The sequence below is a fragment of the Zingiber officinale genome, chromosome 9B (assembly GCF_018446385.1).
Source record: "Zingiber officinale cultivar Zhangliang chromosome 9B, Zo_v1.1, whole genome shotgun sequence".
Taxonomy (NCBI): Eukaryota; Viridiplantae; Streptophyta; class Magnoliopsida; order Zingiberales; family Zingiberaceae; genus Zingiber; species Zingiber officinale.
This window is the reverse complement of record NC_056003.1, coordinates 16,717,028-16,777,975: the sequence shown is the minus strand read 5'-3', so window position 1 is coordinate 16,777,975 and position 60,948 is coordinate 16,717,028. Positions and strand designations below refer to the sequence as shown.

The following is a 60,948-nucleotide window of genomic DNA, read 5'->3' as shown; positions in this document are numbered from 1 at the left end:
TGATACCTCCTCATCTTCCTTCTCCTCCTCGGATGTTGAGCTCGTGTCAACATTCGATTGGTCCTTCTCTTCTTGGACCAATGAGTCCTTCTCCTTGGGTTCCTCCTCTTCTTGGATTTGTGTAGGACTCTCATGAAGCGCAATTACCTTTTTCCAAAGGTCACTTGCATTCTCGTATTCACCTACATTCAATATCGCATTAGGAGGTAATAAATTAATTAAAATTCTAGTTACCTCCTTGTCCGTCTCCGATTGCTCCCTTTGCTCCTTGGTCCAATATCGACGTCGGAGACGTTTTCCCTTCTTGTCAGTTGGAGTTTTAAACGGTTCCTCCAACGCAATCCATTGGTCCTAATTCATTTGGAACCACATCTCAATGCGCTTCCTCCAATAGTCGAAGTCCTCGCGCTCGTATGGAGGTGGGATTCGGATGTCCCATCCAAGAGGTCCCTCCGACTCCATCTTCTTCCTCTAGCCGCTCTCTTGGCGATTAGTCCAACAAGAGCTCACCTTGCTCCGATACCACTTGTTGGAAGATCGGTGGCCGCTAGAGGGGGGGTGAATAGCGTCTCACCCAAAACTTTACTTCCTATAATGTTAGTGCACAGCGGAATACAAAAGCAAACTAACAAATACGAAAGTTAACCTAAAACAAGAAGGAAGAAGACAACAAACCAAACACAAACCCTAACACAAGGCGTGTACGTGGTTCGGAGATAACTTGCTCCTACTCCACGGCGTGTCCGTAAGGTGGACGATCCCTCAATCCGTCGGTGGATTAGTCCCCGGCAAACTCCGGCTAGCTCAACCTCCTTGTGGGTGGAGAAACCTCACCACAACTCCAACCAAGACCTCTTGGCACACAAAGATCTCTTGAGCACTTTGGTGACTACTAATTAGGCTTTAACCAAGTCTAATTTCGTCACCTTGGCCGGCCATCCCAAGCTCCTTCTTATAGAGCTTGGAGCAAATCGAAAGCTTATTTGCGTTACGATCGTGGTCAATGCACGATCGTGGTGCCAACTATCTCAACGACTCTACATTGCATCGGTCATTGCTACAATCATCGATCATTGCTCAAGATCTTCTACTGATGGCAGCTACTAATCTTTTCTGATAAACCCTAATTTTAGGATTTTGCCTCGAGTACAATCACTCAGCACTCGTACTCGCCCGACCAACCTAGACCTAGGCTTCTAGCCTCCTCAATCAGCCTCGCGTCCCTCGGATGTCTCCCCATCCTTCACGTCTTACCTTCTGGAGCTTTCTTCGACCTTGTCCATATTGTCGAGTCTTCCTTTGCCCAGAGGCTCCTCACCTCCGGGACTTCACCCATTATCAAGTCACACTTGGACTTACGTTGCCAAGACTACATGCTTAGACTTACACCGCCAAGACTCATCCTTGGACTTTCCTCCTTTGCCAAGATCACACTTGGACTTTTCTTGTTGTACTTGTATCCTGCACACTCACAATGCATATCAAATACAACAATAAACCTAACTTAAACCTTTGCCCAAACATCAAAACCTAGGGCACCTAGATTGCTCCAACAAGGATAAGCTGACCGAATCGTTGCCCGACGATGTGCTGGAGTACCTTGAGTGAGCCCACCCCTTACGAAGTTTGTCCCTCGATATTTTGTAAAATCTTTCCAAGTGTTAATGCAAGTTTTCCTGTTCGGCATACCTTTGTTAATCCGAGTATGTCTTATCAAGCATCGCCCTGCGTTGCCATTTGGCATTTCCACGCTTGTTTGATTTGACACTTGTTTATTCATATGTTGTCGTTTATGTTGGGGTTGCAAGGTTGTAAACATAGTCCCACATTGAAAACATATGGAAAAGATCATGGGTTTATAAGAGAAAGATATCTCCATTGGCATGAGGCCTTTTGGGTAGAGCCCAAGAGCAAAACCATGAGGGTTTAGGCCCAAAGTGGACAATATCATGTCATTGTGAAGATATCTAAATTCTTTTCGATCCTACAATTGGTTTCAGAGCCCGGACTGCCAGAAGGTTTAACCGCCGACTGTGCATAAGAGCTATGGTCTGGTTGAACCATGTAGGTACAATATTGACCTCGTACAAAGAAAGTGGGGACTCCTATGTTCGGATCAAGAGGACCAGACACCAGGCAGGAAGTCCTAGTTGCGGCTAGGCAAGGAAGTCCTAGTAGGTCGGGTGGACCGAGGGAAGTCCTAGTTGCGGCTAGGCAAGGAAGTCCTAGTAGGTCGGGTGGACCGAGGGAAGTCCTAGTTGCGGCTAGGCAAGGAAGTCCTAGTAGGTCGGGTAGACCGAGGGGCAGGAAGACCTGGTGGGTTGAGGATCGGACGTGGGAAGCCCGTGGTCCTTTGTTTGAGGGGGGGATTGTTGGGGTTGCAAGGTTGCAAACATAGTCCCACATTGAAAACACATGGAAAAGATCATGGGTTTATAAGAGAAAGATATCTCCATTGGCATGAGGCCTTTTGGGTAGAGCCCAAGAGCAAAACCATGAGGGTTTAGGCCCAAAGTGGACAATATCATGTCATTGTGAAGATATCTAAATTCTTTTCGATCATACAATTTAAGCTCGAGTGGGACTACAAACCATTTGTCGTTTTACAGAAATATTCAAAGTGTGGTTCCATAGCCTACCGATCGGCGACTTAACTAGTCTTTGAGATGTCCGAGTGATCACTTCAACGTTGTCGAGCGACCTTTTCAAGAGAAACTATTGCTTCTCGAAGCAACATGCGTCCCGACCGGCCTTAGTCTCAACTCAGATATTCATCGATCGGTTGCTCTTGACGTAGATTTAGTTTAAGATAGGTCGATCATACATAAGTCACTATAGACTCGGGTTTATAGCCACCACTCGGTTGTTGATTTGACAACTTAGGTTTAAGGTCGCCGCTTGACCGTCGATGAAAACCAGGATTTAAGGTCGCTGCTCGACTGTTTGTGAAGACCAGAGTTTAAGGTCATCGCTCGACCATTGACGTAGACTAGAGTTTAAGGTCGTCACTCGACCGTTGACGTAGACAAGAGTTTAAGGTCGTCGCTCGACCGTTGACGTAGACAAGAGTTTAAGGTCGTCGCTCAACCGTTGACGTAGATAAGAGTTTAAGGTCGTCGCTCGACCGTCAGTGAAGACTAGGGTTTAAGGTTACCGCTCGATCGTTGGTGAATACCATAGTTTAAGGGTGTCACTCAACCGTTGACGTAGACCAAAGTTTAAGGTCATCGCTCGACCATTGACGTAGACAAGAGTTTAAGATCGTCGCTCGACCTTAGATGTAGACAAGAGTTTAAGGTCGCCGCTCGACCGTTGACGTAGACAAAAGTTTAAGATCGTCACTCAACCGTCAGTGAAGACTAGGGTTTATAGTCGCCGCTCGACTTTTAACTTGACCGATTAGCACAAGAGTCTTGAACACTTGGGATTTTTATTTATTCTCTTCCTGCATCCACAAGTCATACACTTACACAAGTACATATGTATTTACTCACGCACCTCTCACCCGGTCCTATAGGGTTGGAGATGGTTCACACACCACGGCCGCTCAAGCTGTCTTCCGTCTTCATCTTGCAGGTAGTAGGCTCCCAAGTGGAGTTTTTGCACGACTTTGTAAGGTCCCACCCATGGGGCTTCGAGTTTGGTGGCATTGACGACTGACTTTATTCTTTTTCACACTAGATCCCCGACCTGGAAGGATCTCAAGATCACCCTCCGATTGTAGTTCTACTTCATCCACTGCCGGTACGCCATCAGCCGAACGATTTCTTTATCCCATGCCTCATCCACCAAATTGAGCTCCATGAGTCTTCACTCGGCATTCCCCTCATCATAGAGTTGCACCCAATCGGATTCTACTCCGACTTCCATCGGACCACCGCTTCACATATGAAATGGTGTTACGTCGGTCGCCTCTTTTGGAGTCATGCGAAGGGCCCACAGGATACTGGGGAGCTCGTCGGCCCAGCTGCCTCCTGCGTGGTCAAGACGAGCTCATAGACCTCTGAGGATCTTCTGGTTGGTGACTTCCGCTTGGCCGTTGCCCTAAGGATAAGCCACTGAGGTGAAGCTTGCTGAATGGCGTAGCCTTCTCACCACTCCCTGAGCCTCTGGCTGGCGAACTGCCTCCTGTTGTCTGACACGAGCCGACGGGGAATGCCAAACCGGCAGTTCTGTCAGACAAATTTGATAACCATCTGTTTAGTTATCTTTACTAATGGCTCGACTTCCGCCCATTTTGAAAAATAATCCACTACAACAAGCAAGAATCTTCGCTAAGCCATCGCCATTGGAAATGGTCCAACGATGTTCATGCCACATTAGTCGAATGGGCAAGAACCGTGGATGCCTTCATATCTTCGGTCGGTCAGTGCGGGATGTTGTGATATTTTTGGTAGACGGGTAAGTAGCTACTGTCCGAGCGGTGTCTTCTTGAAGTGTGGGCCAAAAATATCTAGCCAGAAGGATCTTCCAGGCTAGTGATCGATCGCCCGGATGACTTCCATAGGAGTCTTGATGTACTTCTTGGAAGATGTACTCTATGTCTTCTGATCCAACACACTTGAGCAGTGGCCTCAAGAAAGCTCGCTTATAAAGCTGGTCCCTGATCAACGTAAATCATCCGACCCTCTTTTTCAATAGACAAGATGCTTCTTGATCGGACGGTGTGCCGCCTGATCGGAGGAATTCAATAAACGGTGTCCTCCAGTCTCTTGGGAAGGAGACTCCCTCCATCCGATTGATGTGCGCCACCAGTGAGACCTGCTCGATCAGGTGGTCTATCACGACTGGAGATAATGAACTAGCTAACTTAGCCAATTCGTCTGCTGCCTGATTGTTAGATCGGGGGATCTTCTGTATAATGACTTCTTGGAAATTTGCCTTTAGGTTCTCGAAGGCTTCTGCATATAACTTGAGTCGAGAGATGCTTATTTCGAACGTCCCTGATAGCTGCTGAGTGGCTAACTGGGAGTTCGAGTAGATGAGGAATTTTGTAGCTCTGACGTGCTGAGCTGCCTGTAGGCCGGCTATCAAGGCTTCATACTCGGTTTCATTATTCGTCGCCCGATAATCCAACCAAACGAACAGCTGCATCCGGTCCTCCTAGAGTGAAATCTGTTGGTGCAACATCCCTCAGGTCAAGGTTGACCTGGTTAACCAAGCTGAGTCTTGGTTTGGGTTTAGATGTTTGACAATAAGATATTGATTGAAGAAAAGTCAAGTAGGTCAAGGTTGACCGGATACTTGACTGGGAAGTCCTGGTGAGTGAAGCCAGGCAAAAGGAAAATCCTAGTGAGTGAAGCTAGGTGAAAGTCCTGGTGAGTGAAGCCAGGCAGAAGGAAAATCCTGGTGAGTGAAGCCAGGTGAAAGTCCTAGTGAGTAAATCTAGGCAGATGAAAGTCCTGGTGAGTGAAGCCAGGCAAGGGAAAATCCAGATGGATCAAGGATGATCGGACATCTGGTGTTGGGAAGTCCAAGTAGGTCAAAGGAGTGACTGGATACTTGGCAGGAAAGAAGGGTCCAAGTAGGGCAATATCTGGTGGAAGTCAAGTAGGTCAAGGGAGTGGCCGGATACTTGGCACGAAGATAAAGTCCAAGTGGGTCAAAGGTTGACCGGACACTTGGTGGGAGTCCTAGCGGTCAAGGGTGACTAGATGCTAGGCATGGCGTCAACGCAGTTAAGGTTGACGGATGTTGGTTCGGAGGTTTGGGACTTGGTTTGGGCAAAACCAAGCTCTGGATCGATCGATTGGGATCGGTCTGAATCGATCGGTGGATCGATCCGGACTTCCCAATGACGAAGCCTTCCGGATCGATCGGTGGATCGATCCGAGGTCAATCGATCGATGGATCGATTGGGGCGTTACGCGCGACAGCGCTGGATCGATCCATGGATCGATCAGCGCTAGCGGAGGCGCTCTGGATCGATCCGTGGATCGATCCAAAGCCTCCCCGATCGATTGGGAATAATCGAATCGATCGGGATCCGACCGTTGGCGTCGATAAAGGCCGCAGGCGCATGATTCCTTCGGCATAGCTTCACCGATTCATTCCAGCTCTCTCGCCAGCTCCTCCACAGCACTCACAAAGCTCAGATCGCCAGTTCTTGAAGGATCTTGGAAGCTCTCCAAGTCAAGAGGCGGATCAAAGCCAAGAAGAGAAGCTAGGGTTAGGGTTTTGTACTCATTGTAAGCTTGTAAGCTTGTATTTCTTGTATCCTTTCCCTCTCTTCTTGTATTGAGTCTTGTAGGGCTTCTCCGCCCTTGGTAGTTACCATAAAGGAGAGTTTTCATTAGTGGAGGGTGTGTGCGTTGGTGTGGATCCTTGGATTAGTTACCTCTTGTGAGGTGGATACCAAGTAAACCAACCGTGTTAGCGTGTGTGATTGTTTCTGTTATTTTCCGCTGCATATCCTTGAAGAAACAAGCAACGCCGAGCGACGAGCACGCGACGAGCTATTCACCCCCCCCCCCCCCTCTAGCTACTTTTGGTCCTAACAAGTGGTATCAGAGCGAGGCCGCTCTTCACCGGAATCATCGCCGGAAGGGTTAAGCATAACAAGAAAAGCTAGAGGGTGAAAAAGTTGGAGCAAATTTTTCAAGTTCAAGATTTTATCAAGCTCAACTTCAAGATGCAATTCCAAGATGGACTTGGATTTGACACAAGGGTGGCTCCACCATATTCATCTACAAGCTTCGATTCTTGGAAATCAAGAATCGAAAATTTTCTTATGATGGAGATAGAGCAATGGTTTGCTCTTATGGAAGGCTTCAAGACTCCAACAAACTCAAAGGGCAAAGTTCTCAAGAAAAGCAAATGGAGCTCGGAGCAAGTCCAAAGGTGCGAGGCAAATGACAAAGTGACCAAGCTTTTGGTCAATTTATTGCCAAGCATCATTCTTTGCAAAATTGGAGAATTTGAAGATGCAAAGGAACTATGGAGTAAATTGGCCAAGCTTCATGAAGAGATCCCCTCCACTGTACAAGAGCAAGAAGAATCCAGAGAGGGTGACTCTTTGGAGCAAGACCAAGAGGAGGACTCCGAGGTTGAGAAATGCTCAACCTCCGAAGAAGAAGCTTCATCTTCAAGGGAATGCAACGAAGGGAACAAGGAGGGAGCATACTCCTTGTTTCATATTCAAGATGATGAAGCCTCCACCTCTAGGATTGAGGGGGAGCAATTCTTGGTGACACCGGATCAAGAAGAAGGAGAAGCTTCTACATCCGGGTCAAGAGAAGAAGAAGAGGAAGAAGATTCTACCTCCACGAGTCAAGAAAAATCAAATGGAGGGGGATCAAGGTCCGATCAAGAGGAAGCTTCTACCTCCGGATCCAAAGGAAAAGATGTCATCCCTACAAGCAAAGGTATAAATATTTCAATTAATAATAAAAATCATATTATATGCTTTGAATGTAGGGAACATGGGCACTACAAGAACAAGTGCCCCAAATTGGCCAAGGAAAAGGGCCAAATGACACAAAAAGGCAAGGAGACGCTCAAGGAGACCATCCCCAGAACAAAGAAGAGCAAGGAGCATATTGTGTGCTTCTTGTGTCAACAAAAAGGGCATTACCGAAGTCAATGCCCCAAGGGGAAGAAGATGGTCAAGGCTCAAGGAGGCACTAGTCAAGGGGGAGCCTCCAAGGTAAAGAAGAAGGTATCTTTTATTGAGCCTATTCCCTTGCAAAATGGTAAAAAGCATGCTAGGTCAAATTTTTATCATTTTAATGCAATTTACCATAAGAATAGGAAGCATGAGGGCTTTAAGGAAAAGCATGTGACCCTACATGCCAAGACTACACCTAAGGTTAGGAATGTAGGTAAAAATCTAGGCAATAACTCTAAGGATTTTAGGTACAAGCCTAGAAACAAAAATGCTCATGAACCAAACACTAAGGATTTAATGATAGAAAATCAAGTCTTGAGGTCAAGACTTGATAAAATGGAAAAGACCCTAAAAAGGATGGAAAATATCCTAAAAGGGCAAAATGAGCAATACCTAGGGCTAAGAAAAACAAAGCCATCCAATGGGCATAGAGGTTTGGGATACAAACCCAAAGCAAAAAGGGATGTGCCTAGTTATCATAGGGTTCCATATAGTTATGGAACAAACCCTAAGTCTAGAGGTCAAGTCAAGGATACAAGGGAAGATATCCCTAGAAGTATCTTTGCAAAAAATGTGACTAAGACTACTAAGAAGTCTAAGAAAGTCACCAACAAGGTCACAAGGGAGACTATCCCTAGAGTTGACCTAGAAAATGTGACCAAGGCTTCTAAGAAGCCCAACAAGGTCACTAGGAAGGTATCTAGGGAAGTTATCCCTAGTGAGTACCTAGAGCATCCAAGGAGCGCCAATAGGTGTTGGGTTCCTAGGAGTATCTTCTCTACCCCATAGATGGGTTAGAGAGTGTCAACTCCGATTAGAAGAGTAGTTAACCCAACTTTGAGGAAATTGACACTCAAGGAGTATTTTCAAGGTTTTTGTTAACCTTTGAAAATGAAGTGAATCTTTGTTTACTCCTTGAAAGAGTAAAATGTGCCTAATGGTGGAAAAATTGATTTTATCTTAAAATGACACAAATTAGGAAAACCTTGAGAAATACCGAGTTGGGAGTTTGGTATTCTCTTGGAAGTTTAAGGCAATCCGGGCCTTGATTTAAGCAATCACTCTTGAGGAAAGTGAAATATGCCAACATTTGAGGAATGCTTTAAATTTTTAATTGGCATAATTAATTCAAGAGAGTAGAGAAATGTCAAGTTGGGTTTTGGCATTTTCTTAAGGAAATGGGGTGATCTAGGGTTATACTTGTTAATTTAGCTAAGTGGTTAAGGATACTTAGATAGGTAATCTGGGTATATTTTATTTATGCTAGATCTTGCCATGATTGTTTGCCCATTATATGTCATGACATCATATTTAGTTTTGTATTCTGCATTCATTCCTTTATTATGAAAAATACAAAAATATCATGTCATGTCATACATACATCATGTAGTTATAGGAATCTTTCTTTTGAAAGTCATGTTATTTTGATGTATGCCATAACATAATCATGCATAAAATTTAATTCCTTGTAATTAAGGACAAATGACATTTAACAACACTTATTAACAAGTGACATCCTAGGTGGATGTCTAATATCTCTAAAATGCCTAGATAGATATGCATGATCCCTAGATTAGGGCAAAACCAAAATTTACATCTCACAAAGACCTATAAGATGACTTGTATGTGTTTTAGTGCACATTAGATACAAGTGAGATGTTAGGATGATGAACAAAACTCGAACATGTTGATCTAGTGCATTTTCTTGAGTTTTTAAGTTCATCAAAACACATAGCTATGTGTTTTCCCATCATTGGGAAAGCTAATGTACAAGTCATGTGCATTAAGCCCAAGGAACATGGTGGGATATTGGTTTGAAAATGATTTTAAAATGATTTTGGAAAACCTTGGTGAAGGCTATCTTTTGATAGTAATCACCATTGAATAGTTAGACACAAACTTGAAGAAAACACTAAAGTTTTGCAAGTTTTCAAGTTTGTGTCAATCTTTGAAAATATGATGTATTTTCATAGAAAACTATTTTTCCTTGATAGTATATACCCTAAATAATGTCTACACAAATTTTCACGATTTTTAGATTTTTGTAGAATTTTCTAGGGGTTTCTGAAGTTGGCTGATTTTGAAATTCAGCAACTATCAGAGCTCCGATCGATCCACGGATCGATTGGAGTGCCTGAATCGATCCGTGGATCGATTCAGAAGGCAATTCTCCCGCGAGCAGAAGCTCGCTGGATCGATCAGCCGATCGATCCAGGAAGTCTGAATTGATCAGTGGATCGATTCAGAAAGGTTCGATCGATTGGAACCCAACTCCAATCGATCCAAGTTGCTGATTTTGGCTGGGAAAGCCTGATTTCAGCATCTTTAAATCTATTTTAGTCTAGGTAACCATTCCAAACCCCTAAAAATATATTTGTATACATAAAAAGGGTGTTTTCATATGAAAACAAGGATGGATTGGTTAAGGAAGGCTAAGTTGAAGTTTAGGTTGAGGTTTGTTTCAAATTTTGAATATTTGAACCTCAAAACTTCTAAAAATTGGGTTTCCTAAAGTTTTAGGGATTCCAAGTCATTGTTGGTGCAATGACAGAAGTTACCGCCATGTCTTTAGGGGGAGGGACTCTTTAAAGACATGAAAATTATTGTTCATGAACCTTGGAATGTAGTTAACCTTCTGTAGTAAAAATGCTCAAGGTTGAGCGTTTGAACTTGAAATGGGGAGTGGATATCCTCAAAATTTCAAGTGGTCTTTCGAGTGATTGAAAAAGGCTCAAGGTTGGGCCTTTGTCTACATTGAAGGAGAATGTAGGGAAAATGAAGGGTATGGGACCTTCATTATCGGGTTGATCACAATAAGTGAAGTTGTGATCACGATGAGCAACTCTTCAGGGGGAGCGTTTTTCAACAATGGATTTGTTGATGTGTGCCCAATATTGAGGCATGGGTTGATGTGTGCTCAAGGCTGGGTTGATGTGTGCCAATAGGGGGAGAATGAAAGGACTAGAGAAAGGGAGTAAGTTAGGCTTTCATCATCTAAGAAGGAGTTTGCCCTCTTAGGGGGAGAATGAAGAGCTTAACTTATGCTTTCATTACCTAGTGGCATGAAGAATGAGGCTATGGGATTAGCCTAACTTACATGTGGAATTGTAAGTGTTATTGTGGTATTGTCAAACATCAAAAAGGGGGAGATTGTTGGTGCAACATCCCTCAGGTCAAGGTTGACCTGGTTAACCAAGCTGAGTCTTGGTTTGGGTTTAGATGTTTGACAATAAGATATTGATTGAAGAAGAGTCAAGTAGGTCAAGGTTGACCGGATGCATGGGGAAGTCTGGTGAGTGAAGCGGGGAAGGAAAAAGTGAGTGAGGTGAAAGTCACAGTGAGTGAAGCCGGGCGAAGGAAAATCTGGTGAGTGAAGCCAGTGAAAGTCCTAGTGAGTAAATCTAGGCGGATGAAAGTCACGGTGGTGAAGCCGGGCAGGAAAATCGGATGGATCGAGGATGATCGGACATCGGTGTTGGGAGTCAAGTAGGTCGAAGGGTGGACTGGATACTTGGCGAGGAAATCCAGATGGGTCAAAGGGATTGACGGACATCGGTGGAAGTCCAAGTAGGTCGAGGGAGTGACGGATACTTGGCAGATAAAGTCAAGTGGGTCAAAGGGATTGACCGGACACTTGGTGAGCGAGTCAGGGAGTGACTAGATGCTAGGCATGGCGTACCAACAGGTTAAGGTTGACCGGATGTTGGGAGGTTTGGGACTTGGTTTGGGCAAAAACCAGCAGCTCGATCGATGGATCGATCCAGACCTTTCAATCGAAAGCCTGCGGATCGATCGGTGGATCGATCGGAGGAAGCGATGGATCGATTGCGCCTCTCTGCCGACAGCGGCTGGATCGATCCATGGATCGATCAAGTGTTTTCGCGGGATGCTCTGCGGATCGATCCGTGGATCGATCCAAAGCCTCCCCGATCGATTGGGAATAATCGAATCGATCGGGATCCGACCGTTGGCGTCGATAAAGGCCGCAGGCGCACGATTCCTTCGGCATAGCTTCACCGATTCATTCCAGCTCTCTCATCAGCTCCTCCACAGCACTCACAAAGCTCAGATCGCCAGTTCTTGAAGGATCTTGGAAGCTCTCCAAGTCAAGAGGCGGATCAAAGCCAAGAAGAGAAGCTAGGGTTAGGGTTTTGTACTCATTGTAAGCTTGTAAGCTTGTATTTCTTGTATCCTTTCCCTCTCTTCTTGTATTGAGTCTTGTAGGGCTTCTCCGCCCTTGGTAGTTACCATAAAGGAGAGTTTTCATTAGTGGAGGGTGTGTGCGTTGGTGTGGATCCTTGGATTAGTCACCTCTTGTGAGGTGGATACCAAGTAAACCAACCGTGTTAGCGTGTGTGATTGTTTCTGTTATTTTCCGCTGCATATCCTTGAAGAAACAAGCAACGCCGAGCGACGAGCTATTCACCCCCCCCCCCCCTCTAGCTACTTTTGGTCCTAACGTGCTGACGTGCTGCGCTGCCTGTAGGCCGGCTATCAAGGCTTCATACTCGGTTTAATTATTCGTCGCCCGATAATCCAACCAAACGAACAGCTGCATCCGGTCTTCCTACGGTGAAATCAACAAAATGTCGATCTGATGCCTTGCCGAGTGGACGAGTCGTTGACGTATATTTTCTTAGTTGCATCTTGCTCAGTGTTCTGGATCTGTGACGAAATCAGCTAAGGTCTGGGCTTTAATATCCTTTCGGTGCTGATACTGAATGTCAAACTCACATAGCTCGGTCGTTCATTTGATCAACCGTCTGGATGCCTCTAGGTTTAGAAAGACCCTTCCCAAGACGTTGTTCGTCATCACGATGATCAGGTGTGCCAAGAAGTACGGACGGAGTCTCTGAGTGGCTAGAATCAATGTGTATGCTAATTTTTCAAGACAGGTGTAGCGAGACTCTACATCTTTCAATATATGACTCAAAAAATACACGGGTTGTTATTCGTAACCGTTCTACTTTACCAATGCTGATCCAACTGTTGGATGCTACTCGGAATTCCGTTCCGCTTCCCCTGTACAAAAATTTGTACAAGCACAAAACTTTCCTAACAACCTATGTGTTCCTCATGAGTTAAACTTAAGTTCATCCTATGTTACAAAAGTTGATTAAATATCTATTTCAATGATTGGCTTCCAGGTTAAACATGGCGAGGCACTTGGCCTTCTTGGGTATGGGATCATCCACCACTTCCAAGACAAAGCCTTTCAAAGAAATTGGATATTCAAACTTCTTACACCTAAGTTTAACTATAAAGATCTCAATAGAAGCACAAGATCTAAACACTAAATCGAAACACGAAATTGCTAGCCTCTTGTGTTGGTATTTCAGGATCCATACAAAGAACATAAACTAATTAATTTGAAGGGGAAACAATTAATTAGTCAAGAAGTCTTTGTAAACAAAGACTTCTTGATCTTCTGTCGTATTCCTCTCCTTCTCTTAGACGTCGTATGGGTGATGATCTACCAAGATGAAATCCACCTAAACAACTTCTTCTTCTCCAAGAAATTCAGCCACCAAGGAAAACCAAAATAGGAAACTTCCTTCTCTTCTTCTTCCTCTCCAAGCAACCGGCCACAAGAGGATGCCACTTGATGTGTCGCCGGCCCTAAGAGAAGAAAACAAAGGGAGAAGAGAAAGAAAAGAGCCGACCACCAAGGAATGCCAAAATAGTAAACCTCCTTCTCTCCTTCTTCCCCTCCAAGCAACCGACCACAAGGGTTTTTCAACCCTTTATGTCGCCGACCCTAAGGGAGCAAGAGAAGGTGACGACCAAGGAAAATAGAAGAGGAATTGTGTAGATGTGTTATTTCATAAGGCACCCTCTACCTCTCTTTTATAATTCTTGGTCATGGCAAAACAAGAAAATTTTAATAACAATTAAAATCTCTCTCTTTTAAATTTCTTATTGTGATGATTACAAAAGGAAAGTTATAAAATTAATCTTTCTCTTTTAAACAATGTAGAAGGATACAAAAAATGAAAGATTAAAATTAAAACTTCTCTTTTAAATCATGGTTACAAAAAAGGAAAGTTTTGTCAAAATTAAAATCTCTCTTTTAAACATTATAGATAACTATAAAAAAGAAAAGATTTTAATAAAATTAAAATCTCTTTTTAATCATTTGTAGATAGCTATAAAAGGAAAGATTTTAAAATTTAAAACTCTCTTTTAAAACCATGTGGATGGCTATAAAAGGAAAGATTTTAACAAATAAAATCTCTCTTTTTTATCATGCTATGGTCGGCCCCTTGCTTGGGCACCAAGCAAGGTTTGGCCGGCCACATCTTGGACACCAAGATGAGCTTGGTCGGCCCCTTGCTTGGGCACCAAGCAAGGATGTGGTTGACCCCTAGCTTGGGTAAGAAGCTGGGCTTCGGGTGGATAAAAAAGCTTTTAATTAAGAGACTACAACAGAGACCTAGAGGAGGAATTAGTTTTGGCCTCCTGATGGACTTGAGCTTCCTGTGTTCGACCCGAACACCCAACTCAAGTTCATCAATAATAACTCATACAACTAAAGAGTCATTATTGAACTATCGCATCAATCCCATATTACATTATGGGCTCCTTCTTATCATGAGTGCATTAGTCTCCCTGTGTTTAAGATATCGAATGTCCATTAATTAAATGAGTTACTAACAACTGACTTAATTAATATCTAGCTCCAAGAGTAGTATCACTCAACTTCATTGTTATCTACAATATAAATTAAATGGACAACTGCATTTAACTAAATACAGACATTCAACCAATGTGATTCTTATTACAAAATAAATGTTCATTCAATAAATGTTCATACAAAAACTAAGCTTTTAGTATACATTCTAACACCAATTGCATACTCGATGGATGATAGGTAGATCCAGAGTGGCTCGCCAGCACTCGACTTGGTCAATACAGGCAAGGAGTTGAGGCACTCCTTAAGATCTTCCAGTGCCTTGTTGCATTCTATGTCCCATTGGAATTTCATCGCTTGGCACAACACCTTGAAGAACGGATGGCTTCAGTCAGATGACTTGGAGATGAACCTTGACAGCACGGCGATCCGTCCGATCAGCCGTTGGACCTCCTTCAAGTTGCGGGGCGGGGGCATGTCTTGTAGCGCCTTCACCTTGCTCTTATTCACCTCGATGCCCCTTTCAGTGAAGATGTATCTGAGGAAGCAACTGTAGGACCGTTGGGCCGGCTAGAAGGGGGGGTTGAATAGCCCTGAATAAAACACAACCCTTTCTCGGCAATTAAGCTAACACTTGAAAAATAGATTAAGCAGAAAATAAGGCATAAAAACGATGCACCGGATTTGACTTGGTTACAACCGGGGAGGTTGTTAATCCAAGGAAGATGGTTGCACTAAGAACTCCTTCAGGCGGAGAAGCCTTGTAGGCACAAAAGAAAGAAGCTAATCAAAGCAATGGAAGCACACAAGTGTTGTTACAATTTACGAATTTGATAAAGCTTCGGACCAAGGCTATATTTATAGCCTTGGTGGCGCCTGGAAGGGGTTCCGGGCGCCCTGGGATAAAATTTATCCCCAGCGGTTGGATCGAGTCAAAGCTCGATCCTGTGAAAATCCGGGCGCCGGAAGGGTTCCGGCGCCTGGACAGGCCCGAGCCAAAAGTCAACCTAGTTGACTTTTGGTCCGCTCTTCTGCTCCGGCTCGCCTCAGTCCGGGTCTTCCGCTTTGCTTGGGTGATCTCTGACATCTGGAATAGGGCTCACCCGAACCCAACTTCCGGTCTTCTCGAGCGGGCTTCCCTCCGGCTTCTCGTCCCTCGGAATCGCCACGTGTTTCCTTCTCGTCCGCCGGCGTACTCATCCGCAGTCTTCGTCCCTTGGACGCACCGCGTGCCGTCCTTCTCGCTATCTGCGTCTCTTGCTCCCCGAGCAATCTTCCGCTCCGGCTTTCGTCCCTCGGAACCACTGCACGCTTCCTTCTCGTCCACCGATGTACTCTTCCGCAGCATCTCGTCCCTCTGACTGCCGTCCTTCTCGCTAGCTGCGTCTTCCGCTCGACTACCTGTGTTCCTAAGCTCCTGCTCACTTAGACACAAGGTTAAAACAAACAGGACCTACCTTAACTTGTTGATCACACCAAAACAACCTTGGGGTTCCAATAGCAACCACTCTTCACGCCGAACAAATATTTGTTTGGGTTCAGCTTTATCCCATATGCCCTTAAAGTTCAGCATATTTCTTCTATATCTTCACAAAGATCAGCAACTCGGAGGGATTTTATTAATATGTCATCGACATATACCTTTATATTACGGTCGATCTGTCGACAGAACACTTTATTCATCAACCTCTGGTAGGTGGCGTCGGTATTCTTTAATCCGAACGGCATAACGTTGTAGCAATACGTTCAAACGGCCGTGATGGAGCTGACCTTCTCTTGATCCTCTTGGGCGAGCGGCACTTGGTGGTATCCTTGATACGCATCGAGCATGCAGATCAGCTCGCAGTCCGTCGTAGAGTCCACCATCTGATCTATCTTGGGCAACGGATAGAAATCCTTTAGGTACACCTTATTCAAATCACAGAAGTTGATGCAGACCCGCCACTTGTTGCCCGGCTTGGAGACTAGATGACATTAGCGAGCTAGTTCGGGAATTGAACTTCTTGAATGTGGTCGACCTCCAGCAATTTTTCGATCTCCGCTCGTTTGATCAAGTTTTGTTCCATGCTGAAGTCCCTCTTCTTTTGTTTCATCAGCCAAGCGTCCAATCAGACATGAAGCTCATGCTGAACCACGTTCGACGAGATGCCAGAGAGCTCGTGTGTCGATTAGGCAAACACATCGTGGTTTTGTCTGAGACAGGCGGCCAGTTTTTCCTTCTTCTCAGTCTCTAGGTCAGCGGCGACAAAGGTGGTTGTCTCCGACCGGCTTGGGTGGATTTGAACCTCCTCCTTTTCTTCATAAACTAGCGTACGTAGGAGGCTTTTCCATAATAGCATTCGCCTCCAAGCACAAGTTCTTCCGAGCGACCCTTGATTCGGATTTAACCATCTCGACGTAACATCGTCGAGCGACCAACTGGTCGCCTTTAACTTCGCCCACCTTGTCATCCATCAAAAATTTAATCTTCTGGCAAAAGGTGGACACCACCGCTCGGAACTTAATTGAGTGCTAGTCGGACCAATATGATGTTATAGGCCGACGGTGCATCCACCACAATAAAATTTGTGATCCGTGTCCTCCTTAGTGACTCCTCCCCGAGCGAGATAGCTAGGCGGACTTGGCTGATCGGCAACACTTCATTGCCTGTGAATCCGTAGAGTGGAGTCGTCATGGGCAGCAAATCATTATGGTCGATTTGCAGCTGATCGAATGTCTTCTTGAATATGATATTTACCGAGCTCCCTATATCAACAAAGGTTCAATGAATAATATAGTTAGCGATTACTACTCGGATGATCAGCTCATCGTCATGAGGGATCCCCACTCCTTTTAAGTCTTTTGGACCGAAACTGATCTCGGGTCCTTCGGCCTTCTCCTTGCTACATCCAATAGCATGGATCTCGAGTCGCCGAGCATGCAACTTCCTTGCTCGGTTGGAATCACTGATGGTCGGCCCACCAGCGATCATTCATATTTCTCCTCGAGCGACATTACTCCTATTCTCCTCCTCTCTAGTTGAAGGTCTGTTTCACTCGGCAGAGGCTCGAGTAGGACTATGGTTGTTCCTCCTCTGAGATTGATGAGGGTGTGGTTCAACCACCGTCCTTTCTTCCTCCCTTCGTCCGGTTGATCGGCGCATGTATCGTCGATTAGGAGATGGGGATCGACAACGATATCCCCGTGGAGCCGACCTACTATCTATTGGTGTCCAGTTCCGTGTGTTGTGTGTCGTTGACTGGTGAAAGGAGCAGAACATTGGCGTCCACACTTTACCTTTGGCGGTCTTTAGGCGACCGACCGCCACATGCTGCACGGCATGCGTCTTGGGCTCGTTGTGTGGCTGCGCTCCCCCCAATCGAGGCACCTTAGGAGGCTGATGGCTGCTCGACGGACGCCGCTAAGGTGTTGTTGCGGGTTCATTCGGCACCTCCCTTCTTCTGGCCGCTTGAGCTTCCTCCACGTTTATGTATTATGTTACCTTCCTTTGCAAGTGGTCGAAGTCCCTCAGCGGCTTCCGGATGAGCAATCGGAAGAACTCTCCATCGGTGAGCCCCTGGGTGAAGACGTTCACCAATACATCTAAGGAGACCGCTGAAATATCCATGGTCACCTGGTTGAAGTGTTATATGTAGGCCCTCAATGCTTCCCTAGGCCCTTGCTTCAATGAGAATAAATTCACGTTCGTCTTCTGGTGGCGACGGCTGCTGGCGAACTAGTGTAGGAACACTGCTCAGAAGTCCTTGAAGCTGTGGATGAAGTCGATCAATAGTCTCTTGAATCAATGTTGTGTCGATCCAAAGAGGGTGGTGAGAAAGACCCGACACTTCACACTATCGGTGTACTGATAAAGTATGAGCGCGTTATCAAATTTGGTCAAGTGGTCGTCGTGGTCGGTAGTTCCGTTGTATTCTCTGATCGCCAGCGGAATATGCCGGGGCAGAGGGTCGTTCAGAATCCTGTGTGAAATTTGTTTATTGATTCACTCAGGTGAATCATCATCCCTCAGTGCCTTCCCTTTCCTTACGTCCCGAACGGGCGCGTCATCTGAGGAAGACCCTCGATCCATGTTTGATCGGCCCCATTCCTCCGATGGGGTCTTGAACAACGCTCGGTGGAAGGGGATAGATGCATTGGATGCTTCCCCATACGTGTCAGTCAGCTTCTTGTTCTTCCCTCGAGTAGATATTTGGTCCACTCTGTCTCCATGTTCAGCCGATCAGCCAACGGCTGATGCTGCGGGTTCCTGCCCTTGGCGCTCGGCCGGCGCTTATTGTTGTTGCTGCTCCACTATTTTTGCCACTCAAGCTTGTATCAGTATGTTGAGCTCCTCTTGCGTCAGCGTCACCGTGGTGAATTATCCAGCGTCCTCCATCTTCTCATTCGGATGCAGGTTACGTTCCCACAGATAGTGACAAAATGATCCTGTCTGAAAGCTGGGGATGTGGCGGCTTTGCTGACCGGCTGTACACCTTGCACCGCTCTACAAAACAAGCAACGTCAGTGCCGACCCAAGGAAGGAGTCCCTAGCATTGGCCCTCTAACGCTCAAGTCAGTCATCGAAATAGTAGAAGAAAGCAGAGCAATAGTAACTCTAACGCAAACAATGAATTACATGTACCTTCACTGGTGATGGACCCCCCTTTATATAAAGCTCTGGTGGACGATGTGCACGCTTCTTGAGGCGTGGGCACATTCTCCAATATATCCTATGAAAGGGCATGTCAAGAAAGTACATTTGACACCATACCTTAATAGGGTGTGCATATCCCTGACAAGATAGTAGAAGCACTACAACAAAAATGTTAAAAGATAACGGATTTTATTCGTTGTCGTAGGCCCTTTAAAACCGTTGTAATTGGTAGTGTTATTCAAAGTGGGGACTACGACAACGATTTTAAACCGTTGTCTTTGAATGAAAAGACAACAATTTTACAACGATTTTAAACCGTTGTCTTTGAACGAAAAGATAAAAGTTTAAAACCGTTGTTGTTTAAACCACTTTTAATAACACTTCCAGTTACAACGATTTTTGGGGCAAGGACAACGATTTTTAACCGTTGTCTTTAAGGGTGATAGACAACAACGGTTTTAAACCGTTGTCTTTAAAACTATTATTTTTTAATACCAATATATCATATTTCAATATAAATATATAATAAAGAATCATAATCACAAAAGAAAGAATATATTCCCCACATCATTGTCATTCAAAATGTTACTTATACAAGAATTACAATCACAAAAGAAGAAACATGTCTCATGTTCAAATAAAATTTATTCCAATACAAATAAACAAATAAACTCCATTTACAACTAATGAACATTAGCCAAAAGACTAAAAACTTGTGATGGTAGTTCATGTCATATAGGATTGCACTTAATTATTATCAACCCAAGCCCCATCACAATCTTCAACTTGTAGGATTTCATTAGACTCCTCTTTCTCACTTGTTGATTCTTTCATGTCAACCTTTTCCAATATTGTTGATCATTAGTTCCATAATAAATCCAATCTTCCCCACACCAACTCCATCAAAAAGTCTAATCTTTCCACCCCTTTAATAAGGCACCAAGAGATCAACGACCTATTGATATCAAAAGAAATACACTATTATATGTATGAAAACACTTATTCTGAAAGAATAATAAACACACATATATTTTTACAACAGTTATCATATGTGTACCTTTTTTATTCTTTCAGAGGTTCCATAATTTAAAAAGTATACATAAATTTGATATAAGGTCCATTCCAAAATAGTAATATGCAGCTAAAAAATTGAAAAACATCATCATCGATTTCGGAGTTAAGACCATTAATGATATTTCAGAATAGTAATTTTGAAAAAGCTATGATTCTGTCAACAGCAAAGGCAAACACAAGCAAGCTGGTAGGATGTGCATAATCCAATAATTCAGAATATCTAGCCCTTGATATAGGCATTGAAACTAAAATAAAGTTTAGCAAAGACTGCATACTTCTCCCATTCTTGAACTCGATTAGCCATCAATTTCTTCCCAAAGTTAACCATTTAGGCAATTAAAATCTGCATGAGATAGAAGAAGAATCAGGAAAATGATGAAATATTTCCAAAGTAAAATCAAGGAGGATGAAACAAATCAATAATCTTGGTGCAACAAGTTAAGGATGTACGATCCTTCCATATGAACATTAGTTGTAGTTTTTCTTCAAAGAACTAGACTCCTTTTGAAAAAATAAGAGCATTGAAATCTCGAAAATGGTTCCTTTTATGAGTATTTAGTACATTGACATCGCAAATCTATGAAACAAGCTAAGTACCAGGAACTCAAAGTTTAAAATACAAAATAGCTGATGCCAATACTGAAGGATGGGTAAAGAAGTGGAAAGGATCCTTCACGATCTACTGGATATGAAATATTCTGCTAAGCCATACTTCTGTTCTTATCAAAAGAAACTAGTTATGGCACCTTTTGCCAGGGAAAATAAAAAAATCTCTCACTGATAAACCAGATGCCTATAGAAGAGAGAAGAACCACTCCACTTCAATAGATTTATGATCTTAATTTACACGCCCCTGAAATGAACACGAAAGAGAAAATTTAACTTCATATCACCTTGAATCAATCCTTCTTCCCCTTGCCAAAAAGATAAGTTCTTCTAATGTTTAAACCTTGTCAATCACTAGGAAAAGGGCAGGAATCATATCAAAGGTGTCTCTTATCTTCGCACTAGCCTATCCCCAGTCGCAGACAAAGCAAAGCTGTTGATTTTGCATGACTTGAAGAACCCATTTTTTGAAAACTCTTACTGCAAAGAAACAAAATTAAAGAAATAAACAACAAACAAAGAAAAAAAGATGATTTTGTCCTTTTTTTCCTCAAAGCGACTGGCTATTACAGCCGACCGTAAATGAGGCATCGAGAACGACGAAAATTACCAAAAAGCTGCAAGAACCCGATGAGTAACCAACCAAGCCACAGAAGAGAGAAGTCGGCGTCGAGGAAGATCACTCAGCAAGAGAGCGATCGGCCTAGGAGGGTTCCAATCACGCCGTCGGCCGAGTCGGGTGGCGGACGTAGCAGTCGCAGATGTTGAAGAGGACGACGGCTTGGAGCTTGGCAGAGACGATGGGCGAGAAAGGAGGGAAGATCTATAACACCGCCATGAGGTGAGATCGAAGAGTGGGAAGGGGTTTTGAGGAGAGGGGTTCGTCGAGAGCGGTGGAAGATAAAAACATGTGAGGAGAGGAGAAGATCCGTGTGAGGAGATCGTGGAGAGAGATTGTGTGAGGAGAGGGAACACGAAGAGATCGTCTGAGGAGAGGAGAGGAGAAAGACACGAAAGGTTAAGGTCCATTAAGACTAATCCTCTGTTTGGGAGGAGATGAGTAAAAGGGTGGGAAGAGTAAATATGGGTAAAAAGAATTTTTATATTTGTTTGGGAGAGAGTGAATCATGAAGGGGAAGGGGAGAGAAGGGTAAAGCTTCCCCTTGCATGCTCGGGAATCAGCAAAATTTTTTACACTCCAATTTGGGATGTAAGGAAGGGGAAGGAGAAATTATTTCAATTTTATTCTTATTTATTTTTTCACATGTAGATTTATTAAAAAAATAAGAGGATATTTTTGTAAATTTGTATATTTAACCTTCATTTCCATCCCTTTCCTCTCAAATGAACTTTCCCTCCCTTCCAAACAAGGGTAAGATAAATATATTACTTTCCTTTCCTTCCCCCTCCCTTCCCCTTCTATTAATGAACCTTGTCTCACCCATCCAAACAGAGGGTAAGGGGGAAAAACACGCGCACAAATTTTTTCGGAGAGTGAAAGCAAAACACAACATTCAAAGGTAAAAGAAGCAAAAGAATTAAGCCAAAGACATCGATTTTAATAAATCATTGTCTTTGACTATATAAAACAATATAAAAAAATATAACTATTTACAAATTTATTATCGTAACCCTAAAAAAGTACTTAAAACAATAGTTTTAGAAAATCGTTGTAAAATACGTTGTTAATTTTAAAAAAATTACTCAACGACAATCATTTTTACAAAATTATTATCTTTTATTTTTTGGGGGAGCTCAAAGACAACGATTTTATCAAAAATCATTGTCTTTTACTAAATTAACAACAGTTCTTTCTAAAACTGTTGTCTTTATGGTGTTATCTTAATAGTTTTGTTATAGTGAAGTTTCTGTTGTACGATCCACCTGTCGACCATACCTTGTGTCAGCGGCATTATCTCCCAAAAGGATGTCGAGAGATACTACGGTGGTCCCGTTGCTTGGTCAAGCGTAATAGCCGCTTGGCCAGGACTCCTCTGCTCTGTCGATTTCAGTTGCTCTTCCCTGCGATGACTATGTAATAACATATCCTCTCCCGTTCGGACAAGCTATCTGGTCTCCTCAGCGTCCCACTACTTCACATTGAACGTCGGATCATTTTATCATATTATCCCCTAGCTGGACGGGTGGTCCGCTCGGACATGTCTCCCATCGATCGATCACTGAATGTCCCGACCGCCCGTTGCAATTGTCCTCAGTTTGGCCCTTTAACACCCTGACATTGATCACTTTGACTTTGACCTCCACCTTGGCAGTTGACCTCGTGCCAGGTGGACCTCCCTATATGGTCGCATCAACATTGATGGGACCCTTCAGTTGCTGAAGGAGGGCGACCACCTTTCCACCAAGGTCTCAGACAAGTTCATCCAGAGGGAAAAGATTGTAGATTCGTTCCCAGATGATGTTACCACCGATCTGCAATTCAGAGTTCTAGTACATGTTATCCTTTACTTTTCGTCTCTGAGACTTAACTTCTTTGCTTTACTTATCGTGAGAGTAATACAAGGCGCGAGAACTAAGTTCATCTGAAACTCGGTCGAATAGATCGATATTCTAGGATACTTAGGGCGAAAGTTTTGCTCGCTTATAACTTGGCCGAATGACTCTAGAGTCTGGAGGCGTGAGAACTCAGCTCACTTATAACTCGTCCGAATGGTACGAGAGTCATTGACACTTATGCATGAGGGGTTTGCTCGCTTATAACTTGGTCGAATAACTCAAGTGTCTAGAGACGTGAGAGCTTAGCTCACTTATAACTCGCCTGAATGGTGTGAGAGTCTTTGACACTTAGGCGCGAGGGCTTTGCTCGCTTATAACTTGGCCGAATGGTACAAGAGTCTGGATGCGTAAGAGTTTAGCTCACTTATAACTCACCCGAACGGTACGAGAGTCTTTAACACTTAGGCGCGAGGGTTATGCTCTCTTATAACTTGGCCAAACAACACAAAAGGCTAGAGGCGTGAGAGCTCAGCTCACTTATAACTCGCTCGAATGGTGCGAGAATCTTTAACACTTAGGTATGAGGGTTTTGCTCACTTATAACTTGGCCAAACGGCTCAAGAGTCTGGAGGCGTGAAAGCTCAACTCACTTATGACTCACTCAAACGGTGCAAGAGTCTTTGACACTTAGGCATGAGGGATTTGCTCGCTTATAACTTAGCAGAAAGGCACAAGAGTCTAGATGTGTGAGAGCTCAACTCACTTATAACTCACCCGAACAGTACGAGAGTCTCTAACACTTAGGCACAAGATCTTTTCTTGCTTATAACTCGGTCGAATGACACAAGAGTCTAGATGCGTGAGAGCTCAGCTCACTTATAACTCGCCCAAACGATGCGAGAGTCTTTGACACTTATACACAAGGGTTGTGCTCTCTTATAACTTGGCGGAACGGCACAAGAGTTTGGAGGTGTGAGAGCTCTGTGTTGGTGTAATATCCTTTTGGTCAAGGTTGACCTGGTTGACTAAGCTTGAGTTGGCTCAAGTGTGAGTCTTGATGTTTGGGTTTCGATATTTGACAATACATGGAAATTGCAAATGCAATAATCCATTTGGGAAGCTTGTTAATACAATTCCCCTCTGCTCAAGATTGACCAGTTAGATGTGAAGAAGAGTCAAGTAGGTCAAAGAATTGACTGAATACTTGACTGGAAAAGCCCTAACTGGAGGTTAGGCAGTTGAAAATCCTGGTGAGCGAAGCCAGGTGAAAGACCTAGTGAGTGAATCTAGGCAGATGGAAAAACCTAGTGAGTAAAGCTAGGCAGATGGAAAGACCTAGTGAGTGAAGCTAGGCAGTTGAAAATCTTGGTGAATGAAACCAGGTGAAAGACCAAGTGAGTGAAGCTAGGCAGATGGAAAGACCTGGTGAGTGAAGCCAGGTGAAAGTCCTGGTGAGTGAAGCGGGGTAGTGGAAAAGTCTTGATGAGTGAAGCCAGGCGGGTGAAAGCCCCGATGAGTAAAGTCAAGCAGTGAGGAAAATCCTGGTGAGTGAAGCCAGGTGAAAACCCTAGCGAGTGAAGTTAGGTGAAAGTCCTGGTGAGTGAAGCCAAGAAGATGGGAAGTCCTGGTGAGGGAAGCCGGGCAGTAGAAAGACCTGGTGAGTGAAGTCAGGCACGTGAAAATCCAGGTGGGTCAAGGTTCACCGGACACCTAGTGTTTGGAAGTCCAAGTAGGTCAAAGGATTGACTAGATACTTGGTATAAGAAAATCCAGATGGGTCAAGGATGACCGGACATCTGGTGGAAGGAAGTCCAAGTGGGTCATGAATGACCAAACACTTGGCACAAGATGGTAAGTTCAAAGTGGGTCAAGGTTGACCGAACATTTGGCACGAGGAGAAAAGTTCAGGTGGGTCAAAGGGATTGACCGGACACTTGGTGAAGAAGTCCTAGTAGGTCAAAATTGACCGGATGCCAGGCATAATGTTCCAACAAGTCACGATTGACCGGATGTTGGAATTGGAGACCTTGGACTTGGTTTTAGGCAAGTCAAAGGTGGTTCAATCGATCAACCGATCGATTGAACTGAAGTCCAATCGATCAATTGATCGATTGGAGGTGTGCTGCGAAGAAAGATGGCTCAATCGATCGGTCGATCAATTGGGAGCTTATGTCACGCGCACAGAAGCTTTCCCAATCGATCAACTGATCGATTGGGAACCTCTAATCGATCGGCCGATTGATCGGGGACAAGCTGGAATTCTTACGCGATCGCGAGAAAGCCTGAATCGATTGGTCGATCGATTCAGGCTATTTCCAGAGAACACATAGGTGCTCTGAATCGATCAGCTGATCGATTCAAATCCTCCCTAATTGATTGAGAGACATTCAATCGATTGGGATCCGACCGTTGCGCAGGTTATAACCGTTGTCGAGCGTCTTCCTCCGCAGATTTTTGTCTCCACTCTCAGCGATTCTTCTCCATCGAGCTCAGTGGCACACGCCAGTTCTTGAAGGGTCTTAGAGAGAAGTGCAGTTGCATTCCCAAGCATCAAGAGGCAGTCCCAAACAAGAAGAGAGCATAAGTGTTGTAAACCTTGTAAGGTTTGTGTTTGTATTTCTTCTTTGTTTTGTGTTGTATGCGTGTGTGAGTCTTGTACGAGGTTTCTCCACCTTCGGTAGTTATTGAGAAGGAATATTTTCTTAGTGGAGAGTTCTCGCGTGTGTGAATCCTTGGATTATTCACCTCTTCTTGAGGTGGATACCAAGTAAATCTATGTTGTTAGCATTGGAGCTTGCTTTGAGTGTTTTCCGTTGCATATCATCACCAAGAAGCAAACTACGAGAAGCACGGCGAGCTATTCCCCCCCCCCCCCCCCCCCTCTAGCACATTTCGACCCTAACAAGTGGTATTAGAGCAAGGTTGCTCTTCACCAGAATCATTGTCGGAAGGGGCAAGGAAGCTAGAGGGTGAAGAAGTTGGAGCAAAATCCATAAAGTCGAAGACTTCAACAAAAGCTCAATTTCAAATGGAATTCTGAGATGGACTCGGATTCGACACGAGGCTGCCTCAACCATTCACAATGACATACTTCGATTCTTGGAAATCAAGAATCAAAAATTTCTTGATGATGGGGATCGAGCAATGGTTTTCTCTCATGGAAGGCTTTGAAGCTCCAACAAATTCAAAAGATAAAATTCTCAAGAAGAGCAAATGGAGCCAAGAGCAAATTCAAAGGAGCAAGGCAAATGACAAAGTGACTAAGCTATTGGTTAATTTATTGTCAAGCGATATTTTGGCTCAAGTTGAGGAATTTAAATATGTCAAAGAACTATGGAGCAAATTGACCAAGCTTCATGAAGAACCCTCCACTGTACCAAATCAAGACAAATCCAAAGAAGGCAACTCATTGGAGCAAGACCAAGAGGAAGATGTCTCCGAGGTTGAGAGGTGCTCGACATCAGAAGAAGAAGAGAAAAGTCCATCCTCACAAGGACACGAAGATAAAGGAAAAGGAGTGTACTCCTTATTTCATGTGCATGAGGATTCAGAAGTTGAGAGATGCTCAACATCCGAGGATGAAGAGGAAGAAGCCTCTGTTGGAGCAATCCCAATGGTCCGTGCGACCATGTGTTTTAGTGTTTGGGTAAAGGGTTTAAGTTAGGTTCACCCTTGTATTTGATATGTGTATTTGAGTTGTGCAGGTTTGCAGGATACACATGTGACTCAGGTTGATAGCTTCGAGTTCGGTGAAGGATGGAGAGTCTGAGGGACCGTGGACAAGGCAGCGATGACAAGGGCTGAGGGAAGCGACTTTGAGGCATACGCGAAGGATGGCATTGGGGACAAGCCATGGGCTTGAATGCATCCGAGGGACGAGAGCCAAAGGAAGTAGGCTTAAAGGCAAGAGGTCAAGGCTGCAAAGAAGCGTCAAGTGAGTCATAAGGGTGAGGGTCCGAGTGCTGAGAGATTGTACTCGGAGTAAAATCCTAGGTTTCGGATTCTACTGTAGCAGTTACTGTAGCAGTCGACTACTGAAAATAGCAGTCGACTGGTGTTGTCGACTGGTGCAGTTGACCGGGCAGTTGACTGGGAGCAAATAGAATGTTTCTATTCGCTCGGTTTACGTGGAGCAGTTGACTGCTAGTTTTGGCAGTCGATTGGTATCGAGCCGTTGGGATGTAACAGTCAAATTTTCACAGAGGGCAGTGGACTACTAGTTTTAGCAGTCGATTGGTAGGCGGGGGGTTTCAACCCGCGGCCTATATAACCAAGGCTTGGAAGCTTAGTTATCCCTGACGAAATTAGTGGTGGAAAACCCTAATTAGTAGTCTACTTGTTTTCAAGTGTTTGTGAGTGTTGTGGTGAGGTTTCTCCACCCATAAGGAGCTACTTGAGATAGCCGGAGTTTACCGAGGGCTAATCCACCGACGGATCGGGAACGTCCACCTTACGGACAGTCGTGGAGTAGGAGCCCTAATCTCCGAACCACGTTAAACGAACGTGTTAGTGGTTTGCATTTCCTTTCTTAGTTTTAGTCTTTACCTTATTTGTTTTGTTTATTTTTCGCTGCGCAAGCTAACCTTATAGGAAGCGAGTATTTGGGGGTGTCGTCTATCCAACCCCTCTTCAAGCCGGCCACCGATCCCCTCACAGCCTCCACCTCTAGGATTGAGGGGGAGCATGGACCATCATTGCTTGATCAAGAAAAAGTCTCTACATCCAAATCAAAAGAATCAAGTGCCTCCCCTACATGTGAAGGTATAAAGGTTTCAATTATTAATAATAAAAATTATATCATATACTTTGAGTGTAGGGAAAAAGGGAATTACAAGAGTAAGTTCCCTAAATTGGCCAAGAATAAGGGTCAAATGGCACCAAAGGGCAAGGAGAAGCTCAAGGAGACCGTCCCCGCAACGAAGAAGAGCAAGGAGCATATTATGTGCTTCTTGTGCAAGCAAAAAGGACATTATCGAAGTCCTAAGGGGAAGAAACCGGCCAAGCCTAAGGGAGGAAGCACAAGTCGAGGGGGAGCTTCCAAGGTAAAACCCAAGGTATCATTTTTTGAGTCTATCCCTCTAAATCATGCTAAAAAGCATGCTAATTCTAACCTATATCATTTTAATGCTATTTATCATAAACATAGGAGACATGATAGCATTAATGAAAATCATGTGGCTTTTCATGCTAAGACTACCACGTCCAGGATTAGGAAGGTATATAAAAATTTAGGCAATAACTCTAAGGACCGTAGTTATAGGCCTAGAAATAAAAATACTCAAGGATAAAATGAAAAACCAAAATCTAGGGATTTATGGAAAGAAAATCAAGTCTTAAGGTCAAGACTTAATAAAATGGAAAAGACCCTAAAAAGGATGGAATATATCCTAAAAGGGCAAAATGAGCATAACCTAGGTCTAGGAATACAAAAGTCATTCAATGGTCATAGAGGTTTGGGATACAAACCTAAGGCTAAGAAGGATGTGACTTCTTACCATAGGGTTCCATATAGCTATGGAACCAACTCTAGGTCTAAGGGTCAAGTCAAGGATACAAGAGAAGTTATCCCTAGGAGTATTTTTGTAACGACAAATGTGACTAAGACTTCTAAGAAGTCTAAGAAGGTCACAAGGGAAGCAATCCCTAGAGTTGATTTAGAGGAGGTGACCAAGGCTTCTAAGAAGCCTAGGAAGGTCATTAGGAAGGTAACTAGGGAGGTTATCCCTAGTGAGTACCTAGAGCATCCAAGGAGCACCAATAGATTTTGGATTCCTAGGATCATTTTCTCTACCCCTAGATGGGTTAGAGAGTGTCAACTCTATCTGGAAGGGTGGTTAACCCAACTTTAATAAAGTTGATACTTGAAGGCATTTTCAAGGTTTTTGTTAACCTTTGAAAATATAAAGGATTAATTGTTTACTCTTTGGAAGAGTAAAATATGTCAAATTTGAGGAATTGGACTTAATTTAAAATTGGCGCATTTGAGAAAAGAATAAGAAATGGGAAGTTGGGATTTTGGTATTTTCTTAGGAAGTTAAAGGCAAGTTAGGCCTTAATTTAAAAATGATTACTCTTTGAAAGAGTAAAGTGTGCCAAACCTTGAGGAATTATGCTTACTTTTAAATTGGCACAATTAATCAAGAGGTAAAGAAATGCCAACTTAGATTTTGGCATTTTCTTGAAGTAAAAGGTAGGCAATCTAGGATTTAATTTTAAGTTAGCTAAGGATTAAGGATACTTAGATAGATAATCTAGGTACTTTATTTAAGCTAAATTACCATACTTTGTTCGCTCATCATATGTCATGACATCATATTTTGCATTCATACTTTATTATGAAAAATATAAAAATATCTTGTCATGTCATACATACATCATGTAGTTATAGTAAATTTTCTTTTGAAAATTATTTATTTTAATGTATGTCGTAACTCACCATGCATTATTTTTAATTCCTTACAATTAAGGATAATGACATTTACTAGCAAGCAACATCCTAGGTGGACGTTCATAATCCAAAATGTCTAGATAGATATGCATGATCCCTAATTTAGGGCAAAACTAAACTTTACATCTCACAAAGAACTATAAGGTGACTTGTATGTGTTTTAGTACACATTAAATATAAGTGAGATATTAGGATGATCAACAAAACTCAATATGCTGATTTAGTGCATTCTTTTTGAGTTTTAGGGTCATCAAAACACATAGTTATGTATTTTCAAATCATTGGGAAAGCTAATGTACAAGTCATGTGCATTGAGCCCAAAGAACATGGTTGGAAATTAGTTTTTAAAATACTTTTGAAAAACCTTGGTGAAGGTTATATTTTGATAGTAATCATCATTGAATAGTTAGTCACAAACTTAGAAGAAACATTGAAGTTTTTGCAAGTTTCTAATTTTGTGTCAATCTTTGAAAATATAAAGTATTTTCTTAGAAAACTATTTTTCTATGATAGTATATACCCTAAATAATGTCTACAATGATTTTCATGATTTTTAGACTTTTTTGAAATTTTTTGGGAGTTTCTAAATTTCCCTGAAATTTAATTTCAGGAAATCAGAGCCCCAATCGATCAGTCAATCGATTGGGAGGCCTCAATCGATCGGGCGATCAATTGAGAATGCTTTTTCCGTGCACAGAATGTCACAAAATCGATCAACCAATCGATTGGCCTTGACTGGATCGATCGGGCGATCGATTCAAAGGGAGTTTCTGCGAACAGAAACTCGCGGAATCGATTAGGCGATCGATTGAAATGGTTTCAATCGATTGAGTCACAACTTCAATCGATTAAGGAAGTTATTTTCAACTGTAAATGTCTGATTTCAATTTTTTTTTAAACCATTTTTAGCCTCTTTAACCGCTCCTAACCCCTTGAAACTCATTTGTATACACTAAGGGGGGGTTTTCATAGTGAAACAAGGATGGAATGGTTAAGGAAGACTAAGTTGAAGTTTAGGTTGAGGTTTGCATTTAAATTTTGATATTTGAACCTCAAAACTTCAAATTTTTGGGTTTTCTAAAGGTTTAGGAATTCTAAATCATTGTTGGTGCAATGACAGATCTTTGAAGGATGTCTTTAGGGGAGTCACTCGCTAATGACATGGAAATTATTTTCCGAAACCATACAAGGTGGTATATCCTTCTCTTGAAAAATGCTCAAGGATGAGAATTGGATACAAACGAAGGGTATGAGACCTTCATTGTTTTGTGAAGAGGTTAATACTCAAGGGTGAGCATTGGAGATAATGAAGGGTATGAGACCTTCATTGTGGTGTTGTGAACAACGAGTGAAGTTGTGAACAACGGTGAGTAACTCTTCAGGAGAGAGTTCTTTTTTATGTATGTCAATAGGGGGAGAATGTAGGATTTAAGTTAGGCCTTCATTTCCTAAAGAAGTAGTTTGCCCTCTAGGAAAGGGGGAGAATGAAGGAAACCCTCATTCATACTTTGGCATGAAATGAAATTGAGGCTATAGGATTAGCCTAATTTAAAGATATTGTCAAACATCAAAAGGGGGAGATTCTTGGTGCAATATCCTTTTGGTCAAGGTTTACCTGGTTGACTAAACTTGAGTTGGCTTAAGTTTGAGTCTTGATGTTTAGGTTTTGATGTTTGACAATACATGGAGATTGAAGATGCAATCGTCTATTTGGGGAGATTGTTGATACAATTCCCCTCTGGTCAAGGTTGACCAATTAGATGCGAAGAAAAGTCAAGTAGGTCAAAGGGTTGACTAGATACTTGACTAGGAAAGTCTTAACTGAAGGTTAGACAGTTGGAAATCTTAGTGAGTGAAGTCAGGTGAAAAACCTAGTGAGTAAAGCTAAACAGATGGAAAGACCTAGTGAGTGAAGCTAGACAATTGGAAATCCTGGTGAGTGAAGCCAGGTGAAAGACCTAGTGAGTGAAGCCAGACAAATGGAAAGACCTGGTGAGTGAAGCTAGGTGAAAGTCCAGGTGAGTGAAGACGGGCAATGGGAAAGTCCTGATGAGTGAAGCTAAGCGGGTGAAAGTCCCGGTGAGTGAAGCCGGGCAATGACAAAAATCCTGGTGAGTGAAGCCAGGTGAAAACCCTAGTGAGTGAAGCTAGGTGAAAGTCTTGGTGAGTAAAGCCAGACATATGGGAAGTCTCGGTGAGTGAAGTCGGACAGTGGAAAGACTTGGTAAGTGAAGCCAGGAACGTGGAAATCTAGGTGGATCAAGGTTGACCGGACACCTAGTGTTTGGAAGTCCAAGTAAGTCAAAGTGTTGACTGGATACTTGGCACAAGGAAATCCAGATGGATCAAGGATGACCAGACATCTAGTGGAAGGAAGTCCAAGTGGGTCATGAAGGACCAGACACTTGGCACGAGACGGTAAGTCCAAAGTGGGTCATGGTTGATCAGACATTTGGCACGAGGAGAAAAGTCCAAGTGGGTCAAAGGGATTGATCGGACACTTGATGAAGAAGTTCTAGAAGGTCAAGGTTGACCGGATGCTAGCCATAATATTCCAACAGGTCACGGTTGACCGAATGTTGGAATTGGAGACCTTGGACTTGGTTTTAGGCAAGTCAAAGGTGGTTCAATCGATCAACCGATCGATTGAACTAAAGTCCAATTGATCAGTTGATCGATTGGAGGTGCGCTCCGAAGAAAGATGGCTTAATCGATCGGTCGATCGATTGGAAGCTTATGTCGTGCACACTGAAGCTTTCCGAATCGATCAGCCGATCGATTGGGAACCTCCAATCGATCGACCGATCGATCAGGGACAAGCTGAAATTCTTGCGCGATCGCGAGAAAGTCTGAATCGATTGGTTGATCGATTCAGGCTATTTTTAGAGAGCACAAAGGCGCTCTGAATCGATCAACCGATCAATTCAAAGTCTCCCCAATCGATTGAGAGTCATTCAATCGATTGGGATCTGACCGTTGCGTAAGTTATAGCCGTTGTCGAGCATCTTCCTCCATAGATTTTCATCTCCGCTCTGAGCGATTCTTCTCCACCGAGCTTAGTAACACACGCCAGTTCTTGAAGGGTCTTGGTGAGAAGTGCAGTTGTATTCCCAAGCATCAAGAGGCATTCCCAAACAAGAAGAGAGCATGAGTGTTGTAAACCTTGTAAGGCTTGTGTTTGTATTTCTTCTTATTTTATATTGTATGCGTGTGTGAGTCTTGTACGAGGTTTCTCCACCTTCGGTAGTTACTAAGAATGAGTATTTTCTTAGTGGAGAGTGCTCGCGTGTATGAACCCTTGGATTAGTCATCTCTTCTTGAGGTGGATACCAAGTAAATCTACATTGTTAGCATTGGAGCTTGCTTTGAGTGTTTTCTGCTGCATATCATCACCAAGAAACAAGCTACGAGAAGCGCAACGAGCTATTCACCCCCCCCCCCTCTCTAGAACATTTTGACCCTAACACTCTGCTCACTTATAACTAGCCCAAACGGTGTGAGAGTCTCTGACACTTTGCACGAGGGCTTTGCTCACATATAACCTACTGGATGCTCGGGAGTCTTTGACACCTTTAGCGCGAGGGCTTTGCTTATAACTTGGCTAGCTGCTTGGGAGTCTTTGACACTTTGCGCAAGGGCTTTGCTCGCTTATAACACGGTCAAGCGGCATGTGAGTCTTTGACACTTAGCGCGAAGGCTTTTTCTCGCTTATAACACGATCGAGCTACGTGTGAGTCGGGGGCACTTGGCAATTTTTCTTTTAAATTCTCCTGCATTAATTGAACAACTACTTTTACAATTTACATGCATTCAATTGCACACTTACTACCCGGCCCGATAGGGCTATAGATGGTTTTCCCTCTAAGGTCGGTCTATATTCCTTCCATTTTCATCTTGCAGGTAGTAAGTGTTGGTGCAATTTGTACTAACGGTCTAACTCAGGTTTTAATGAATGACAAGTGAGTTAAGTTAGGTCTTTATATGATTTAATTACTGTACCAAGTGTGCAGGAGTTAACGGGTCTGAAGGATCTAACACCAAACTGAAATCCAGCTAGATCTGAGGACCTGATAGTTGGTGTGAAACCCAGATAAGTCAAAGGGCCGGCTTGATATTTGACAGGGAATCCAGTTGGGTCTACGAGACCTGACAATCGGTAGAAGTACAGTTGGGTCTGCGAACGTGACAACTGGCATGAAGACCTGATGGGTCAAGAGGTTAGTCGACAGACTACAAGTTGGTAAGTTAGGTAAGTCACTAGAGGAAAGTGACTCAATGAGGATGCGTTCCGATTGAGGGACAGTAAGCGTCGGTCCAGTTTAGGTCCATTTTAGATCCCTAAACTAAGACCTTGACTATTTCCTAATCCAGGGGGGACAGGAGCTAATTATTATTACTCATTATTATTGTATTAACACTTATCTTGTAGGTTATTTTTTGATTTATTGGACTAACGCATTTTGTAGAGCAAGAAGAATACAAAAGGCCTCGGGTGAGCAGTACCTAAGGCGCCTTCAAGCATTAGAAGGGGTCTTGGCACTGTTCATAGAAGGCGTCTTCTACAGGATAAAATTTTGATCTCTTCAGCTATAAGGATTAGCTTCTTTTGGGATCAAGTTTTACACGTTAGAGGTGCCTTTAACCTATGGAAGGTGTCTTTCATAGCCTTTATTGTTAGGACCAAAAGTAGCTAGAGGGGGGGGTGAATAGCTCGTCGCGTTCGCTTGTTGCTCGGCGTTGCTTGTTTCTTCAAAGATGTGCAGCGGAAATACAAAGAAACAATCACACAACGCTAACACGGTTGGTTTACTTGGTATCCACCTCACAAGAGGTGACTAATCCAAGGATCCACACCAACACACACACCCTCCACTAATAAAACTCTCCTTTATGGTAACTACCAAGGGCGGAGAAGCCCTACAAGACTCAATACAAGAAGAGAGGGAAAGGATACAAGAAATACAAGCTTACAAGCTTACAATGAGTATAAACCCTAACCCTAGCTTCCCTTCTTGGCTTTGATCCGCCTCTTGACTTGGAGAACTTCCAAGATCCTTCAAGAACTGGCGATCTAAGCTTTTTGAGTGCTGTGGAGGAGCTGGCGAGAGATCTGGAGTGAATCGGAGAAGAGCTACCGAAGGAATCGTGCGCCTGCGGCCTTTATCGACGCCAACGGTCGGATCCCGATCGATTCGAATATTCCCAATCGATCGGGGAGGCTTTGGATCGATCCACGGATCGATCCAGAGCGCCTGGATCGATCCACGGATCGATCCAGCGCTTATCGCGCGAAGCAGCATCGTCCCGATCGATTCATCGATCGATTGAGACATCTGGATCGATCCACGGATCGATCCACTGATCGATCTAGAGCCTGGATCGATCCACTGATCGATCCAACACTTGGTTTTTGCCCAAAACCAAGTTCCAAGCCTCTCAGACCAACATCCGGTCAACCTTGACCTGTTGGTACATCATGCCTAGCATCGATTCACTGATCGATTGAGACATCTGGATCGATCCACGGATCGATCCAGAGACTCTCTGTTCGCTAGAAAAGGCCTGGATCGATCCAGATCCTGGATCGATCCACTGATCGATCCAACACTTGGTTTTTGCCCAAAACCAAGTTCCAAGCCTCTCAGACCAACATCCGGTCAACCTTGACCTGTTGGTACATCATGCCTAGCATCTAGTCACTCCTTTGACCTGCTAGGACTTCCCACCAAGTGTCTGGTCAATCTCTTTGACCCACTTGGACTTTTCTATTTATGCCAAGTATCTGGTCACTCCCTTGACCTACTTGGACTTCCATCAGATGTCTGGTCAATCCCTTTGACCTAACTGTATTTCCTCGTGCCAAGTATCCAGTCAATCCTTTGACCTACTTGGACTTCCCAACACCAGATGTCCGATCATCCTTGATCCATCTGGATTTTCCCTTGCCTGGCTTCACTCACCAGGACTTTCACCTAGCTTCACTCACTAGGGTTTTCCATCTGCCTAGCTTCACTCACTAGGTCTTTCACCTGGCTTCACTCACCAGGACTTTCACCTAGCTTCACTCACTAGGGTTTTCCATCTGCCTAGCTTCACTCACTAGGACTTTCCTTCTGCCTGGCTTCACTCACCAGGACTTCCATTCTACCTAACATCCCAGTTAGGACTTCCCAGTCAAGCATCCGGTCAACCTTGACCTACTTGACTCATCTTCAATCAATTTCTTATTGTCAAACATCTAAACTCAAACCAAGACTCAGCTTGGTCAACCAGGTCAACCTTGACCTGAGGGATGTTGCACCAACATTTATAAGAGCATATCGATCAAGTTTCAAAAAACAACTCATACACAAGCTTCTACACGTCCGATTGAGGTATCGACTACTCCGGCTTCCTGCTGTGACTTTGCTACAACACTGGTACACCCGTCTACCTCTGAGAAACCATACAAACACTGAGCTTGAACTGACCGACTCCGAAAAAAAGTGTTTGGTAACTTTGAATTCTGTACTTAATTATTGCAAAAAGGACAAGTGTAGTGTGTTACACTTGTTTCGACTTTCTTTTGTACACTATTCCCTTTTCCGGTTGTTCCAAAAGAGGTATTTTAGTGGATTAACCATCGATAGGTCCGCGGGACCTAGGTCTTGGAGTAGGAGTCGTCGAAGGCTCCAAACCAAGTAAAATTGACCATGTCTGTCTTTGTCTCCTTACTTGTTTTTTTTAATTTCTATGTTTTTTCGCTGCATACTTTGTTTTTAAAATAAAAAAGAACAAGTTTTTCAAAACTACATGATTCACCCCTCCTCTCACGTGTGACTCAATCCAACAGTAAGACCTTGAGTTGAGCTTCTGTATCACTTTATACTATCCTCCACATGGGGCCTCCAGCTTGCTAACGTCACTGACCGGCTTGACTCTTTTCCATACTAAGTCACTGACCTAGAATGATATGGGAATCACCCTCCAATTATAGTTCTACTTCATCCTTTGCTGATACGTCATTAGCCGAACAGTTGCTTTATCTCTAATTTCATATATCAAGTCTAATTCCATATGACACTGCTCAGGATTGTCATCTCGTATAGTTGTCTCCCATCGAACTCCACCCCTATTTCGACCACACCACCGCTTCTCCTCTATATACTAAGTGAAATGGAGTTATACCAGTGACTTCTCGCGGAGTGGTGCGGTACGCTCACAGTATACTAGGAAGTTCGTCGATCCAGCTTCCTCCGAGTTGATCGAGCCGAGTTCTGAGTTCTCTGAGGATTTCTTTATTAGTGACTTCTGCCTGCCCATTGTCTTGAGGGTAGGCTACTGAAGTGAAGGCCTATAGAATACAATAGTTGGCACATCACTCTTTAAGCCTCTGTCCTTGAAATTATCTTCCGTTGTCAGAGACGAGCTTGCGAGGAACGCTGAACTGGCACACAATATTCTGCCATAAGAATTTGATAATCATTTGTTTGGTTATATTAGCAAGTGGTTCGGCCTCCACCCATTTAGAAAAATAGTCCATAGCTATGAGCAGAAATTTTCTCTGATCGATTGTCATAAGGAAAAGTCTAATGATATCCATGCTCCACTGGTCGAATGGGCAAGAGACAATAGAGGCTTTTAACTCTTTGGTAGGTCGGTGTGGTGTGTTCTGATACTTTTGACAAGATCATAAATTTGTCACCGTTTGGGCGGCATCAGATTGCAAGGTAGGCTAAAAATATCCAGCCAATAAGATTTTACGAGCTAGTGAATGGCCGCCTGGATGACTACCACAAGAACCTTGGTGTACTTCCTGCAAGATATATTGACTGTCCTCTGGTCTGATGCATTTGAACAATGACCTCGAGAAAGCTCTCTTATACAAGTGATCTCCTATTAATGTGAACCGTCCAACTCTCATTTTAATTAACCGAGCTCCTGGTCGGCAAGCACGTTGCCCGATCAGAGGAACTCAATCAAAGGTGTTCTCCAATCACTTGAGGCTCCTATTTTAGATATTCTATCAATATGAGCTACCAATATTACCTTCTCAATCGGCTTATCCAACACTACAGGGCTTAAACAACTTGCTAGCTTGGCTAGCGCGTCCGCATATTGATTGTCCGCATGGGGGATCTTTTGTACGATCACCTTTGGAATCCTGCCTTTAATTTTTTTGTAAGCTTCAACATATAATATCAGTCTAGAATTATTTATTTCGAAAGTACTTGAGAGTTGTTGAGCCGCCAATTGGGAATCCGAGTGGATAAGAACCCTTGTGGCTCCTACATGCTGAGATGCTTGTAGACCGATGATAAGAGTTCTGTATTCTACTTCATTATTTGTAGTCTGGCAGTCCAGCCTAACGGATAGCTACATCCCGTCTTCTCGTGGTGATATTAAGAGTATTCTTACTTTGCTACCCTGCCGGGTGGATGACTCGTCCACATATATTTTCCAAGTTGTCACTGGCTCGACGTTCTGTATTTTTGTCAAAAAATCGACTAAGGCTTGCACCTTAATCACCGATCTAAGCTGGTACTGTATATTGAATTTGCTCAACTCTGTAGTCCACTTGATTAGCCGCCCGGACACCTCCGGGTTTAGGAGGACCCTCCCTAGTGTATTGTTATTCAAGACAATTGTAAGGTGCAAGAGAAAATAAGAGCGTAACCTTTGAGCGATCGGGACCAGCCCGTATGCCAACTTTTTAAGACAAGTGTAGCGGCATTCGACATCTTTCAATAAGTGGCTCAAAAAGTACACCGGTTGTTGCTTAGCACCGTTCTATCAAACCAATGTCGATCCAACCGCTTGCTCTGTGGATGACAAGTACATCCAGAGTGGCTAGGTAGCGATGGACTTTGCCAGTATAGGTAAAGAAGTTAAATAATTCTTGAGTTCCTCCAGCGCTTTGTCACATTCCACGTCCCATTAAAACTTAGTAGCTCGGCATATAATTTTGAAGAATAGATGGCTCCGATCGAACGATTTGGAAATGAATCTGGATAAGGCTATAATTCGTCCAGTCAGTCGCTGAGCTTTCTTCAAATTGTGCGAAGGGGGCATGTCTTGGAGTGTCTTCACTTTGCTTGGATTTGCTAGGATTCCCCACTCGATTATGATGTAACTGAGGAATCATCCACTTCTTGCTCCGAACAAACACTTGCTAGGGTTGAGCTTGACTCCATACTTCCTCAGCGTCAAGCATGTCTCCTCTATATCGGCACAAGGTCACCAGCTTGGAGGGATTTTATCAATATGTCATTGACATATAGCTCCATATTTCTGTCGATCTGCCTTCGAAACACCTTGTTCATCAATCTTTGATAGGTGGCCCCAATGTTCTTTAGCCTGAACGACATGACATTGTAGACGAAGGTCCCATTTGTCGTAATAAAGCTGACATTTTCTTGATCTTCCTTGGTGAGTGGAACCTGATGGTAGCCCTGATACGCATCCAACATGCATATCAGCTCACAGCCTGCTATAGAGTCCGTCATCTGATCAATGCGTGGCAAAGGGAAGTAGTCCTTCGTGCAGGCTTTGTTCGGATCTCGAAAGTTGATGCAGATTCATCATTTGTTACCAGGCTTGGAGACCAACACCACATTGGCAAGCCAACTTGGTAACTATACTTCACAGATGTACCCGCCCTCTAGTCGCTTCTCCACCTCCATTCGGATAATCTGGTTCTGTTCCGAGCTAAAATCCCTCTTCTTCTGCTTCAATGACCTGGCGTCTAGTTAAACATATAGCTCGTGCTGTGCTATCATTGATGAGATACCCGAGAGCTCATGAGTTGTCCACGTGAACACATCATGATTTTACGTTAGACAGACAACCAGTTTGGCCTTCTTTTCCATGATCAAATCGGCCGTGATAAAGGTTGTGACCTCCGGTCTGCTAGGATGCACTTGAACTTCCTCTTTCTCTTTATAGACCAGCATGGAAGGCTCCTCCAGAATTGCATTTACCTCCTGTCGTTAGGCCTTTTGAGTGGCTCATGACTCCGTCTTCACCATTTCCACGTAGTACTAGCGTGCTACTAGCTGGTCACCCTTAACCTCGCCGACCAAGTTATCCACAAGAAACTTGATCCTTTTGCAGAACATGGAGACAATCGCTCGAAACTCATTAAGCATCAATTGGACAAATATAACATTATTGTCGTGTGTCCACTACAATGAAATTTGTCGTCCTCGTCCTTTTGAGTGGCTCTTCTCCAAGTGATATGGCCAGTAGAACCTGGCTGATCGGTAATACATCATTGCTTGTGAAGCCATATAATGTCGTTGTCATGGGTTGAAGCTCGCTCCGATCAATCTGAAGTTGATCAAACGCCTTCTTGAATATAATGTTCAACGAGTTACCTGTATCTACAAAAGTACGATGAATATTATAGTAAACATTTATTGCCTTGATAATCAAGGCGTCATCATAAGGGACTTCTACTCCCTCCAAATCTTATGGATCAAAACTGATATCTGGTCCCTCTGCTCTCTCTTTGCTGCATCCGACAACATGGATTTCCAATCGTCGGGCATGTGACTTCCGGGCCCGGTTGGAATCACCGTCCGCCGAGCCTCCGGCGATCATGTCGATGTCATCCCGAGCAACATTATTGTGATTCTCTTCTTCCTAGGCTGATGGGCATGACTGCTCGGTAGATGCCTGGGTAGGCCTTTAGTAATCTCTTCACTGGGGTTGTGAACTGTGATTGGTATTGTTCAATCGCCGGCCTACGTTCCTCATGTTGTCCGCTCGATCTACGGTGATGGTGGCGATCAGGAGATGGAGATCGACGGTGGAAATTTAGAGGACTCAGTTAGCGTGGCTTTGATTTGAGATGGTAGAAATCTCTCATATTATGAGTTGTCGAGCGATGATAAGAGCAGAAAAGCAGAGTCCACTGTCAGGGATTGGTAAATTTTGATCGCTCTGCCTCCACATGTTAGATTGCATGGGCTCGGGCTCCTGATGTTGCTGAGTTGCGCCTGCTCGGGGCCCCTTTGTTGGTGGGTGTAGGACGCTCGGTGCTCTAGGACGACTGCCGACTCGAGAATCACTTCCTTCTTCTGAGCTAATTGAGCCTCCTCGACATTGATGTACTTAGTGGCCCACCCGAGCAGATGATCGAAGTCTCTCGGAGGCTTATGAATGAGTGAGGGAAAGAAGTTACCATCTATAAATCCTTGGGAAAAGGAACTTACCAAGATCTTTGAGGTGGCCAATGGGGCGTCTATGGCCACTTGGTTAAATCTCTTAATATAGGCCCGCAATGCTTCTTTGGGCCCTTGTTTGACCGCAAACATGTTCACGTTTGTCTTCCGATAGCAACGGCTGCTAGCAAAATGATGTTGGAAAGTCATTCAAAAGTCTTTAAAGTTGCAAATGGATCTAATCAGCAAGCATTTGAACCATCTCTGCGCCGATCCAGAGAGCAAGGTGAGGAATACTCTGCACTTAACTCTATCGGTATACTGGTGGAATGGCCATGTTGTCAAATTGTTGATTGCTACTCGGAAAACCTAACGGTTCCACTGTACAAAAATTTTGTACAAAGGTCTGAACCTTTTCCTAGCTACCATGTGTTCTTTTAAATTAAACTTGGATCGCCTGCGGAACTTAACACGTTTGATCCTAAGTTTAATTTATTTGTTCTTTTAGATTTAGACTTGGATCTCCTGTGGAACTTAACACGTTCGATCCAAATCACATAGGTCACGAAGACAATTAAATATCTATTTCCAAAATCGGCTTCCAGTACTACATAGCGAGGCACATGGCCTTCTTGGATATGGGAGCAACCACCACCGACTAGACAAAGCCTTTTAAGGAAATTAAATATTTAACCTTCCCATAGTAATCCTAGGTTAACCTCTAAGAACAATCAAATCACAAGGAAAAGTAAAAACAAAAGAACACAATTTCGAAAACTAATTCGAAAAAACTAGAATCGCATGCCTCTTGTATTTGGTATTTTTACATGGAGATAAAACTAACATGATGCGGAAAATAATATTAGTTATACCTTTCTTAGTAGATAATGACCTCTTGATCTTCTACCGTATTCCTCTTCTAATCTCAGACGTTGTGTGGGCAACGATCTTCCGAGACGAGAACCACCTAGCACCTTCTTCTTCTTCCTTCAAGTTTCGGCCAAGCAAGACTTCTAAAGGATGAAGATCTTTTTCCACCAACCAAACTCCAAGGGATGCAAGCTTTCTCTCCTTCTTCTCAAAGCTAAGATCCGGCCACCAAATAAGACTCCAAGAGCATGAAGAGGTTCGGCCACAAAGATGGAGAGAAGAGAAAGGGAAGAGGCCGGCCACACCAAGGAAGAAAAGAGGGAGAAAAATAATAGAGGTTATTCTCCTTGAAGGCACCCAAAACCCCCTCTTTTATAATCCTTAGCTTTGGCAAATAAGGAAATTTAATTACAATAAAATTTCCTTAACTTTCCTTGACATGAATTAATTAAGAAAAATTAAATAAAATTTCCTAATAACTCATGTCATGGCCGGCCACCTCATGAAAGAGCAAATAAGGCAATTTTCAATTCACCAATTAAAATTCCTTATTTGTTTCTGAAAATTTTAAAAAAATAAAATTTCCTTTAAAATCCCTTCATGGTTGATAAAAAGAAATTTCTATAATTTTAATTTTTAAACATATAAATAATTTATAAAGAAGAAAAATAAAATATCCTTTCAATTTACAAATAAGGAAAGAAATTTAATCTCTTTTCTTAATCTTTTGTAGAAACTTATAAAAGAGATATTTTAATTTTTAATCTCTCTTTTAAATTATATCTTCCACATAAGAAAATTTTAAAATTAAAAATCTTTTCTATTTTAATAGGGTCGGCCACCTAAGCTTGGATTCAAGCTAGGGTCGGCCACCCATGGACCAAGGCTTAGCCGGCCCTAGCTTGGTTCTCAAGCTAGCTTGGCCGGCCCCTACAACATGGGTATGAAGGTGGGTATAGTACTCTATAATTAAGAGGTTACGATAGGGACCGAGAGGAGTAATTGGTTTTGGTCTCCCGATAAAATTAAGCATCCCGTGTTCGCCTCGAACACACAACTTAATTTTATCAATAATAATTCATTCCACTAGAGAACTATTATTGAACTACCGCATCAATCCCAAATTACATTTTTGGGCTCCTTCTTATTATGAGTGTGTTAGTCTCCTTGTGTTTAAGATATCGAATGTCCACTAATTAAGTGAGTTACTGGCAACTCATTTAATTAATATCTTAGTCCAACAGTAGTACCACTCAACCTTATCGTCATGTCGGACTAAGTCCACCTGCAGGGTTTAACATGACAATCCTTATGAGCTCCTCTTGGGAGCATTATCAACCTAGATCACTAGGACACAGTTTCCTTCTATAATCAACAACACACACTATAAGTGATATCATTTCTCAACTTATCGGGCTTATTGATTTATCGAACTAAATCTCACCCACTGATAAATTAAAGAAATAAATATCAAATATATGTGCTTGTTATTATATTAGGATTAAGAGCACACACTTCCATAATAACTGAGGTCTTTGTTCCTTTATGAAGTCAGTATAAAAGAAACGACCTCTAATGGTCCTACTCAATACACTCTTAGTATACTAGTGTAATTATATAGTTAAGATAAACTAATTCCTAATTACACTACGACCTTCCAATGGTTTGTTCCCTTCCATCTTGGTCGTGAGCTACTGTTTATAATTTATAAGGTACTGATAACATTATCTTCTGTATGTGATACCACATACTATGTTATCTACAATATAAATTAATTGAACAACTACAAATAAATGTAGATAATTTGACCAAATGTGATTCTTTATTCAAAATAAATGTCTACAAAAGCTTAGGCTTTCAGTATACACTCTAACACAAACTTGATTAGATGGTCTTCGGGATCAATTGACCCGTGTACTCTCTAATCGTCAGAGGTAGATAGTGAGGGGGCAATTAATTGTCAAGGATTTCTTAGGAGAACTACCTGTTGATCCGCATGGGAGAGTCGTCGAGTCGGGGTACTTTGCCTTTCCGCCCATCCTAGACGGGTGTGTTGTCGGAAGAGGATCCTTGTGTCTTTTCAGTTCGGCCTTGCTTTTCTGAGGGTGTGCAGAATAATGCCCGGTGATATAGGATCAGTGAAATTTGGTACTTCCCGAAAGGCGCCAGTCGACCTGTTGCTCGGCTTGCGACTGGCAAGATCTTTCGCTCGTGCTCTTGGGTCAGCTAATTGGCCTTTCACTGACGTGGTTGGGTCATTCGACGCTCGACAGTTAACTGTTGTCTCTTGTTGTTGCTGTACCATCTTTGCAGCCATAGCACTTATCAGCATCTCTAAATCTTCTTGAGTTAGCATCACGGTGGTAAGTCATCCAGTGTCTTCCATCCTCACATTTCAAATGCATGTACTTTTCTCACAGACAGCGTCAAATATGATCTTGTCTGAAAGCGAAGAAGATGGAAGGCTGGAAACGTGGCTCTGTGGTTGACTTGATGGAGACTCCTCGCTGTCTTGCAAAACCAAGAGCATTAGTGCTAGACCGAGAAGGGGTTCCTGGCGTTAGCTCTCCGTCGCTCAAGTCAGTCTTCGGCTTAGTGAAAAGGAGCAGCATTAACAGTAGCTAGAGCGCATAGAATAACAAGATAGTGTATTCCTCTATCTATAAATAGAAACCCTCTTTTATAGTATCACTGTAGCGTCGGTGCAAACATCTTAAAGCATATACACGTTTTTCAAAACATCCTAGGAAAAGACAAGTTAAAAAGTATCTCTGACACTTTTACTTAACCGAGCACACAAATCTCTGATGTGACTGGTTGGAAGCTTCTAAAATACGATTTATCTATTAGACATGTTCTGTTGTCGGTGGCACAAACTTCCAAAAGGGTACAATGAGATATGTTGGTTGATCCCATTGTAGGTCGACCGGAGGCCACTCAGTAGGGACTCCTACCTTTGTCATACTAAACAGAACTATTTTCCTTCACTCGACCTTCCTATTGTCGGAGAGTTGTCTTTTGTCCGACCAAACACATCGTCCAATCGGTAAGGATGGTGGTCCGGGAGATTTACTATTTGTTTCTTAATCTCAGTCACAAGTTTTCAAAGGATGGTCATCTGGACGGTCATGTCTGACCGACATTGAAGGCCCGATCGACCAACTTCGCATGATCTGTGGGTCTTGGCTTTTGACTATTTTAACTTTGACATCCACGTTAGCCGTTCTTCCCTGTTTTGACCTATCTTTGATGGGGTCGTTTTTTCATCATCGTATCAGTTAGTTTTCTAAAAAATAAAAAATAATTAATCAAATTAGATACCGTCGACCTCTCCCAAAGTGGCAAAAGACAACTATAGTCACCCAGTATAGTCTCTCTCTCTCTCTCCATGGATACATACATGGAGAGAGGACTCCGTGGGTCATCCGAGATGGCATGGGGCAGAAGTTGCTGCAAGGAGGCCGCCGGGTCGAAACTCAGTGGCAACGGGGGAATAAATCCCCTATCCCTGTATCCCACCCGGTCCGTCTCATGTTAGCTCGGGTGCTACGATTTACCTCCCTCACAATGACCGTGGGTCTGGTCGGTGGGGGCCATGGGGGTGAGGGTTTCGCTTTTTGTTACAATGGAGAGAGAGAGAGAGAGAGTGTGTGTGTTGGGGCATGAGAAGGTAAAAAACTCACGGAGTGAAAAAACTTCTGGCGAGTTAACCACAGGCTCATGGTCAACCTGCAGCTGCAAGTTAACGGCAAGCTCGCTGCTCGGCTAGCTGCAGAAAGAAAATGACAAACACCAAACAGTTAAATAGGTAAGGAAACAAATCAACCAGCTGTAGATAAACTAGGAACTGTCTCCCTTAAACTTTACTGATTTGCTTATACTAGGTGCTTGTGTATTTAAAGAGATGGCCACAAACAAATATAAAGCCAAGGCACGATGAATTGGTAAAATCCAGGAGACTCTTGCTTTCTTCTAATCTTCTTTTCATCCCTTGAATTTTGAATGGAAACAAAATTTCTAACGAATCTTATTAAACATTTCAACGACTTTGTGAGTTTGTTTTGTTGGTACTTGGACTGTTCATTTTGTCTGTTTGTATCATTGATGCTGACAGAGTGGATATTTGACATTCCTATTTATCACATGCAAACACTTGTACCTGACACTTGGATACATTAACAGATTTTAAATTGTCTTCTTTAATTTCATGTCAAGTAAACAGAAAAATATCTTAATTCTTGTATGATCCATTGTTTTTTCTAATCCGTTCATCAGGAAACAGAGAGCATAAGCGACTAATGGTCCTTTGCATGGGGACCAGAACAAACTTTGTAGAGAAGCCATGGCTTGCTTTAGCAGCTTCCTTGCAAAAATCCATGCAACTTCGAGCTACTTTTCAAGTACATGGAGCACAAATCAAGTGAGAGGGAAATTTACAAAATTTTAGCTAAATAGGTATGTACACTCAGGAAATCTAAATCCTGTCTACCTAATCCGCAGTGTTTATCCTAATCCTCGAGGCTCTGGATCTCACCCATCATTATCCGGTTGCTGGCTACGTTGAAACCCAAGAGAGCAGAACTCACTTTATGCCCCTTCTTCCCCTTTTTCTTCCCTCGTCCTTTGGGTAGCCCTTCGACTGCCTCGTCCAAGCCTTCATCAGCATCAGCAACAGTTGGAGCATTGGGATTCCGGTGACCCGCATTCTCCACAGATATAGGGTGGGACTTCTGCAGCTGGAACGCAGCTTCGAGGACATCTGAAGGCAAGAACTCTTTATAGTTGAGGAACTTGTCGATGAAATCATGATTGCGGTCCAGAGAACCAAGGTTTTCTTGCAGTAGCATCTTGACCTCCGACATTGATTGCTTTATGCAAAATTCCAGAAAACTGGTGTCTGATACACAAGTAAAAAAACAATAAGAGTACTGATTACTCGACCACGCAGAGAAACTAAGAGAATCCCTTGGAAGTTGTAAAACTACCATTAGTCCCTGTGAGCCGGATCCACTCATTCACACACCAATCTTGGAATTCCTTCGCCTCTGCAAATGGAAAAAAAATGGTAACAGAAACAGAAAGTCTGAGAAGCAAGTCATTGGTTGCATTGATAAATAGATTCATTACCTGAGTTCTTTGTAGCAGCAATGCCCTTACCCTTCGGAGTTGGCAAACTGGGCACGGATGCGGAAAGAGAATACTCCATGCCTCTACTTCCAACAAGTTTCTGCCCTGTTCCTGCTCCAGAAACTCCTTTTAAGGAGCCTTTTGCTGCCTTGCTGACAGAGCTCTCGGTTGGAGGGAAGTCTGACCTGCTAGATATAACTCAACCATATTATTTTGAAATTAAGAATTATGAGGAATCCACAAATAGTAGCAACCAAGAACCATTTGCAATGTAACTTATCCAATGGCTGAATAAACATTTAGTCTAGAAATAATATAAAGAAATGCTGGCATTCCAGAAAAAAAAAAAAAAAGGGACAAGCATATGTTGTATCAAGGATTCAAAGTGACTCCAGCAAATTGTTATGCCCATCACAACAGCGAGAAGCTGTACTCGTTCTGACTATTTAATTTCAGCTACAGTAACCAATCTTATCCCTCCTTGGAAATCTACACGTGGCTAAGTCCAGATCTAATTGCATTAAAGCTTCATTGCTTACTAACTCTAATTAACGGAACTTATGAAAATAAAGTACTTAGTGGTCAACTCTCAGTCTACCCTCACTTCAAGACTATTTGATTTGATTTGTAAAACTACAGAGTTTATTACATCATCTACAATCATATAAACTGAAGAACTGATAAGAGTGTCCTAAAAAATCATGGCAACTAGAACAGATTATGAGATGGATGAAGTGACCACGAACGTACTTTTTGAGTTCCGGTTTCAATTGCTCAGGCAACCCCCAAAATAGATCATCTTCGGCTCTAGATTTTGTCTGATTTGAAACTTGTGAAACAAACTGAACGGATGATGCAGTGTTAGATGGCGATGACCCATTAACCTGCCAAGTCCCACTTCCCCGACTTGCATGGTTTGGCTGAACTTTAGCAGTTTGTATTGGAGCCTGCTGTTGTTGCATGGTTCCAGACCTCTTCTGTTGTTCCATTTGAATGTCTCTTAGTGACATCGGTCTCTGCTGCTTCTTAGAGTCCATAGACCATGCTAGTGGAGGAAGAGAGCTTGATTGATCCTCCTTCCAAAGAACAAAATCTCCTAATGATGGAGCAGCAGGGGGAGCCAATAAAGTTTCTTTTCCTTGTACTTGGTGTGTAATTTTATCCTTTTTAACAGTTGATGGAGATGCAGACAATTCAGCAGAACTAACTGGTTGTTGTATCTTGGCTCCAACAGCTTTTGACTTTGATGCCTTTTTGCGAGCTTTTCTAGTGTCTTTTGCCTCAACAAAATCATTGACGTCAATAGCAGAAGCATCAACATGTGCTGAAGCATCAACATGTGCTTGTCCTTGTGATGGTAGTGATAGAAGTGAATTCTGAGCATTGCTAGCTGAAGACTCAATATCATTATTTGACTTAGCCAAAACTTCTTCGGCCAATAAATCATGCAAATTGCTTTTCCTGCTCTTTGATTTAAGAGGATCTTCAGAGTTGATAAAGAGTGTATTTGATTCAAGAACAGTATCCCTGAATAGCTTATTTTCCAAATTAGTGATTGATGACCAAGAGGCTGGAGATGGAGCAACTACAGCAGGTGTCACAGCAACAGTTTCAGAACCCATTCCTCTTTGTGCCTTCAGCTGTTCCTCCTGTTGTATCTCCAACAGAGATTTAGGTTTGAACCCTGGAGCAGATTTCCATGCCAACTGAGTTGATGAAACCCTCGGATTGAATGCCAGTGTAGCAACTGCACTGGCATTGACTTCTTCATCTTTTGGTTCACTAGGTACAGGATTTGCATGGGATGGCACTCGAGAACTTTGTGATTCAGACATTTCAGTAGTAACTGCAATAGAAACATCATTCACTAATTCAAATTTAGCTTCATTAGCATTTGCACCAACTTCAGCATTCACATGTGATGTCTGGCTAGAAACTAAATTGGACAATTCTTTCCCGGCATCTAAATTTATTTTTGTCTTGAATTTCTTTTGCTTCTTAGATTTTTTTTCAGAACTTTTTTTCCTGTCTTGTATTTCTACAGTTATATTAGGGGCGGACTGATCGTTGTTTTGATCATTGAGCTCTAACAAAGAAATATCGATATCAGGTCCAAGATCTGTCATAGGAGGTAGAAAATCTACAGACAGTTGACTCTCTTCTAGGCCTAGGGGTGCCAATTCTTGAGCCTGAGAAACCAATGCTACCTCTTGCTCTTTCTCAGCACCACTCGAGCTTTGAGTAATATTTTGGGATTCAAAACCCAATTCCTCATAACCCTGCCGAGCCTTAGAGAAATTTGAACCGTCTATCATCTCTTGTTTTGTTTTGGTGTTTGGAAGATTAGCAACATTATCCATCACAAATTGAGTATCAAATTCCTTTGAAGCAATTGTTTGGTCACGGATCTGAAGTGGAATAGGCATAGATGGAGGTCCAGAATTCAATGAACTTTCATCCAGAGAATTTTGTAAGTTAGTATCATAATAATATGATGCTCGTCCACTACCTTCATAAGCAACTGGCAACTGCTGACCGATCTGAAATTGTTCGTTACCTCTGTGAAGCATAACATGATCCATAGCAATATTGCCAGATGTTTGTCCATAAGAAGAATCAATGAACTGTTGCTGAGACTGATGACTGGAAACAGCTTTTGAAAGCATTTGCTGATATTGCTGATGTTGTTGTTGCTGCTGCTGCTGCTGCTGCTGCTGTATTAAGAGCTGCTGCTGCTGCTGCTGTTGTTGAAGCAGTAATAACTTTTCTAACAATGGTAATTGAGCAGAAGGAACCTGAGATGGCAAATGAAGTTGAGATAGAAGATAGTGTTGTTGCGCCAAACTCTGCAATCGCGGATCCTGGTGCATCTCAGATGGAGGAAATTTACCAGGTGGAACAAAAGAAGAATCATTGTGTTGAGATATTAAATTAGGTAATGAGGGTTGGTTAGCTGGCTGGAAACCCTGCTGCTGGCCTCCAAATCTAATCTGAGATGGCAAATGTTGATTATAATGCATACTCAATACCTCGGCCGGAAGCTCAGCACCAGCATGAAGGAGATTATTTACAGTTGCAACATCTGAAAAGTTTGAAAAAGGTGCACTATGGCCACTAGTTAGCGAAACCGACTTATCAGCACCAGCATGCAAAAGGGACAGCAAGTCAAATTGCTGGGGCTTAGGAGTTTGATCAGAAGAGTCCACAACTGACGGAAACAGCTTAGACTGTGGTAAAGATTCTGAAATCAAATCTGTTTCGGAGCTAGGAACTGATGATGGGTCACCAACTGACAAATATGAGACAGGGTTCACTGATGACCTTCGTCTCTCCAACAACCTGGTTTGTGCCGAGAGGTAATTAGTATCATTCCCACTTTCTCCTACCACAGAAGGCAAGCAACTAGCAGTCCCACCGGATTCTTGCATAGCTGAATTAAAAACAAGCATAGTTATATGAAGGCATGCCAGGACAAGAGGAAAGGTAATGATTATACAGTGTATAAAATAGGAAAAAGATCACAAAGATTAAACAATAGTAATGTGTTAATATGTTTTCACACAAACTAACCTCTACTGAAAGACAAGGTTTCTGAAGTTGAACTGCTAATATTACCAGACATCAAAGACTCTAAAAACAGATTTTGTGCTTCAGTTGCAGCAATATTTGAGTCCTTTTTTCCATTTGTAAGCACATCATATTCACCAAGACCATTAAGAATGCTACTGGAACCAGCAAATTTACCCTTAAGTGTCTCGCCCATTGCAGAAACATGGTTGACCGCCGCAAATCCAGGCGGTGGTCCAGCCTTTGCTCTTAAATGTGGCATAACATCTCCAAGGGAAGAAAAAGGTGTATCAGCAGGAGAACCTGCAAGGCAGACTTGCAGATCGATACCAAAATATCCTGCTTCAAACCATCCAATAACATCACCTCCAGAAAAGGGACCTTGAATTTGACCTTGAGGATCTTTGTAATATAGTAAAAGATTTTCTGGTGAAGTGAGTTGCATCTTCCTTGCAGCCAACACATCCTTGGAAAAGAAGGGATGGGTTTCCTTTGTCACCTCAGATAGTTGTTTTTTCATATAGGCCTCGTTTTTGGCATCTGAGTGTAAAGCAATTCCATCAGTGTTACAGTAGAACGCAGAGGTAATGGCAGGGCCATGCTTTGACTCTATATCTTTCTGCAGATGAGAGGATCGCATACACTTATCATGCACAGAACCAGGTTTATAGTCCCCAGTTGACTGAGATCTTTGTGGAACACATGGCGATGCAGTCACTAGCCTGATACTTTCTTTAGAAATCATCTCATCAGCATCAGGAGTGATAACATCTAATTCTGCAAAGACAGTAGCAAGTATCAATATTTAACTCCTAAAATACATATCCATCCTATAGAGGGAAGGAACACAACAAGAATTAATGAACAAGGTAATTTTTGTCAAAATGAAATTTATAAGGCTGCATAAACAGAAAAATATTCATATAAAACTATGGAGAACAAGTAAAAACACAAAAAAGAAACTCTTTGGCTTTAATATTGAATAAACAGATTATACCTTTTGATCGAGATCTACTCGAACTAGTATTTTGATATTGTTGTTTATCATATGGTGGGATCTCCAAAAGGATGCAATTCTCCACCTCAGAATTGTCAATTTGATCTTTATAACTATCTGCAGAATTTGGCATGTCATAATCTGTGTGCAAGGGTATAAGGAAAAGGAAACTGAGCAGTCATAATGAACATCAATTGTGTAGCAGTTACTCAAAACTGAACAAGAAAAGATTGACACCTAATTTAGTCTGCCTAGATGGGATGGCTTCCGAAGTAGACCTCCCAATGGAAGATTCCTTGGATACTTGAGGAACACCACTACTCACAATATCTCCTTTGTCAATTCCCTTGATAATAACCTACAAATATAAATAGCATAAGGGATGCACCTAAAAATAAACAACTCCAATGAAAGAGATCATCTAATTGCTTACTGATTCATCAGCTGTAGGAGCAGAAAATGCTATGGGCTCCAATGTTTCCTCTTCAGTTAGGGGAGGAACTTCAACAAATTCATTAAATGATGATCTAATACTCTTTATATCAGTTTTCATATATATATCAAGCATTTTTATCCTAGTATATCTTAAACCAGAAAGTTCGGAGGTATCATCAACCTTTTCGTGAAAAGAACCAACCAGATGAACACAAGTATCACTGTTCCTATTGTTCACACTAGAGTTAAATCTTCCTCGACCAGCAAACATGGATGATATCCCATTCTCTAGTCTTCCTCGACTATAGCCTTGCACATGAGGCTGTTTGAGAGGGGTATGCAGTTGGTTATGAGATGAGTCTCCCCTTCCACGACCTAAACCATAGTTAGATCGCCATGAACGAGAATAGTGATCATCTCCTTCAGTCTCCTTTCCATGATTATTCATGTCCTTTCCATGACTATTGAAATATGGTGAGCCTTTGTCAGGAGTCGTGTTACTGCCTTTGCTAGAATCCAACCACTTCTCACGCCAGTTATCTGACTCCTTACCACTTGGTCCCCATCTTGTGCTCCATTTGCTGTCACGTCGCAGGTCAATTTCCTTGTTCCCAGAATCAACCCATCTTTCAGATGGACCACGCCGTATTTCCCCAGAATGCTTGGAGGAATTTTCAGGCCAATGTTCTGTCCTGCGTATATCACCAGGTTCCTTGTCTCCCTCCCTCCAACGGTCTCGGCGAATGGCAGAATTTGTTTCCCTCTCTTCATCATGCCACCGATCTCGACGACCACCTTCTGAGTCATGCAAGATAGGCCTATAGACATCCTTTTTCTTACCAACACTAGAAAAACCATCAACAGTTACTGATGCCTTCAGAGCATCTGTCTTGTTGTCATGAATACTGTCTGATTCCTGCAAGTGAGATTCAACATTAGATGTTGACTGTGTACCATAGATGTGCACATGACGTGCCTTCTGAACACTAAATGCAATAAGAATATCGATTCAGAGCAAAAACACCTTTTGCAAAAATTATTGCTAACCATACACTGGAAAGTGGAAATACTCTGTAAAGATAACAGAGCCACAAACCTAACCTTACTATCAGCTGCCTTCGAAATCAGCCATTGAGGAGAAAGAGGTATAGGATTCCCAGAGCCTTGAATGTCTGCAAAAATCAGATGACATATTTAGCAACAGAGTTACAGTAAAATGAATGCATAGGAAAATAATCCAATTATATGAAGGATAATTAGTCAAGAATCATATAAGTCTCTCTTTTCATGAATGGGCATTTTTTGTGAATTTCCTTTGTCATCTCATGAGCATATTTCACGTACTTGCATCTTCTTGTGATTGGTTTTACTCTTTTGGTTGACAGGACGTGAAACTGGAGTGACAATGGAGTTTAAAAGCCTTGGAAAGTGATGCAAATCAAGGAACACGCTCTAGCGGTGTCTCATGACACTGGGAGTGTTCCTCCTGCTGAAATTAGATGAAAAATGGAGCGTAACCGAGGCTATTTAACCCTGACACTATCAAGAATCAAGATATTCTTCTTTCCTTATTTAGTTTTTTAAGCCGATCAGAATATTATTCTAGGGCGCAAAGCTGCAGAGGGATTAACAAGAAAACAAGAGAGAAGTAACACAAAAAAGAATAGCCTAAATTAGGCTTAAACCTATTATGAAATCAAAAGCGCAAAGAAAAAGAGATGTAATCGTAACATGGCTTAAGCGAAACCAATTGATTCAATATCAAATAGCTTGTCCTAAACATCATCTAAGCATAGGTTTATATAACTCTCAAAACTCTCAAAAAAATCTAAACGGGAAAAAAAATAATAATAACTAACAAAACTTATTCCCTAAGATTTAAGATAAATTAACTAACAAGACTTGGTTCTCTAAGATTTATGCTCAAATTAAATATAATTAAGAAAAAACAAACAAAACTTAATTAACGGATTACTCAAAAGATGCAAATCTAAATTATTTAGATCCCCTCCGGCATTTAGCATTATCGGAGAACATTAATTGATCGTGGTGCTGGAAGCTCCTGCACGCCCCAGGTTGAAAAGAACTTGTCCTTGAGTTCATGGTAGTATCAGATGGTAGGCCAGGAGGAAGATTATCCGACACCAAATCGGTAAAAGTGAAGGGACTACCTATTGCTGATTGATTATTTTCCACCTCAGAGTTTGGATTAAAATTCCAACCCATGAAGTATGATAAAGTCATTGAGTTTGGTGCCTCATTCAACTTCTCCATCTCTTCATTCGGGTCCAGTTTCATCACTGGTCCAACCTCTATGTTAGTATGTGATCTTCTTCTAGTGCAATTATTGGATGGGGTCTTGAATAAGAGAGTCAGCATAAAGAACATCTTCAATTTGAAACAACACATTGAAGGCCAAGCTTTCTAAGACCCTTGAGTAGCTCTCTAGAATAGACTGTCCTACATCATTGCTATGTTGGATCTTGCAAGTATCAAGAGATAATTGAGGAAGTCCAGGAAGTCCAGGGAATCTGTGCTTGATAAGGCGTACGATGGTCTCAGCTCTCTCCTCAAACTTTAAGACCTGATACAAAAAGTATCACCATAACTCTTTGTCGGTTTAGACTCCACCACATGAATGATGCCCTCACTGATGTAGAAGTCGATATCTGCATTAGGAATAATCTTTCCATCACTAGCAATAGAATGCATCTTATGTTTGTAAGCCATCAAGATTGTTCTCATAGAGGATTCATCCACTTCCATATATGCAGCAGGTTGAGCAATTGATATGGCAGAGTATAACTTCAAGAAACTGCGCAGACCAGAAAGTGATTGTTGCTGCTTTACTTCATAAAGAAACATTTCCACTTGCAGTATGTAAGCATTCTGGTTGTAATTTATAAGGGATTCCTCAAAAACAGAAGCCGATGAGGTAATGAATTTTGGGCAGGCATATGTGAAGAGCTCGGGGTACACAGCGTATGCTACATCATCATACCTTAACATCTTTGTCATCTGTTCATTGTATTTATCCCTCAATTGTATGTTTATGCTCTCCTAAATAATATTGCTCTGTGGACATAGTGACAGACAAATAGTCAATAGTGCATACATTTGTTCATTTTTCTTAAGTATTTGATCATACTGTGGGGACTTATATACTAGGATGTTATTGAATTCACGTATTGCTCCAACATACCTTCTAAGCATTAGGTTTGCAAACTCATCTTGATATATGATAGATATGTGGCTTCCCATCACGATCATGTGAACACCTTGCTGGATGATGTCAATGGGGCCTATACACTTTAACCCAGTATGATAATCTCCCAAAAAGTAATGAAATCTTAGCAAACCAATCATGCTGTAATACCATAGCATTGTGGATCTCATACACGTTCTTCTCACGGATTAGGCAGTGTAGGTGGACATCACTGATGCTGAAACCCATCGTTGATCTGTTGAACAGCATTAGGGTTTCAGAAGAAAGCAAGGCGACGACAGTGTGGAGGAGGTTTTTATGGGAGAAAGGAATAGTGGAGTGGAGGGGTTTGGAAGATACAAGAAAGGGGATGCGGCAAGGCTTCATCACCTCAGCGACGTTCTCAACTTTGAATCGGAACACGACCCCAGAGCTGGATTGCACAGATCCATCATTGTCCCTTTCGTTAAAGGGATCGTCGACGATCAGAAAAAAGGAGCTGATCTTTAGCTCGAAGGAGATAATGAGAGGAAGGTCCTGATCATCCTTGCGATTGGGGTGTCACTCGCCGCAGCTCCGCCGCCCCAAAAGTCACCTTGTAGAACTGCACTGCTGCCTCCACCTCTGCCTCCTCCTTCTATTCCTTAGCATCGGATGCCTCAATTTGGGCAGATTTCTCCTCTAAATCCGGCGCCTTTTCTTCGCTAGTGTGCTTCGCCTCCGGAGATTTGTCAAGTTCCACTTTTTCTCCTCCTTTCTCTATTTCTTTAGGACAATTCTCTTTTATTTCATCGTCATCGTAAATTGGTTCATCAAATATTTCGATGTTGTCTTCATCTCCACCGCCTCTTGAAATCGAATGATCGGGAAAGTCGAACTGATTGCACTTGATGTTGTCGAGGTCCGTATCCTCATGTTGTCTTCACCGTCACGAATGGAAGGGGAGGCGTAGAGATGCTATAGAGTCGACATTCTCTCGAAGTCATAGGTGGTGGGGCGGTTAACCCCGTATTTCTCAAAACTAAACTTGCACTTGGACATCTCTTCTCGATTGGAAATTAGGGATTTTTCAAAAGGGGAATAAATGAACTTACGATCTTGTGCCAATAGACGCCGAGATAACTTTGTGACTTGTCTCTGTAGATATTGAATCTCATCTTGGGTGCTACGACCACGATATAAGGCTTCCTCAGCCGGAACCTACCTTTCATGACCATAACCATGTCCACGATGACCCTCCATTGGATCTTAATGAGCTTTGATACCAACTAACGTCAAACAGAATATGTATATTATTCTGGGACGTGAAGTTGTAGAGGGATTAACAAGGAAACAAGAGAGAAGTAACACAAAAGCAAGTAATGGCCTAAATTAGGCTTAAACCAATTATGAAATCAAAAGCACAAAGAAAAAGCGACATAGTCGTAACGTGACTTAAGTGAAACCAATTGCTTCAATATCAAAATAACTTATCCTAAACATCATCTAAGCATAGGTTTATATAGCTCTCAAAAAATCTAAAAGGAAAAAACAAATAACTAGAGATCTAGGATAAATTAACTAACAAGACTTATTCTCTAAGATTTAGGATAAATTAATAACAAGACTTGGTTCCCTAAAATTTAGAACCAAATTAAATATAATTAAGAAAAAACAAACAAAACTTAATTCACAGATTATTTAAAAGATGCAAATTTGAATAATTTGGATCCCCTCATGCATCATAACCTTATCAGAGAACATAAACTAATCGTGGTGCTGAGGCTCCTGCATCAATTTTTTTATCCCTTTTTTATCTTTCTAATTATTGTTGTAATTAGAAAGATACTTCTTCCTATATTAGACCCTAAGATTAGGGGATATACTTGTTGTAATTATAGTTATATACTTATATTCCTTCCTATATTAAAAAATGATTAACCATGTCAGCTAACGTCAAATCTGGTGACCGGCCTGGCCCCACGAAAGTGTCCCACGACCTTAAGGATAAATCAGGAAGCGTTTGTGGCGGACGGCCTGAAAGCCAAGCATGCCTTGGTTACGTGTTCTATCTAGAGGAAAAATCCATGCAAATGTGCTGTAGTTGGGAATCGAGCCATAAGTGCCTAGGTGACAACTGGGCGCTCTTCCACTGCATGGGTTATTCCTTCCTATATTAGATCCTACAATCAAGGGATATTATTGTTGTAATTATTGTTATACTTCTTATATTAGACATTAGAATTAAGGAATTTGATAATCCCTCAAGGTCTATATATTGTAATTCGTTTAATGAATACAGGTTGAAAATATTTTTCAGAAACTCTCCTTTATTTATTTTGTCATGGTATCAGAGCCAAAACTAGATCAATTCTTCTTGTGTCTGATTTCTTGTCGAGCTCTAAGATTTTAGTGGTTTGTTCTTTTTTTTTTTTTGTATTCTTCTAAGTCTATTTTCTTAGAACAGATCTCTTAGTACTTGTTTCTAAGTTGAAATCATGTATTTGGAATGATCTAAATATTTTCTTGTTCGATTTAATGGCAAGAACTATTCTGCTTGGGCATTCCAATTTGAGATCTTTATCAAGGGAAAGGAGTTGTGAAGTCAGATTGATAGGTCAAATCATGCACCTAACAGTGAGGAGGAATATGTGAAATGGGAAGTGAAGGATGCTAAGATTATGTCTTGAATCCTTGGAAGTGTGGAACCCTCCATACTTCTCGATCTCAAGCCTTATAAGACCACTAAAGAAATGTGAGACTACTTGAAGAAAATTTACAACCAAAGTAATACAACATGAAAGCTTTTAATTGGAACTCGAGTTGTGTCAGCTCAGTCAAAGGAGTATGTCAATCCAAGAGTTTTATTCTTCTTTTGGAAATCTTTGGGCCGAGTACACCGATATTATTTATGCAAGTGTGCCTCCTGAAGGACATATTGCTATCCAAAATGTTCATGAGACTAGCAAGCGTGATCAATTTTTAATGAAGTTGAGGGGGGAATTTGAGGCAATCATGTCCAACCTGATGAACAGATAACCCGTTCCTTTATTGGATATTTGTGTAGGAGAGCTTCTCAGAGAAGAAGAACGACTCATTACATAGGCTGTCTTGGAGCAAAAAGCTCAATATTCTACTCCAATTCAGTTTGCCTATGTCGCTCAAGGAAGGTTTAAAGGAACTAGAGATATGACTAATGATCAATTCTATAGTTGCAAAGGATTCGAGCACATTGTCACTAATTGTACTAAAAAATTTTGCAATTATGGTAAGAAATCAGGACATATCATCAAAGATTACTCCACTCGGCCTTTAAAGAAATCTAAAACTGCCTACAATATCTCAGTTGGTTCCTCAAATGCCCCTAGTCCTGATTAGTCTTCTATTACTCTTGAATTGGTCCAACAAATGATAGTTTCTGCCCTTCCTGCTTTAGGCCTTTTAGGTAATCAAAATTTTAATCCTAAGTCTTGGTATTTTGATTCTAGCGCTTCAAATCACATGGCCAACACTCCCTTATCTTTAAATAATGTAAAAAAATATGAAGGAGATCTTCATATTCATACTATCAATGGTAATTCCTTACCTATTACAGTTGTTGGTGATATTTCACCCTCTTTGAATACTTTTTTTTTGTCCCCTAAGCTGTCCACTAATCTGATATCCATCGGTCAATTCTGGTTGTCTTGTGCAGATTGGGTTGGCTGCTCGGATACTAGAAAGTCTACAGCAGATTGATGCATTTTTCTTGGAGATGCCTTGATTTCTTGTAAGTGTAAAAAGGATGATTGTGTCTCTAAATCTTCCACAGAGGCTGAGTATAGAGTCATGTCTGCGGCTTGTTCTGAAATTATGTGGTTATGTGGTCTTCTCTCCGAACTTGGATTTCCTCCGCCTACTGCTCCACTTCATGGTGATAATACTAGTGATATTCAAATAGCTACAAATCCAGTATATCATGAACACAAAGCACATAGGCCATTATTCAAGGAGTGATCACTCTTCTTCATCTTACTACTGATCTTCAAATAGCTGATGTCTTTACAAAAGCTTTGAAAAGGCAACGACAGTAGCAAATTGATGTTGATAGATTTACCCCTACATCAATTTGAGGGGGGATGCCAATATATCAAGAGATTCTTCTTTCCTTATTTGGTTTGTATATCCCTTGATTATCTCTCTAATTATTGTTGTAATTAGAGAGATACTTCTTCCTATATTAGACCCAAAGATTAAGGAACATCATTACTGCAATTATTGTTATATTCCTTCCTATATTAGACCCTAGAATCAAGAGATATTATTACTGTAACTATTGTTATACCTCTTCCTATATTAGACCTTAGAATTAACGGATTTGGTAATCCCCTCAAGGTCTATATATTGTAATTCGTTTAGTGTATATAGACAATATTTTTCAAAAATTCTCCTTTGCTGGTAGTGCCCCAGGCATAGTTGTGACGCATCCGCAACCGAACTGGCACGCCTTGGTCGTGCCCCAAGCATGACCGTGTCTCATCGCAACACCCGACACGACCGTGCTTCTCTTCACAACGTCGGGCACATCTGGTCATGCCCCATGGCGCGGCCATGGTGCGACAACAAACGCCCAACAGTTACGAAAATTTCTAACCACTTTTGGATGATTTCAAGAGCTATAAAAAGCCCAAGAAGGCTCTTAATTAGAGGAGGGGGGATTTCCCCATGACAGAGAACCATAGGAGCAGTGTTCCAAAGAGCCATTGAAGTTTCCGTCCACCCTTGAAGCTTAGAGATCCTTCCGAAGGTACCGGCAACCATCTCGGCAAAGCTTCCTCTTCTCTTCTCTCTCTGCTTTGAGTTGTAGGATGTTTAATTTAATGTCTTTCGATTGTAACTCCATCTCTATAGAGTAGTTCTCTAGATTCTAATATAAGGGAGTAACCCAATGAATTGTTCACATACTTATAAGTCTATTTACCTTTCTCTATTGCATGGTATATTTGTTTCATAATCTGACTTTATTGCGCATACACGAGTGTGACACTTACTATGCACCTTTGTATCTCACCAGACGCGGGGAAGAACTGAAAGGTGAACACAAATCTCTTACCCATAAAGAACTAAGACATGATGGTCACGAAAGTAGTCCAAAAACTCATGAGGGCCTACGACAGAGCTTAATGGGTTTGCCCCAATTCAACCTTACAAAGTAAGGGATGTCATCTAGAGGGCCGTGGGGCAATGAGAGGCTCCTGAGAAAGCGGTCACTTGAGTAAAGTCACCTTGAAAATAGGCGTCAAGTTTGAGTAGACATGCCAATATAATTCCAAAAATTTATAACGGTATCTTAAGATAAACCACATACAAGCGAACAAACATTAAGATAGGAAAGTAAATAAAACTTATGGTGTCAACAATAATCATGGTGAATCCGAAATCATATATTCGTTCCTCTAAATTAGGATTTCCTTTTCGACTTCTTGTGTGTTCTAACCTCGCTTTCTTTCTCTCTCAAACTCTTACGAACTGCAATTTCTAGATAATCTACTTCGCGAATTTGATTGATACTCGATTTTACAATCCTTGTGAGATTGTCTTTTTATTACAAGATGACAACCGTGCATTTATAGTTTTCGCCCTTTAAAAATATACTACAATAACATAAAAAAACAAACAAAAATAAGTACACTGAAGTTCAGCAAATTTTTTTAGTAACCCAAAGACATTTCCTTATTCTTTAAATGGCCAATGCAAGGAATGTATATAACGAAGTAGTTTTCATCTTTCAACTGACTGTTTCAGTTTTATATTCTCAAATAACAGTAAAACATGGTCACCAACTATGCAACTTAAAAACAGAAGAATGGATGAAATGGACCTTGGGGATACATTAGCTGGCCTCAAGTTTGAGTATCCAATACTGGTGTGAAATTCAATGCCTGTGTCTTTTAAAAAAATCAGTTACTCACATTCAACGAGATATCAAGTGCATGGGAGTATCCGTGTCCAAGTGTCAGCATTCAACACAAATGCAACATGCTCAAGTGTTTCAATTCTATTGGTAAAAAAAGTTGGAATTGTTGAGTTCTAGGTTGTGCATTGACTAGCGACAACTTAAGTCATTCTGAAAAATAGTATGATCAATTGCAGCATGCTCAAGTGTTCTCAGTAGATTGTTTTGATGTCT

General features: G+C 42.2%; 1 protein-coding gene and 1 long non-coding RNA gene across 7 annotated transcripts in view; both read right to left on the bottom strand.

Moving 5' to 3' along the window:
* Nucleotides 1–19,437: 19,437 nt before the first annotated feature.
* Nucleotides 19,438–21,595, bottom strand: LOC122022404. Its single transcript, XR_006122968.1, has 4 exons — nt 21,161–21,595; nt 20,838–21,030; nt 20,220–20,287; nt 19,438–19,825 (listed from the first exon to the last, which is right to left on the bottom strand). It is a non-coding gene; the product is annotated as an uncharacterized LOC122022404 (long non-coding RNA).
* Nucleotides 21,596–45,736: 24,141 nt separating this feature from the next.
* LOC122023531 (protein ESSENTIAL FOR POTEXVIRUS ACCUMULATION 1-like) overlaps nt 45,737–60,948 on the bottom strand; it is a 16,446-nt gene continuing 1,234 nt past the window's right edge. The window contains exons 1-10 of one of the 6 annotated variants that reach the window (XM_042581666.1): nt 53,767–54,157; nt 52,697–52,767; nt 51,594–52,511; nt 51,398–51,518; nt 51,161–51,301; nt 50,167–50,940; nt 47,347–50,026; nt 46,597–46,784; nt 46,455–46,514; nt 45,737–46,366 (exon numbers count right to left, since the gene is read on the bottom strand). In XM_042581666.1, the coding sequence (XP_042437600.1) occupies nt 45,978–46,366; nt 46,455–46,514; nt 46,597–46,784; nt 47,347–50,026; nt 50,167–50,940; nt 51,161–51,301; nt 51,398–51,518; nt 51,594–52,511; nt 52,697–52,767; nt 53,767–54,004 (5,580 nt within the window). In that variant the 5' untranslated portion in view covers nt 54,005–54,157 and the 3' untranslated portion in view covers nt 45,737–45,977. Of the gene's footprint in view, nt 46,367–46,454; nt 46,515–46,596; nt 46,785–47,346; nt 50,027–50,166; nt 50,941–51,160; nt 51,302–51,397; nt 51,519–51,593; nt 52,512–52,696; nt 52,768–53,570; nt 53,730–53,766; nt 54,158–60,948 lie in introns of those variants that run through there. The other 5 variants (XM_042581668.1, XM_042581667.1, XM_042581671.1 and 2 more) reach the window with 5 other exon arrangements.